We start from the raw sequence: 72089 nt of genomic DNA, 5'->3' as shown, positions 1-72089 counted from the left end.
CATCCATCCATCCATCCATCCATCCATCCATCCATCCATCCATCCATCCATCCATCCATCCATCCATCCATCCATCCATCCATCATATTAAACAATTATATATAATATTTTTATTAATTAATTTAATAAATATAAATTATATATACATATATATTCATTAATTATATTATATATTATACAATATATCAATTTAATATATACATATGTATGTATAATATACTGTATTTATTAATTCATTAATTTAAATTATTAACATTATATGTAATATTATTAAAATTATAATAGTTTATATTTTATTATTAATAATATAGTTTATATTTTATTCAGAATGCGACATAGATGACATATCAAATGTTTCAACTGAGAAAATGTATAATTTTAAGGGGAAAATAAGTTTAAATATTAAAAATAAAAAAAACTTGGGACAGGGCCATGTTTATCACTGTGTGGCGTCCCCTCGTCTTTTTATAACTGAGGAGACAAGTCGCTCAAGTTTAGGAATAGGAATGTTGTCCCATTCTTGTCTAATACAGGCTTTTAGCTTAACTGTCTTAGGTCTTCTTTGTCGCATCTTCCTCTTTATGATGCACCAAATGTTTTCTATGGGTAAAAGATCTGGACTGCAGGCTGGCCATTTCAGTGCCCGGATCCTTCTTCTAAGCAGCCATGGAAATGCAAGGTCTTCCCTGAAAGAGATGACGTCTGGAGGGGAGCATATGTTCTTCTAAAACTTGGATATACCTTTCAGCATTGACCTTTGTGCCTTTCCAGATGTGTAAGCTGCCCATGCCACACACACTCATGCAACCCCATACCATCAGAGATGCAGTTTCTGAACTGAGCGCTGATAACAACTTGGGTTGTCCTTGTCCTCTTTAGTCCGGATGGCATGGTGTCCCAGTTTTCCAAAAAAGAACTTCAAATTTTGATTCGTCTGACCACAGAACAGTTTTCCACATTGCCACAGTCCATTTTTAAATGACCCTTGGCCCGAGAAAACGGCTGCGCTTCTGGATCATGTTTAGATATGGCTTCTTTTTTGACCTATAGGGTTTTAGCCGGCGACGGCGAATGGCACGGTGGATTATGTTCACAACCATGTTTTCTGGAAGTATTCCTGAGCCCATGTTGTGATTTTCATTAGAGTATCATTCCTGTATGTGATGCAGTGCCGTCTAAGGGCCCAAAGATCACGGGCATCCAGTATGGTTTTCCGATCTTGAACCTTATGCACAGAGATTGTTCCAGATTCTCTGAATCTCTGGATGATATTATGCACTCTAGAAGATAATAACTTTTTCTCTGAGAAACTCCTTTCTGATATTGCTCCACTATTTTCCGCCACAGCATTGGGGGAATTGTTGATCCTCTGCCCATCTTGATTTCTGAGTGACACTGGCACTCTGAGAGGCTCTTTTTATACCCAATCATGCCGTCAATTGACCTAATAAGTTACAGATTGGTCCTCCAGATGTTTCTTATATATACATTTTACTTTTCCAGCCTGGTATTGCTACCTGTCCCAACCTTTTTGGAATGTGAAGCTCTCATGAAATCCAAAATGAGCCAATATTTGGCATGAAATGTCAAAATGTCTCACTTTCAACATTTGATATGTTATCTATATTCTATTGTAAATAAAATTATAAGTTTATGAGATTTGTAAATTATTGCATTCCTTTTTTTATTCACAATTTGTACAGTGTGACAATTTCAAATCTCATCTTGACACGTGCCTGGTCTGATGTAAGTAATGCAAAAGAGTTATGCAGAATAAAGTGAAGAATTAACAGCTCACATGCCAGTCTTTCTCTCACAGAGTTATCTCATCATGACATCAGATATGAAATATAGTGCATGAATTGTATGGAAAGTATATATGAGAATTGAATGGTGTTTTTTTCCGTCCTTTTAGGAGTTTGACAGGCAAACTCATGCATTTAAGAGAAAAAAATCATTTTGTGTTCCACGGCGGAACAAAAGTCACACGTGTTTGGACCATGACGATGAGTTACATTTCCATACAGTTCCTGTGATGGTAAGTGGATCTCAAAGGCCTGTTTACCTCCATCATTGACTCATTGATACGGGCTAACTGTGGGATGTATTACAGCACTGGCTGTTATTAGACACGCCTCGGTGAGGAAGTCTCAGACCGGCGGCTGGGTGAGAAGAGGACAGACTGAACTCAAGCGTTGGGTTTTATGGATGAATTCCCAGAGGGCCATTAAACACCAGCCTTTTCAAAAGTACAGGTTACCCACACACACATACACACACCTTCTGTAAACTTCTGGAAATGACAAACAAAGCACGCAGCAATTAATGGATATATTTCTCTCAAACAAAGCCTGATAGAGGCTTGATGCTTATTTTATTTTAACATGCGTCCTCCTCAACCCCAGCCGTAAACCTCTGCCAAAATAAGAACGCCCATGTTTCTATTAAAAATACCAGAGAGCGGATTTCATGGGGCTTATGTGTTCAGTCATGTACAAAGAGACCTGTATTAAGAAAGTCTCCTGAGGCGTTTTGCGGGTAATGTGCTCATTTGAGATTGTTCCAGACCCTACGGACAAAGGGAAATGCCTGCCTTCCCTCAATACACATTGGCTTTACGGTGGAGAAACTGTTTAAATGTTTACTTTATGTAATGACTGAACTAAGCCACAAACAGTACGTTAATGAGTATTACAATAATCGTGTATGGTTTTGTTAGTCTGCAGATGCATTTACCTGCGCTGGAGTCAGTGTGTCTGGAAGTAATGCGGCCTATAATGAGAAATCATTGAGGAAATAACGAGCATGCATTAAAGCACTAGAGGCTGTGCATTTACCAGAGTGGCTTTTGAATTCATAAAACAATGGCAAAAGCAATATTATAAAAGACACCTTTGTTCATTAAATAGTGCCGTTCATTGTCCCAAAATAGGTTGCTCCCATATAAACCACGCAAACCATCATCAGTGCAGGGAAAAGGGGAATAGGGATTGAAATCGAAATGGTTGCAATTGGAGCACAAGGTGGCGCTCTTGCTCTGTGTGTGTGTGTGTGTGTGTGTGTGAGATTCCTCCTGTCTGCACCTTTGCATTGCAAGTTTAGCCGGTGTGATTGAGTCATTAGGCTCTCAGAAGGTCTGCCCGAGCAGGATTCAAAATCGAAAGAAAGGCTCATGAGTGTGAATCTGACGCGTGCGTCACTGAGATGACAGGAAGAGGAATGTACCGAGCTGCAGTTCACACAGAGGAAATTTGTTCGTTTTTCTTACATTTTGTGACAAAACAAATGATGACATCATTAATTTGAACTAATTAAATGCATTTATTCCTTGATATGCAAAATATATTAAAGAACTGATTATACATTTAGTTTACAATTTTAATGTCCATCACATGATTTTCAGAAAACAACCATATATATATATATCCATCCAGAATTAATAAATATATATATATATATATATACACATAGCACACTGCAAGTTCAACCATAAAAGATACAAGACATACAGCCAATAAAAACAAATACAAAACAAACATTTTCACAAAGGGACACAACAGGTTCAAGATTTTAGTGCTGACAGATGTACATATCAATCAGCCATTTTTTAAAACTGTTTAGTAAAAGCCTTATTGCCTGTCTAATTTCATCTGATGATCTGTTCCACTCACTAGCGCCCCTCACAGACCCGGCTGATTGGCTGCAGGTGCCTTTGCGCAGAGGGATGGTCGCAAAAGGTCTGTATGTAAATTATGTATTGCCTTATAAATCAAGCATAAATTGGCAAATTTATGAAGGTCAGTCCAATGTAATTTTTTAAAACTTTTTTAAAATTGCACAGTGATGGTAAATGTTTTGGTTGTTTGTATAATATTTCAAGTGGCCTGATAATTGGCAATAAATAATATGATTAAAAATCATAGTGTGTAAAAAAAATAAAAATAAATTTAATATAATATAATTTAATACAATTCTAATTTATATATAATTTAAATATTAATATAATATATAATATATTAATATATATATAATTACATATAATTACCAAATAAATTAAATACACTGTATTATAATACTGAATACACTATATATATATTTCTCTCTCTCTCTCTCTCTCTCTCTCTCTCTCTCTCTCTCTCTATATATATATATATATATATATATATATATATATATATATATATATATATATATATATATATATATATATATATATATATATATATATATATATATATATATATATATATATATATATATATATACACACATACGTACATACACATACACACACACACACACACACACACACACATACACAGTGGTGGTCAGAATTATTGACACCCCTGGTAAATATGATCAAATATGGCTGTAAAAATAAATCTGCACTGTTTATCTTATTGATCTGTCATTCAAAACATTCACAAAAATTTTACCTTTCATTGAAGTAAAATAATTGACAATGAGGGGTAAATCAAATTATGAAATAAATGCTTTTCTCTAAAACACGTTGGCCATAATTATTGGCACCCTTTTATTAAATACTTTGTGCAACCTCCTTTCTCCGAGATAACAGCTCTGAGTCTTCTTCTGTAATGCCTGATGAGTTTGGAGAACACCTGACCAGAGATCAGAGACCGTTCCTCCTTACTGAACCTCTCCAGATCCTTCAGATTCCCAGGTCCGTGCTGGAGCTTCTTCTCTTCCGTTCAGCCACACATCTTCTCTAGGGTTCAGGAAACTGGGACGGTCATGGCAGAAGCTTCATTTTGTGCTCAGTGACACGTGTTGATTTTGATGTTTGTATTGGATCGTTGTCCTAACGGGAGATCCAACCACGGCCCATTATAAGATTTCTAGCAGAATCCATCAGGTTTAGATTTTTTATCCTTTGGTATTTGCTAGAATCCATGATACCATGTATCTGAACAAGATGTCCAGGACCTCCAGCAAAAAAAAAAAGGGCCCACAGCATTAAAGATCCAGTGGTATTTTTAACTGTGGACATTTTTATCCCTGTTTGCACCGAATCATCTGGTGTGTTTGCTACCAAAAAGCTATTTTTTAGTTTTATCTGAACCCTTTTGAAGGTCCAGTCGTCTCTGACCACTGAATATGCTGGAGTTTGTTTATGGATGAGCGAGGAGGATTTTTCTTGAATCCCTCCCAAACAACATGTGGTGATGTAGGGGTTGTTTGATGTTTTTTTTTTGGCTTTCTGACCCCAAGACTCAACTAATCTCTGTGATTCTCCATCTGTGATCTTGGAGAGTCTTTGGTCACTCAAACTCTCCTCCTCGCTTGCATTAGGACGATATACACACACGTCCTCTTTCAGGCAGATTTGTACCATCTTTAGTTACATGGAGCTTCTTCATTATTGTCCTGATGGTGGAAATGGGGATTTTCAATGCTTTAGCTATTTTCCTACAGCCACTTTCTATTTTGTGAAGCTCAACAATCTTTTGCGGCACATTAGAATGATATTCTTTGGTTTCAGTCATTGTGATGAATGATTAAGGGAATTTGTATTCCCTCATATTTATACTCCTGTGGAATTAGTCATCATAGATATATTTCATGTTCCTATAGTCACCCTGGTGTGCTTAATCTTTTAAATATTAATGGGAATATACTTCAGAGATTTTTTGCTCATAAAAAATTCTAGGGGTGCCAGTAATTGTGCCCAACGTGTTTTGGAGAAAAGCATTTGATTCATAATGTGAGTTTCCCCCAAATTTCCATTCTTTTACTTCAATGAAAGGTTAGATTTTTGCAATTTCTTTGAATGACAGATCAAAAAGATAAACAATGCAGATTTATTTTTACAGCTGTCTTTGATCATATTTACCAGGGGTGCCAATAATTCTGTCCACCACTGTGTGTGTGTATGTATGTATGTATGTATGTATGTATGTATGTATATATATATATATATATATATATATATATATATATATATATATATATATATATATATATATATATATATATATATATATATATATATATATATATATATATATAGTGTATATACTAAATAAATAAATATTTTTTTATTATAAACATATCCTCTGTATACATATTAATCTTATATATAAATTGTATATAATTTAAAATCATTAAATAAATCATATATATATATATATATGTAATATTTTAAATCTTTACAATATAACATACTGACAAAAATATAATAATTTCTTTTATTTTTTATATATTTAATGATTTAAAATTATATATATAAACATTTTTATTAAATAAATGTAAATAATATTTATAATTTTTCATTTTTCATTTAATTTATTCAATTATTTATATAATTACTAAATAAATTACTAAATTAATTAATACATATATTGTATAATAAATATTATACACACACACACACACACACACACACACACACACACACACACACACACACACACACACACACACGTTAGGTTTTTGTGAATTGTGGGGACTTTATACTGTACACACACACACACACACACACGTTAGGTTTTTGTGAATTGTGGGGACTTTATACTGTACACACACACACTTTAAATTAGACATTTATACTGTAGATGCAGTGTATAATTGTCTCTATTTAAATTTCACTATTTGTCAATATTTATATTATGATATTATCTAAATACAATATAAATGTATTTTATATTGGACATTAAAATTACTTTATCAAATAGTTAAACTTGATAGAAGAGAAAGTAAACTAAATGTATAATCAGTTATTGTAATGCATATCAGGGATATATTGTTCTGCACACAGTGTGTGTGTGTGTGTGTGTGTGTGTGTGTGTGTGTGTGTGTGTGTGTGTGTGTGTGTGTGTGTGTGTGTATACATGCTCTTAATTAGTTTAAATGAATAATCACATTATTAGTTTAATACCTTCATTTATTTCAAACATTAAATATGAATATAATCTGTAAGTTATAAACTCATCCCATTTTTAATCTGCACTTTCAGTTCTGAATCCTGTTTTGCCACTTCAGTTCAAATTCAGTTCACAAAAAAATGTAATTGTAACGTAAAAGTCATTCTTAGTTTAATTTGGACTTGTCCACAGGCTTTGACAAACGCTTGAACTACAAGAGACACGGCAGAGCAGAAGACAAACACATCAGCTTGTTTCTACACCTCTCTTCTGAAGGATGAAAGCAGCCATTGATGGTAATGTGGCTCTTTTGGAAAGAGAAATGAAAGGTTCTTACCTGGAGACTTTGCTCTGTTGTCTCTCGGGAGGAATGAACCTGTCACTGCTGTCACTGTTACTTGATTTGATGAGATAATGCCTCTTTCTCCCCCAAAACAACTCCAACAAAAGTGCTGGAAGGAGTTTTTTTATGGATCAGATTGCAGAAAATGTCCGTCTGTACCGCCTGACAGATATCAGTGGAACCGGCGTCCTGAGGAATCACACCTGTCTGTGACAGAACGCGACTCTAAAGCTCACAAAACAACATTAGCCAATCAGAGGCGTTTGAGGCATAAATAAACAACCCAGTGTTTGGGTTGTTTAGTTAACCCCAGCATAGTTGATTCATTTTTACTAATAGTGGCTTTTTTTCACTTCCTACATGAATTAATGTCTGAGGATTTACTTAAATCCTCTTCACTTCTAATTCTTTTGATAATTCCTTTATTTTAGATCATATTTTACAGTATAGCATAATTTATATCATTTTTAATATATTGCCAACGTTTAAAGCTTGTTTAACAAATATTATAAGTAAAAAAAAAACATAAAAGTAAAGGTTAATGGACCGGTCTGTCTTTCTTTCAACACTGGGTTGTTACGTCTGACCCAGGATTAGGGTAACACAAAAACTACCCAAACACTGGGTTGTTACGTCTGACCCAGGATTAGGGCAACACAAAAACTACCCAAACACTGGGTTGTTACGTCCGACCCAGGATCAGGGCAACACAAAAACTACCCAAACACTGGGTTGTTACGTCTGACCCAGGATCTGGGTAACACAAAAACTACCCAAACACTGGGTTGTTACGTCTGACCCAGGATCAGGGCAACACAAAAACTACCCAAACACTGGGTTGTTACGTCTGACCCAGGATCTGGGTAACACAAAAACTACCCAAACACTGGGTTGTTACGTCTGACCCAGGATCAGGGCAACACAAAAACTACCCAAACACTGGGTTGTTACGTCTGACCCAGGATCTGAGTAACACAAAAACTACCCAAACACTGGGTTGTTACGTCTGACCCAGGATTAGGGCAACACAAAAACTACCCAAACACTGGGTTGTTACGTCTGACCCAGAATCTGAGTTACACAAAAACTACCCAAACGCTGGGTTATTACGTCTGACCCAGGATCTGAGTAACACTAAAACTACCCAAACGCTGGGCTGTTACGTCTGACCCAGGATCAGGCTGACACAAAAACTACCCAAACACTGGGTTGTTACGTCTGACCCAGGATCAGGGCAACACAAAAACTACCCAAACACTGGGTTGTTACGTCTGACCCAGATTACACCCCACAAATTACATATAATGAGAAGGAACATTTTGTATTAAAAAAGCACATTTTTATTTTGCACAAATTAAACTTTTTATTAATGACAAAGACATTAAACCTATTTATTGACAATTAAGTGAAATTTCCCTGTTATTAATGATTATAATTATTACACTAACCAGCATAATTTAAAGACAATATAAATTATTGTGATGTAATATTTTTTAATCATTTTTCATATGAACGCAGTCGCAGTGACTGAGCTTTTTAACTTTTGTCTCTGATTGATGATTTTCAGTAAAAATTTATGATTTTCTGATTTATGATTTTCAGTTTCAGTACAGCCTCCTGAGTGAAAGCATCATTTTATCCAGACGTTTGGACGTTTGTTTGCTTTGAAATAGCTTTGTATGTGCTGTCGGCGTGACGGAGCATCTCATTTCTGCTCTGGTGAGTGTCAGATAGAGGAATATTTGCAATATTTTCAATTTTCAGTTTTGATGGATGCCAGTGTTTAAGGTTAAAGGGATTTCAAAATATAATGTGAATTCCAATATGTAAAATCATGACCTCAATATATGTAATGCACTTTCAAAAATAAGAACTTTTTTTGGTCTAGAATTTAGCATAAGTTAGAGATGGATTGAAATGATATTGCAACTTATAAAATATCAAAGCAAGTGACATCTGCAAAAAAAAATATGCAAAAATACATGCGGCATACACAAATATTGCTAAAAAAAATTGCTTCACAGCTATAATTGGAACATTTTTCATAAAATGAATTATAATTGGCACGAGACTAATTGAAATAATAAAAATAAATGAAACATGTGTTATGCAACGCAATGATATTCAAAATTTGGTATGTCAACTTAAACTAAAGAAGACATTTCAGAGGGATGCAGTGCAATGCGTGTCCAGCAGAGAGCAGTAGCGCGTTGGAGACAAAGTCATGATTCTCTGAATTAAATTAAAACGAAACTTTGCGATATGATTATTTGCTTTTGTTGAGCCTGTTAGATGGGGGCAGATGAAAATGCATCACTGTTGCAAAGTGCCGCTCCTCAGCTATAATCCAGCTGTCTTGCCTTTTGAATTTGTACATGACCAAATTTCAACTTCTGCATTAAATTGGGGGATAAAAAAGGAAATCTAATTTAAAATAATGGCCTCATCCCACTCTCCAAACGCTCAGAGGAACAGTAGTGCGCTTGCACTGCATGTGCTCCAGCTTTTACTCTTCATAGACGTTACGTACAGCACAGCGTCTGTAGTGGACACTGATTGGCAACTGTTATTTTCTTCTCCCATCAGCAGGCTTGTGCTCAAGGGGAAAATGGATTTGGAAAAGGAAAAAAAAAACTATTCTTGCTCAAAATGGGGGCATTTATTTTACAGTCCAGTACGATTCCAATAAAGGGAGAAGGGTTTGCTGATGGAGTCAGGACAGTTTACACCGATGGGTTCTGTTTCAGGGTCATATGAGGGCTCTGCTGACATTTCACTGCGCTATTTATTCATGTAACCCAAAATCTAGAATGAAGTGCAGTCAAAGGTGGACATTGGAAATGTTAATAGCTAAAGATATGGTGTGTACACCCGATTACCTCTCGTTGTGCATCATATAGAGTATGTTTCTATAGCTCTGTGTGACGCATATTCTGTCGCTAGACATCTAAGACACGGCCTGATCCACAATTTTGTCTTTTACCTTCTTTACACCAAATTATGCAACAAGGTTGCTTTTAAATATTTAATGAATTCAGTCAGTACCAAAAAGCTCTCTCTCTCTCTCTCTCTCTCTCTCTCTCTCTCTCTCTCTCTCTCTCTCTCTCTCTCTCTCTCTCTCTCTCTCTCTCTCTCTCTCTCTCTCTCTCTCTCTCTCTCTCTCTCTCTCTCTCTCTCTCTCTCTCTCTCTCTCTCTCTCTCTATATATATATATATATATATATATATATATATATATATATATATATATATATATATATAATACACTCTAAAAATTCTGGGTAAAAAAACAACACAAATATGGACTAACCCAGCATTTGGGTTGTCTTAATCAAATATTTAACCCAACCACAGGAATGAAACAACCCAATCACTGGGTTAAAACAACCCAATTGCTGGGATAGTCCATATTTGTCCCAACATTGGGTTAAAACAACCCAACATTTAAATATATATATATACATATATATGAGTACAGAGGTGTAAAGAGTAGGGGAGTGCGAAGCACAACCTAACGCGAGGTTTAGCGCGAGGCTGTATTAATGAAACAGAACCACATACTTATAATAGATGTGTGAAATTAATGTGAGGAAAAAATAAATACTCTGAACCCCAAGTGGATTTACACAAACTGTGAAAGTAAAAAGCGGTAGGTTGTGCCCCGCTCTCCCCTACCTGAAAACAGTACCTGAGTAAAAGTAGATTCCTTACAGCAAAAATTACCCCATTAGAAGTTACAAGTCACAAATCTTAATACAACTTGAATACAAGTCTTACTTAGAGTACCTGATGTTATATTTTACTATTTTACTCATACTAAATAAAGGCTTAACTATGCACTAGCACTTGACACCTGAGAGTCATACCAGTGAAAATACGAAACCATTGATTTGTAAGATTAGAAATCATGTTTATTTTTTCTAAAATAAAAATAAAAATACAACTAAACAATATTGCAATAAATCAAGATCAGCGCAACAGCCTCTAAAAACTTTACAAGCTCTCAAGTCTCAGTGAATGCACAAAAAGGCCACAAGGAAACCAATATCCTCCAATAAGGTCTCATTTATATAGCGGATAAATAAAGTTAAGTCAAATGAAATAGTCAAAGCCTTTTTGCACTGTATTCAGCCTCATCAGCAGTTGCAGTCATGTCCTCATCTCATAAATCAAACACCTGCGATTCAACTTCCTTCTCATGCACTCGCACTCATGTACAGTAGCCCTGTTGACATGTTTGGGTGAGTAAAGGCCAGATATAGTACCTTCAATGCCCTTAGATGGCGACAATCGCTTCTTTATAGAAACGGCTGCAGAAAAAGTTAGGTGCCATGCAAAATGTGTAATTGCATTACTCAACACAAATGTTTTACAGTAAAAAAAAGTACATTTACTTGTTAAAAAATTTAGTCAAGTAGATATTCAGTACAACTACAAAGTAGCCAAAAAGTTACTACAGAAGCTAAGTACATTTACACAAATACTTTACACCACTATATCAGTGTAATTAAAAACGGAATACTTGACCCAGTATAATACATAAATAATAGTGCTTTCAAAATTAGTGCCTTAACGCATGTGTTTAACCTGTTAACTGTCATCCCCCTTTTTGAAAATCACTCTAAAAAATTCTGAGTAAAAAACAACCCAATATTGGGTCAAATATGGACTAACCCAGCAGTTGGGTTGTTTTAACGCAGCGATTGGGTTGTCTTAAGCAAATATTTATCCCAACCGCAGGATTAAAACAACCCAATCGCTGGGTTAAAATAACCCAATTGCTGGGTTAGTCCATATTTGACCCAACATTGGGTTAAAACAACCCAGCATTTTTTAGAGTGTACATGAAAATTCACTATCCAAACTTAAATGGTTGCAATTCAAGAATGCTTTGGAATATAGCCATAAGTTTGGTCTCATTTTAAAGAAGACAGTCAGCAGAGTATTGCTATAAAAAAGTAAAGTATAAAAAAAGTTATGGAAGTTAAAATTTACTGTAAATCAAATATACTGTAATAGATATTTAATATAAAATATATATGTTAAAAAAAATTTTTTACTCAAAAATGACTAGCAAATCAAAGCCATATGTCTAATCAATTTGTGTTCCAAATTTGAAGTTGATATCACAAAAGTTGAAGTTCCCATGAGGTTTTGTTTAGGCGCTGTACCACAAATAGCCACCGGGTGTCATTGAAATTCCATAGATTTTTTTAAATGCAATTTCCTGTGTCAAATTAATGTATTTTTGTCTAAATATCACAAAACAGATATAGAACCGTTTTCAGATATAGAACCGTGAGACTCAGACCTTTCCAACGATATGTGTTTTGTCAAGATAAGAAATGTTTTTTATTATAAAGTAGGTAAATAAATATAAAACATGACTCCACTTGGGGAGGAGCCAGCTAGAATAAATTAGAGCACCGTTTCCATGGTAACACAAGGTCCGATTTCAAAACGGTTTTCACAGAATGAATCTTGAGTTTGTAAACTTTCAAATGATATATAGTTTGTCAACATTAGATCAGGATAAATGTAGGATATAATTGTTTTAAACATACAGTGGCAAATGGGCCCACCGGTGGGCCAGTGACAGTTAACAGGTTAATTATTTTTTAGTTTAAAGCATTGAACATATTTAACTCAATTAACGCAGCATCCATTTTTCTGTCATCCTTGTGCTAGCGTTACATTATATGCATGTTGCATTACATGCAAATATTTTTAAACCATTTATGTGCAACAAGACAGAAGAGAACTTCACAGAAGAGTCTGTGAATGTCCTGACTATGACACACACACACACACACACAGACAAACACACACACACACACACACACACACACACACACACACACACACACACACACACACAGACAAAACACAAAGACGCGCGCCAGTATCAAGTTCTCTTTCACGCTTGAATGAATAATAAAATGCAGAAGGATTTGTTGCTAACATCTTGGTGCCAGAGACCGCAGTGCACCTTTAGGGTTCTCGTCGAGTCCATCCCTCGGTGGGTCAGTGCTGTTTTGGCATAATGTTTTGGTTCATTGGTGTATATATTTAGATATGTCTGTGCATGTATCTAGCTCCTGACATCAGTTAGTGTATTGATTAGATGAGACATTGCTGTATATATAAATCACACAGCTTATCTAAAATGTAAAGCACTTAGTTTTACTTCTGGTATAAGCAACGGCAGACATTTGCCTTTGTAGTTTTGCGACACAGGGAGACTGGAGAGTGCTTAATAGAAATAAATAATTAAAAATCACTGCATCAAAGGGTTTCCTTCTCAACACATGCTAGGGTTTCTTTTAAGTGCTCTGAATAACAATTTAAGACGGAGATCTTAAAGTTTATAGGGCCAGTTGTGGGGATAAAGTCTCTTTATATAAGAGCCGCTGCCAGAGCTGAATATTAATGTCAGATAATGTCCTCACATGGATCTGGGGGGAACAGTTTAGATATTTTTGATCCGTGATGCTCGTTTCTGTTATGAGAGATGAGGAGGTAGGCCTTCAAGAACATTTGGATGCATCCCATGAAATGAAACGTCTATTCTGGTCTAATCAAACCTAAGGCCGTGTGTCCACTAAAGTGTATTACGCGGCTGACATTGTTTTCAATGGGAGTGCAGCGTTATTAAAACACCATGAGTGTAATAACGAGTCACTTGAGCGTCTATTTCATGCTGAGCACTCTGCGTTTTGCACGTTTGCTGAGAGTTGAAAAATGTCCAACTTTGGGTAAAACCAAATACTTTATTTATTTGTATATATATATATATATTAGGGCTGTAACGATACACCAAACCCACGATTCGGTTCGTATCACGATTTTTGACCCACGGTACGATACAAACCTCGATATGGGGGGGATAAAACAGTTTTATTCTGTACAGTATTCTGTAGCCTATTTTGCCGTCAGTACCATATATCTGTATGGTCAATAGGCTACTGCCGACGTTTTCTTTGCGGTACCAATAGGCAATATATATTTAACATGAAGTATAGGGCCTCCTGTACATCAATACCAACAGAAGCGCCGCATCAGACATGCTTCTGGTGTGCAAAAAAAGAGAAAACGCCACGGAGCCGCCCCGCGGATGACACGCAACAGAAACGCCACGCTCACACCACGTTGCCAGCCGGTTGGGGAAGCTTCTTGAAACACTTACGGCAAATTGTGTGGGTCTTGTCAACTACACGATTGCCATCCTTGTTCTCCACCGGGTAGCTGAAATGTTGCCATACTGCTGACTTAAAAGTTGGACCTGGACAGGAAGGATAATTCTGGGAGTTGGAAGGGGTGTGTCGCGATTCTGCCTCCTCACATCGCGATACAGGTTCGTGGACCTGCGTATTGCGATTTCGATTTCATATCGCATATCGTTACAGCCCTAATATATATATATATATATATATATATATATATATATATATATATATATATATATATATATATATATATATATATATATATATATATATATATATATACATACATACATACATACATACATACATACATACATATATATATATATATATATATACAGGGCTTTTCCTGGGTCAGAAATGGTCTTCGGTGGTGGTTGACCATGGTCATCCACACACATGCATGCACGCGCACACACAGCAACAGTAAAAGTACCTACCTGTGTGATCTGTGAGCCGTCTATATAAAGAAGCAGAAAAATTGTAATACTTTTATTTTGTTATTATATATTTTTACACTGTGAAATACTTGATTCTGATTGGTCAATCGGGCATTCCAGCGGTATGATATTTCTAGATAACAAACTCATACGGGTACTACGAGTTATCTTGACCGGTACTACTTCTATGCTTAACGCTGGCGCCATCTTGTGGCTTAAACAGCCGTGGGTTACAATCAAGCGGCAACCTCCCGCGATCTCTCTTGAAGCCAATACGGAAGTAATGTAAACTGCAATTCCTCCACTGGCCACTAGGGACAGGCTCCAGAAGGGAGCAGAATCTCATTGAGCCCCATGTTAAAATTCTCAACTTTAAAGCAGAAAAAAAACATGTTTACAGCCTGGTACAAATTGTGGTTTTGGCTTATAAGGCTAATTTTGATCTTCATGACAACTCTGAGGGGGGTGAATTTTTTTATAACTCATTCGTTTCCGTTATATAAAGCCTTAAGGTTCTGCATAATTAAGGGCGTGGTTACAAGTGGATAGCCATTTATCCGCCGTCTATAGTTATTGCGTCACCTCAGCTCCGCGCACATCCCGCCTTTTTGCCCATTTTCTGTTATCCGGGAGTGACACGCGTTGACTCGCTCACAAGATGGCAACGCCCAGCTCGGCCATACTTTAAGCTTCAGAACGGCTTATCAGAATCCTATGGGTGACGTCACGGACGCTACGTCCATATTTTTTTACAGTCTATGGTTCACACATATAGTTCGGTTCGTTTGGTCCGGACCAAAAAACAAAAACAAAACATATAGTCCTGGTCCGCTTAGCGTTCACACTGGCATTTTTAACAGCGAACCTAAAGTTACCGAACCGAAGGCACAGGGAGACGGTCACAACCTGATTGGTCGGCTTATATGACGTAGAAGCTCGCTTACCGGACATTCAAAACAGCGCTGTGTGCTGATTACACGCCATCATTTTATGCGTGTACATATGTCATTATTTTTACCAGCTGAGAACTCATGAAGAGCTCATAAAATGTTCAAAACATTCAAAACAGCAGCAGGATTTCATCCGTTGTGCAGAAAAGAGACGGGCCTCTCTTATGCAAAAGAGACGGCAGTTCTGTCGTCTGTACCTGCTAATAATGGGCAACGCAGGAACTTTGATGAGAAGAACCAGGTGTGCTTTTTGTGTGTTTCTTCTAACATTTTCAAAACATGCTCGTCTGACCAAATATTGATGAGGCACTTCCTCGTTGCTCCACGTTTGTCCTCGCTTGGAAGCGGACCTTTTACCCCTTGTTCTTTGTTTCTCTATGTGTTGAAAATAAGAAAAATGCCAAATAAAGAGTATAAAAAAACAAACAAAAAAACAAGAGCCAGAGCAAATATTTTACATTGTATCAGCATTTTTTATATAGAAACAATACAGAAACAAACTCTGTGAAATGAAATACTACTTCCACGAAATTCTGTATCATAACAAGCAAAGAGTCTTTAGTTAAACGCTTTAGTGGACACACAGCCTTAAAGCTCAATCTAATACAGTATCTTCATCCTGCAGAACGTCAAGGGCATCTTACTTCAACAGAGAAGATCAGGTTTGTGTTCAGAGACGGACGGATAACGCAAGCAGGAGATAAAGTAGATGATAACTCCGACGATGGTGCTCTTTACTCTTGCTAAATGGCTTTGAGAGCACAGGGCAACTTCAAACACACATTTATCTGGCTTAGACAGGGTCTCGTGGCTCTAAATAATTAATGCATGTGTCTGTATGCCTTTCTGAGTCCGTCCTGCGGGGGAGATCGTGGAAATCCCGGTAAACGTTCATCACGCCCTCGTAGAAAATGTACATTTGAGCGTCACCCACACGACACGAATGTTTGTTTTTAATCGCTCTTGAGGAATGCGTGCGTCTAATATTCCGGGGCCCATTAGCAAAAGGGCCATTAGCTGTAAATTGCTCGTAAAAATGTCATGAACTGTGTTTTTAATATAAAATCATCTTTTCTTACATCCTAATGGGCTAGTTTGGGAAATTGCAGGTATAGACGTGGTGTTTTTGTAAGTGTGGCTGCATGCCCTTTAGCTGGACAGGACACATTATAAGGCTTTGTCTTTATTTCCAAACACTGAGAGACACAAATCAATCTTTTTGTCTCCTCCGTCTGCTTAATGCAGTCCATAAATTAGCTTCATTAGTCTCCAGTAACATTACTGAAATTATATTGTGCAAATGGACAGATTTGTTGCCATGTGTAGTAATTATAAACTTGCAAATGAATTTTGTATTAGTCAAAAGAGCTTTTCCCCATTGCAATTAATTCAGGGTGTATTTACCACAAGAAACGTGTTTCTTATCGAGTAGACGAGCAAACATCAGACTTTCAGAGCCGTTTTGCCAGTTTCTTCTCATTGACTCGAGCACTGACTATTGTGTGTGCTTCACCCCAGGTTCAACCTCATTTCCTCTGCGAAACTCCAGAAGTGTTGGCTTTTCACATTTGTGCCAAGTTTAGTTGTCAGCAGGATTTAAGATGAATTAAGAAACACTTTTACTCCCAGAGGGCTTTGTGCCAAGTCCCTCGAGATCCAAACCTGCCAGGTCAGCTAATCCAGTCCTGACACAAAACTCCTGAAATCTAGACTGCCATCGGGCTGAAGATTCCTCAGTAGTTTTATATATATATATATATATATATATATATATATATATATATATATATATATATATATATATATATATATATATATATATATATATATATATATATATATATATATATATATATATATATTATTGTAAAAATGTATATTTTTAAAGTAACCTCCGTTTACAGACCTTGGTCGGTTCAAGAATAATATATGTAATTGTATATGTATATTGTTTATTTGAAAGAATCAAAGGAGCAATTTCATGTCTATCCTTGTATAAGTCATTTCTAGAGAGATGTAATTAGTAGCTAGTATTTTTTACAGTAACTTACCCAACACTGAATGTATATAAGAATATTTTATTGAGAGTTTTAACATCTATATTTAAAGTATGAATTTATTTTATATATATATATATATATATATATATATATATATATATATATATATATATATATATATATATATATATATATATAAAATATATAATACTAGTTACTAATTACATCTCTCTAAAAGTTTACACTGTAAAACCTTTTTTTGGTTTTTGTTGGTTTAACTTAAAAAAGTAAGTAACCTGGTTGCCTTAAAAATTTGAGTTTATTGAAGGAGAAGGAAATTTGTTTAATAAATAGAAACTCAAAATATTATTGTGTCTGAACCACATAACATTTTTGAATCATCATTCATGATTCATCAGAAATAAAACACACACAATTACCCAATATGCTTACAAAATATTTTAATAATATTTTAATAAAGGTTGTCAAATCTCAAAAAATGTTCATTGTGTAACTCAAATTTTTAATTTCAATGAACTCAAAATTTTAAGGCAACCAGGTAACTTATTTTTTTTACAGTGTACAAGGATAGACATAAAATTGCTCCTTTGATTCTTTCAAATAAACAATATACATATACAATTGCATATATTATTCTTGAACCAACCAAGGTCCATAAACGGAGGTTACATTAAAAATATACATTTTAACATTAAAATTTGACGTCAAATCCACTATTGTTTTATATAGAATTATTGTACAATCTATACAGTATTTAATGAATCAGAAGTTACTGTAATTAAATTACAGGGAAATTAGGTGTAATCTCTTACTTTTACAAGGGAAATGTAATTCAATTACAGTAATTATTGATTAGTAATTAATTACATCCAACAGTGTATATTTTTATATATATAGCTCTGGAAAAAATTGAGAGACTCAATCATTTGATTTCTCAATGTTAAGTGGTCTCTTAATTTTTTCCAGAGCTGTATAGTGTATAATTATATACATTTAAGAAATATTTTCGGTATATACTGTAGGCTATATATGTCATATAATTTATATTATGCATTTAAATATTTTATGTGAATATAACAAAAATGTCTTAAATATATGCATGCGTGTATTAAAATATACATAATAATTACACACAATGTAAACACAAACTTTTATTTTGGATGTGATTAATGGTTTGGCAGCATATGTATATAATGTTTTGGCTTGTGTGTATATATTTAATATTATATATATTTGATATATTTATCATATTCAAAAGAGTTTTTAAAAATACTTTTATTGAGCGTGGACTAAATTGATCAAAAGTGTCAGTAAAGACATTTATAATGTGGCAAAACATTTCAATTTACAATAAATGCTGTACTTTTGGGGTCATGTGACACTGAGGACTGGAGTAATGATGCTAAAAATTCAGCTTCGATCACAGGAACAAATTACATTGTTTGTGACTCTAATTTTTATTTTATTTTTACAATATTACTGTATTTTTGATCAAATGAATGCAGCAGTGAGCAGAAGAGACTTCTTTCAAAAACCCTTAACTTTTAAACGTATGTATATACAGTCACTAAAACTCTCTGCTTGTAATAAATAGTTCTTCCATGGCATTTAGGCTATAAATTCTTTTTGGTTCTAGTTTTAATGGTGATACTGGGCAGGATCGCTTTAGCCTTAGGAAGTGCACAGCGAGCGCCAGCAGGCCTTATCGTCCCTATCGTCTTAAAAGTAAGTACTGTCTGATCTCGACCTTGAGTTGATCCGAAGCTGATAGATGGATGGGACTGATTGGAGATACTTGTCTGCTCTTCATTTCCCAGGGCGACGGGAGTGTTGGTCCTACCTCACCCTCGGGTCATGCAGATGTTTCGGGCCCGGGCAGGATCAGGATGAAGTGAAAGGTAAAAGAGGGGCTGGGATTCGTGTGTCAGTTCACTGCAATCAGCTTAAAGAAAAAAAAAACAAGTTATTCTTGTCCCTAAATCTTCGGATTGTGCTCTGCAGATAGCAGTGGGTGACAGGAGCACTCATTGATTATCTGTCCCGGAGCCCGTCTGAGAGATAGCAGAGACTGCAGATAATTGACCTCAGAGCGTCTGTGCTCTTAACAGAAGGACAGTTTGTGAGAATGCTTTGTGCTCTGCATTGTGCAAATACACAATGGAAAAATAATTGATTTGCACTTCAACTGCATTTCTAAATAAAAGCATTCAGAGCACATGCTTCAGTTATTTATTGTTTAGAAATGTTTAATTTAATGAACAATAGTTTTTGCTATTTATATACAGTATATTGTAAGTATGTCCGGCCATCAGCCATCTAGTCAAATCGACTAATCGCATCTTACATACACTGTAAAAAATAAAAACGGAAAATGTAGTAATTTTCTGCCAGTACATTATCCACACTGTAAAAAATTATTTAGAAAAAAAGTTACGTGGTTGCCTTAAAATTTTGAGTTCACTGAAATTAAATTTTTAAGTTAATACAATGAACATTTTTTGAGATTCGACAACCTTTATTAAAATATTATTAAAAGATTTTGTAAGCATATTGGGTAATTGTGTGTGTTTTATTTCTGATGATACTGTGAAACATGCCAAATAGTGCTATTTTCATGATTTATCAATTTTTTAATGTGGTTTAGATACAATCATATTTTAAATTTCTATTTATTAAACAAATTTCCTTTATTGTATCAACTCAAATTTCAATAAACTCAAAATGTTAAAGGGTTACTTCAGCGATTAGCATATGGCTTTGTATTAGTAGAAACCCTGGAGTATATTCAAATGATTGTGCTTTCCCCCCTCATATCCCCCTGAGACAAGAGATTTATGCATTTTATTTCTGGAAAAATTCCTCCTATGATGCAAATTGACGATTTTTGCATTATAGGAGGAATGTTTGCCCAAAGGCTAAAGACTACAGCCAGCAGAGGGAGCCTTTTCCGCATGTTTTGAACCCGGGCATGGGGGATGGAGATCACACTCACAGCTCAGCTCGTAGCTGCAGGCACTCATTTAAACGGAGCTATGGTGAGCAATGTAAGTCTTTTAACTTCTCAAATTAATTTCAATGAAAGTTAAGCTTGTAAAGGCATGAACTGAAACGCGCCAGACTGAACTCGTGTTGTGAATGTATGCCGCGAGTGTAGTCGCGATTACCTCAGCTCTCATCACGAGAGCTCATCAGCTCATTTATCTCACTCCTGCAGTCAGTGCTCAGTGCTGTGACACTCGCGCGGTCACTCACTTATTATATTAAACACACACATTTAGTTTTTAATTTCAGGGTCTTCTCTGTTCTCTAACTCAGTCACAGTAATCAAGTTGGTGGTGTTGGGAATGGCCTCACGGGGCAGCGAAGCATTCTGGGAATTGTAGTCTTTCATCCCCATGGGACAAAAATACATTTTCTATCTTTTCTCAGTCTAGAAGACACCAAATTCAAAAATAATTTCACATTTCTACTGCATTGATGACCCAGATTAAATACAGATTCATCTTCCCAGCGCTGAAGTACCCCTTTAAGGCAACTAAGTTACTTACTTTTTTAAGTTAAACCAACAAAAACCAACAATAATTTTTTACAGTGCAGTAATTTTACGGAAATTTCGGTTAACCCTCAAAACACAAACTAATGCAATGTGTCATTAAAAATACAGGTAAAATACCTGTAAAAAAACAATACGGAAAATTCCTTTATATTTATACAGTACATTGTGCCCTATTTTTACGGGGTTTATTTACAGTGTACAATTGTGATGGCTAGACGACATCTCCAGAACTGCAGCTCTTGTGGGCTGTTCCCGGTCTGCAGTGGTCAGTATCTATCAAAAGTGCTCCAAGGAAGGAACAGTGGAGAACCGGCCACAGGGTCATGGGCGGCCAAGGCTCATTGATGCACGTGGGGAGCGAAGGCTGGCCCGTGGGGTCCGATCAAACAGACGAGCTACTGGAGCTCAAACTGCTCCAGAAGTTAATGCTGGTTCTGATAGAAAGGTGTCAGAATACACAGAGCAGCATATGCATTCATTCATGCATATTATTTATAAGCTAAAGGAGGAATGTGATGCATTAAAATAACATAATGAAAATAAAAATAACGTATATTTACATCATAAAATTGTATTGCCTAAAATGTATTTAAATTAATATTTATAAATGTATTCATATTTATTCATTTAAATATATATTTAAAAATATCTTTTTGAGACAGATAAATACTAAAATACTAGAAGAAGAAAAATCGTGTACATGCTTGCACATTATTATACGTTCCAAATGATCATCATTAACATTTTTATTTTTGGCTTCTCTAGGTTTGCCAGACGCACATACGAGGAGTGTTCGTTCTGTCACAGGCTTTTTTTGGGATGGTTGGATCGCTATAAAAGGACCCGAGGAGAAGATAAACAGCCAAGACAAAAGAAGTGGCTTCTTCCTGAACTTTTTCCGGGAAGGTATGCACATCTGCGATCATTTGTTCCATCTCTGGAATATTTTCCCCCACACCTTCTGTAGTTGTCATATTCCCACTTTGCCACCTATAAAGTTACCTCTTAAATTATAAACATTCTCAAACAGTCTCTTAACTTGGCAGGATGTTGTGACCATATTTCTGAAATGAAAACCACGGGACCGTTTTAGTTCAGCAGTTAGTTCAATATATCATTAAAGGTGTCTGAACTGGCTTTTTTTTTTATTTTTTAATACTGTTGTCTGAGGTCAACTAATGACGTTCGTGTGGTTTTTAAATTCAAAAACATCATAACTAATAAGTAATAGGCTATTTTCTACACAGGTTTTGAGGCTCTCTTCTGAACGCTGGGTTTTGATGGGCGTGTCACTGGAGAGTTGGAAGTAAACGCCCACGGCTAGGATTGGATAAGATTTGCATATTTAATGAGCTTCAGCTCCGCTGTCATATCTATGTCTCTGTAAATTCAGTTCACATGAGGGAGAGATTATTTGAAAGCGGCAAACGGACTGATTCAAGTACGTCTTTATTAAACAAGATAGTGACAGCGCGAAGGCACATGACTTCACAGCCAATATAGCACAAATGATCGCAATGAGTGACCTGCCATTCACCTTTGTAGAGGACCCTGGACTTCTTATGCTCATGAAAGTGCTCTGTATTCTTTTTTTATGTATAATAGAAGTAGAAGTATTACATAACCCGCACGATCCTTCGATATAAGTGCAAACCGCACGCGCACACATACACGTGCGCGAGCGCGCCCTTCAAATGTCATGTCAAGAGAGAGAGAACAGCAGAACAAGAATGGAATATTATGAGATTCATCGGCCAGGCTTCCGTTTTGGTAGCCCATCAGAAAAACACACAGCCCTACCTGGGACGTCGGATTTGCGAGCCCTGGCCCATACATGTCTGAGTCCTTAGAGGTATGTTCTGTTAGACACGTACACATAAGCAAAATTCTTCCACAACCAGGAATAGCGCAGTCTTGCTATCTTCTCTGGCATGTTTATTGCTTTGGGCTTGCGTGATCCCATGAGTCGGTGGGCGGGGCTACTGGATTAGATGAGTCGGTGGGCGGGGCTACTGGATTAGATGAGTCAGTGGGCGGGGCTACTGGATTAGATGAGTCGGTGGGCGGGGCTACTGGATTAGATGAGTCGGTGGGCGGGGCTACAGGATTAGATGAGTCGGTGGGCGGGGCTACAGGATTAGATGAGTCGGTGGGCGGGGCTACAGGATTAGCTGAGTCGGTGGGCGGGGCTACTGGATTAGATGAGTCGGTGGGCGGGGCTACTGGATTAGACGAGTCGGTGGGCGGGGCTACTGGATTAGATGAGTTGGTGGGCGGGGCTACTGGATTAGATGAGTCGGTGGGCAGGGCTACTGGATTAGAGGCGCTGGAGAGGTGTGTGTTTCGTCGCGCACTGACGTCAGTATGAAGCACAGGACCGTTTGCTCGGCCTGGTGTCTATAAAAGCTTTTCTTTGACTAATAAGAAAGTTTTCAGCTCTGAAACTTACAGGATAATCTTATATTACCATGACCTTTTATATATCAAAATCTCATGGGAAAGTTGATTTCTCAATTGGGGTGATGAATTGAGAAATCAACTTTCCCTTGAGGTTTTGATATGTAAAAGGTCATGGTAATATAAGAATATCCTGTACATTTTGCAGCTGAAAACTTTCTTATTAGTCAAAGACTTTTATTGACAGCTTGCTCAGTAAACGATCAATCTGTGAATGTGCATCCCTGTGACGTCAGAGTGTGATGAAACACCGGCTTAACTGAAGACGACGAACGCCTGATTCTGTAGCCACGCCCACTGATTTGTGCATGGCATGTTATAGATAAATAAAATAGGCCTATGTACAGCTAAACTGGATTGAACTTCCAAGCAATAAACATGCTGCATAAGATTCATAAGCTTCCTGAAAGGTTCTCTCTCTCAACTGGAGAGTCTGAATCATTCTAGTGAATTGATTCATCCTAAAAGGTTCTCTCTCTCAACTGGAGAGTCTGAATCATTCTAGCTTTATCCTAAAAGGTTCTCTCCATAGATATCCATAATAAAGGCTAGATGTCTCGTGCGCGCTGTTGGCCAATGGAGGTCGGCGTCCGTAACTAGCGGCCATCTTGTCACAGGCAGCTCGCTCACTCGTAACAGTGTTTTAATGGTGCATGTAGTTTTAAATAACCATAACTTGCTCAATTTTCAACTGATTTTCAACTGAGTTTCGTTTGTTATAAATGTCAGATATGTAGTTATGACACTACATACTTATGAATAATTATAACCATGGACTTCAATATGAAAGTAACATTGAACAGAACAGATGGGTGCAATGAATATACATACACACAAGGTATTTATGTTAAATCAATATATAGGCTACTAAAACTGTGTACCGAATGGCAACATGAGAAATTATATATATTTATACACATATACAGCTCTGAATTTTTTTCCAGAGCTAGCTATAGCTATATATATACGCTTTTATAATAAGAATATCACTATTATAATAAAATAATTTGTATTTTAAAAAAAAATTAAACAAAAAAAAACATGCAAACTAAGTTTATTTTAACTAAAGATTGGTTGTCATAAAATCGTTATTGGTGTCAATAAAACCTATATAATTGAACAGCTCGATTGCGATCTCCGCCCCCTTGATAACGTGTAAGTTAGCCGTGATACACAAGCTGCACGATTAAGTCGTTTATCGAAACGAAAAGCTGCAATTTCAACGTGTTAAAGCATCCAAATTTGTAGCCATGTTAATAACGTTTGTAAGAAACCGAACCATTTGTAAATCCGTCAAGATTTCAGAGAGAAAAGAGTATTTATGTTCGTACAGATCACTCATCTTACATCAGGTTCCACAGAGCCCGACAGAAAGCTTGCCTGTGACAAGATGGCCGCCGGTGATGACGATGGTAACTCCGCCATAAGATATCTAGTCCTTATTATGGATATCTATGGTTCTCTCTCTCAACTGGAGAGTCTGAATCATTCTAGAGTCTGAATCATACTAGCTTCATCCTAAAAGGTTCTCTCTCTTAACTGGAGAGTCTGAATCATTCTAGTGAATCGCTTCATCCTAAAAGGTTCTCTCTCTTAACTGGAGAGTCTGAATCATTCTAGTGAATCGCTTCATCCTAAAAGGTTCTCTCTCTTAACTGGAGAGTCTGAATCATTCTAGTGAATCGCTTCATCCTAAAAGGTTCTCTCTCTTAACTGGAGAGTCTGAATCATTCTAGTGAATCGCTTCACGCTAAAAGGTTCTCTCTCTCAACTGGAGAGTCTGAATCATTCTAGAGAATCGCTTCACCCTAAAAGGTTCTCTCTCTCAACTGGAGAGTCTGAATCATTCTAGAGAATCGCTTCACCCTAAAAGGTTCTCTCTCTCAACTGGAGAGTCTGAATCATTCTAGAGAATCGCTTCACCCTAAAAGGTTCTCTCTCTCAACTGGAGAGTCTGAATCATTCTAGAGAATCGCTTCACCCTAAAAGGTTCTCTCTCTCCACTGGAAAGTCTGAATCATTCTAGAGAATCGCTTCACCCTAAAAGGTTCTCTCTCTCCACTGGAGAGTCTGAATCATTCTAGAGAATCGCTTCACCCTAAAAGGTTCTCTCTCTCCACTGGAGAGTCTGAATCATTCTAGAGAATCGCTTCACCCTAAAAGGTTCTCTCTCTCAACTGGAGAGTCTGAATCATTCTAGAGAATCGCTTCACCCTAAAAGGTTCTCTCTCTCAAATGGAGAGTCTGAATCATTCTAGAGAATCGCTTCACCCTAAAAGGTTCTCTCTCTCAACTGGAGAGTCTGAATCATTCTAGAGAATCGCTTCACCCTAAAAGGTTCTCTCTCTCAAATGGAGAGTCTGAATCATTCTAGTGAATCGCTTCATCCTAAAAGGTTCTCTAAAATATAACTAGTCAGATAATTCTATTTATATGTATTTGTCACGGTTCATGGATTCCCTGTCTCACTCTTGGGTGCGTGTTGAATGTAGGTGAGGGCGGAGCCTGGGATTGGCTCATCACGCACCTGTGGCTGATCACCTGCACCAGCTGCAACTCATCACCTTCACCCTATTTAGTCTCTCTGTTTCTCTCTTGTCTTTGTCAGAGCGTTGTTGGATGTTCCCCTTGTGTCTCCGTGTTGGTTGTCGTTTCCCCCTTCCGTGAAACGCTGGATCCCTTCCCGGATTACCTCAACCGCGCTCCCGAGTCACTGCTGCTCACAGCCTGCCTGTGTCGCCAACAGAGTCTCTCTCACTGCTCCGTCTTATCCGGACTTCTTCTGTGTTCTGAGTTTTGGCTTCTGTGACACTTCTGTCATTAAACAGAGTTACTTGCAATTGAATCCTGCCTCTGTGAATCCGTTACAGAACGCTCTGACCAACCATGGATTCAGCGAGTATCAACGCCCTACTGACCAGCAGCAACGAGAGACTGGACCAGCAGGAGGCGAACTTAACTGCCACAGGACAGGCAGTACACACCTTGGTGGCACGGGTGGCCGAGCTGACCCAACAGATGCAACAACTCGTCGGTCCCACTGTGCCCGACCCACCGCCGATTCCCCACACACCATCTACATCGCGGCAACCGGAACCACGTCTGCCTACCCCCGAGAGTTATGCCGGTGAGAGCAATTATTGCAGAGCCTTCCTTACCAAGTGTTCCTTGTTTTTCGCTCTTCAACCGCAGACTTTCAACACGGAAAGATCCAAGGTGGCATTCGTCCTCACCCTGCTCTCCGGACGAGCCGCACTTTGGGGAACGGCGGTGTGGGAGAACCAACATCCTTGCTGCTCCTCGTTCCAGACACTGGCGGCAGAGATGAGAAGGGTGTTTGACCGAGCGGTGACCGGAAGAGAAGCGGCACGTCAACTCGCAGAGCTCCGCCAAGGTAACCGCTCGGTCTCGGATTATTCCATCGAGTTCCGCACCCTGGCCGCCGAGTGCAAGTGGAACGAGGAGGCACAGTGGGACATGTTCCTGCATGGGCTGGCTGACCGCATCCAGAAGGAGATATTCGCCATCGACCTTCCGGAGAAGATTGACGGTCTCATTGACCTTGCTTTGAGGGTGGACGCTCGTCTGAGTCGGCTGAGGTCCAGGATGGAGCCTCAGCATGGGAGTGTCGAATGCCCTCAGGCCAGCGCTACGGATGCGGTCAGCTACACCTTCGACCCGGAGCCCATGCAGGTGGGTCGAGCTCGGCTCTCCCGGGAGGAGAAGGCGAGACGGAGATCCCGTGGTCTTTGCCTGTACTGCGGCGGGAACGGACACCTGCTAGACTCCTGCCCGGTAAAAGACCACGCCCGGCGGTAAAAGGAAGGCTACTGTCGGGCGGGATCTCCGTGGAAAAGACCTCATCCTCCACTCTCCTCCCGGTGAGATTGCTGTGGGCAGCTCAGGATTATTCCAGCCTCGCCCTCCTCGACTCGGGAGCGGAAGGTAACTTCATTGACTCTGCCCTTGCTCACAAACTTAACATACCCACCATTGCACTCAAGAACACCATTTCTGTCAACGCACTCAACGGACAAGTTCTCCCTGACATTTCATTCACCACTGAACCACTTACACTGATCACTTCCGGCAACCACACCGAACGCATTTCATTTTTCATCCTGGACTCCCCTTTGGCTCCCGTTGTCCTCGGTCACCCTTGGCTGGAGTTACACAATCCAAGGGTTGACTGGGGACAAAACTCTGTGTCTGCGTGGAGTGATAAATGTTATGAGTCTTGTTTGGTGTCTGCTTGTTCGTCTGCGTCTCGTTCTGTTTTTCAGAGTGAGACGGTGAATCTGTCTAACGTGCCTCCGGAGTACCTCGACCTGAAGGAAGTGTTCAGTAAGTCCCGAGCTGCTTCTCTCCCTCCGCATCGTCCCTATGACTGTGCTATAGAGTTACTCCCAGGTAAGTCTCCGCCTAAGGGCAAACTATACTCTCTTTCTATTCCAGAGAGGGAGGCCATGGAGAAATATATTTCTGATTCTCTAGCCTCCAAATTCATCCGCCCTTCCTCTTCTCCAGCGGGGGCGGGGTTCTTCTTCGTGGGGAAGAAGGATGGTTCTCTGCGACCTTGCATTGATTACCGAGGGCTGAATAACATCACGGTAAAGAATACCTATCCTTTGCCGTTGATGTCTTCAGCTTTCGAGAGGTTACAGGGAGCATCCGTCTTCACGAAGTTGGACTTACGTAACGCTTATCATTTGGTTCGCATCAGGGAGGGGGATGAATGGAAAACCGTATTTAACACCCCCAGGGGGCATTTTGAATACTTGGTCATGCCTTTCGGCCTTTCCAACTCCCCAGCGGTTTTCCAGGCACTCGTCAATGATGTGTTGAGAGACATGGTCGACCAATTCATATATGTCTACCTGGATGACATTTTGATTTTTTCTTCGTCTCTCCAGGAACATGTTCGACACGTCAGACGAGTGCTTCAGAGGTTGCTAGAGAATGGGCTTTTTGTCAAGGCGGAGAAATGCGCTTTTCATGCACAGTCTGTTCCTTTTTTAGGGTACATCGTGTCATCGGAGGGAATGCGCATGGATCCCGACAAGGTTAAGGCTGTGATGGATTGGCCAAGTCCAGATTCCCGTAAGGCCCTACAGAGGTTTCTGGGGTTCGCCAATTTCTATCGGCGTTTTATTCGCAATTTCAGCCAACTAGCCGCACCTCTGACTGCCTTGACCTCTCCCCGAATGACGTTCAGGTGGTCCGATACAGCCGAGGCTGTATTCGCCAAACTGAAAAGCCGCTTTGTTTCGGCTCCCATCTTAGTCGCCCCTGATCCCACACGTCAGTTCGTGGTAGAGGTCGACGCGTCAGAGGTGGGGGTAGGAGCGGTTCTTTCACAGCGCTCTCCCTCAGATGACAAGATGCACCCGTGCGCGTTTTTCTCCCATCGTCTTTCTCCTGCCGAACGCAATTATGACATTGGTAACAGAGAGTTGTTGGCCGTCAAGTTAGCGTTGGAGGAGTGGCGTCATTGGCTTGAAGGGTCGGGGGTACCTTTTATTGTATGGACGGATCATAAGAACCTTGAATATATTAGATCTGCTAAAAGACTCAACTCCAGGCAGGCTCGGTGGGCACTTTTTTTCGGACGTTTTGACTTTGTTCTCTCGTACCGCCCCGGGTCTAAAAACATCAAACCCGACTCTTTATCTCGTATTTTTGATGCTTCCGAACGCCCGGTTACTCCCGAGTGTATTTTGCCAGAGAAGATAGTTATCTCTACACTCACATGGGAGATCGAATCGAAGGTCAAAGTGGCCTTAGAAGGGGTAACGCCCCCGCCCGGCGGCCCACCGAGTTGTTTGTTCGTTCCGGAGGGGTTAAGATCCGAGGTCCTCAAATGGGGTCACTGCTCCAACATTGCCTGTCATCCAGGGGTAAACCGCACTTGCAGTTTAATAAAGCAACGATTTTGGTGGCCACTTATGGCTCGCGACATTCGCAGTTTCATTTTGGCTTGCTCGGTCTGTGCGGTTGGTAAGACATCTAACCAACCTCCCCAGGGGTTACTTCAGCCGCTGTCTGTTCCTTCGAGACCCTGGTCCCACATCGCTCTAGATTTTGTTACCGCTCTCCCGCCCTCCCAGGGCAAGACGGTCGTTTTGACCGTCGTGGACCGATTCTCGAAGGCAGCACATTTCATTCCCTTGCCCAAATTACCCTCAGCCAAGGAGACAGCGGTATCTGTAGTAGATCACGTCTTTCGGTTACATGGCCTCCCGATGGACGTGGTCTCCGACAGAGGTTCCCAATTTGTGTCCAAATTTTGGCAGGAGTTTTGTAAATTACTAGGAGCCACGGTTAGTCTGTCTTCGGGTTATCACCCCCAAAGCAACGGTCAGACCGAGAGAGCCAATCAGGATCTGGAGAGAGTGTTGCGATGTTTGGTATCCAAGAATCCTTCATCCTGGAGCCAGCAACTCTCTATGGTTGAGTACGCTCATAACTCGTTACCAGTGTCATCTACGGGCCTTTCGCCATTTGAGTGTAGTGTAGGTTACCAGCCACCTATTTTTCCTAGTCTGGATTCCGAGGTCGCGGTCCCCTCTGTTCACGCCTTTATCCAGAGGTGTCATCGCACATGGACCAGAGCCCGTGAGACTCTGCTCCAGGTGGGAGCGCGCACCAAGGCTAAAGCCGATCGCCACCGGTCTAAGCCTCCCGTTTACGTCGTCGGTCAAAAAGTGTGGCTTTCTACCAAGAACATTCCTCTCCGCTCCGTATCTAATGAACTTGCTCCCAAATTTATCGGCCCGTTCACTGTCACCAAGATCATTAGTCCGGTGACAGTCCGCCTCAAACTCCCTCCGGCGTACAGGAGGATTCATCCCGCCTTCCATGTATCCAAAATCAAACCTGTTTTTCACTCCCACCTTAATCCGCCAGTCCCGGTTCCCCCACCGCCGCGACTCGTAGATGGGGAACCAACTTATTCGGTTAATCGCATTCTGGATTCTAGACGGAGGGGACGCGGTTTCCAGTACTTGGTGGACTGGGAAGGTTACGGTCCGGAGGAGAGAAGTTGGGTTCCTGCTAGGGACATTCTGGATCACTCCCTTATTGATGATTACAATCAACAGGTAAGGTCGGCTGGGAGCGTCAGGGGACGCTCCTAGGGGGAGGGGTACTGTCACGGTTCATGGATTCCCTGTCTCACTCTTGGGTGCGTGTTGAATGTAGGTGAGGGCGGAGCCTGGGATTGGCTCATCACGCACCTGTGGCTGATCACCTGCACCAGCTGCAACTCATCACCTTCACCCTATTTAGTCTCTCTGTTTCTCTCTTGTCTTTGTCAGAGCGTTGTTGGATGTTCCCCTTGTGTCTCCGTGTTGGTTGTCGTTTCCCCCTTCCGTGAAACGCTGGATCCCTTCCCGGATTACCTCAACCGCGCTCCCGAGTCACTGCTGCTCACAGCCTGCCTGTGTCGCCAACAGAGTCTCTCTCACTGCTCCGTCTTATCCGGACTTCTTCTGTGTTCTGAGTTTTGGCTTCTGTGACACTTCTGTCATTAAACAGAGTTACTTGCAATTGAATCCTGCCTCTGTGAATCCGTTACAGTATTTGGCCAATCAGAGGTCAATATGCACTTGCACTTTTCTCGTCCACGTTCATTTTATATCAACAACTTTCTCATTTGTGTCTATTTTTATTTCTCCTCATGCACTGTGGGAGCAACATACTTGAACAAAACATAAATGAGAACCCCATTAAGTCTCCTGAACAATGAGAGAACAACCTCAAAGCAATAACATTTTCGTCCGGGCAACCCTGAGGCAGCATTTTCCTCATGTTCCATTTACACAGGCCGGTGTTTACCGAAGCAATTGAGGTTAAGTGCTTTTGTTGAAGGGCACAGCTGCCCTATTCCCACCTGGGGAAAGAGGTAATGCAATCATGATCTCCTTGCCAAACTATAGATGCGAAATGAGCTGTATGCTATCAGTAAGCCTCGTACGTTGAAAGCCATGAGTTCTTTAGAAGGCAGTGACGTGGCTTTATACCCCCTCCTGCCCCGTAGCGCAGAAGACAGTGGAGATAATTGCATATTGATAGCCGAGCTATAATTAATGATGATGAGCTTAGCGGCAATGCTATCTGCACCGGATCCCATCCAAACGCAGGCCGTGATTATGCCATCGGCCTCATGTTGAGTCTGCCAGGCTGTTCCACTTGAATCTGTGGCACACTTTGATTCGGTAACTGCACTGAATGAAATGGTCAATAGTTCAGGAGGTACTTTGCGAGATGAAGTCAGGCCAGTTGATTTCAGAAATCGATTTATTTGTTATTGACGAGAGGTCTTGACTAGGTACAGCTGGCCTGTTGGTTTTCTTTTCTTTCTTTTGTGCTTTACTGTGTCTTCCAATTCAATACAATTCTCCTTGTGTTGTGATTTCTCTCCCTAATGATGATTTCTTCATGAGTTTTATATGGCATTAAAAAGTATACTGGTGAGAAATGGATGCTATATCGCTTTTTTTAATGTCAAAATGTGTGTACAGACCCGAGCGAACTGAGGAATAGTCAAACACATTCGCCTAAATTATTCTTTCTATGATGCTTCGGAGAGTCAGGTCACTTCATCCTAAAAGGTTATTTCTCTCAACTGGAGAGTCTGAATCGTTCTAGTGAATCACTTCATCCTAAAAGGTTATTTCTCTCAACTGGAGAGTCTGAATCGTTCTAGTGAATCACTTCATCCTAAAAGGTTCTCTTTCTCAACTGGAGAGTCTGAATCATTCTAGCGAATCACTTCATCCTGAAAGCTGCTCCCTCTTAACTGGAGAGTCTGAATCATTCTAGTGAATCACTTCATCCTAAAAGCTGCTCTCACTCAACTGGAGAGTCTGAATCATTCTAGTGAATCACTTCATCCTGAAAGCTGGTCTCACCCAACTGGAGAGTCTGAATCATTCTAGTGAATCACTTCATCCTGAAAGCTGCTCTCACTCAACTGGAGAGTCTGAATCATTCTAGTGAATCACTTCATCCTAAAAGGTTCTTTCTCTCTCAACCGGAGAGTCTGAATCATTCTAGTGAATCACTTCATCCTGAAAGCTGCTCCCTCCTAACTGGAGAGTCTGAATCATTCTAGTGAATCACTTCATCCTAAAAGGTTCTCTCTCTCATTTGTTGTATTTGAAAGTCTAATTCTCTTTTATGAATCGCTAAGGGATTCTGTGTCTCTTATGTTGCTTTTTTTAGAGTTCTATTAATTTAGTATATAGTTTCATCCTGAGCAATTAGTTTCCTCATATATTGCATAGAAAAGGTCTGATGCAATCTAGTGAATCATTTCATCCTTAATATGTTGAGTTGGAAAACCTGATTCATTTTAGTGAATCAGTTAATCTAAATCTGAAACAAATATTCTCTAATGTTGCATTGGAGAGATTGATTTGTTTTCAACAACCGCTAGGGGGCGCTGCTCAACATGACAGCTGTAAGTGTTATGGTTTGTCTTCCTCTACTAAATCTAACTTTCTCTCGACAGTTTTGTCACGGCCCATGAAGGACGGTCATCGCAATTGTCTTCAAATTATGACACTTAAGAACATTTATAATCTTACTAATTCATCTAAACTTATAACACTTCACACTGCACACACACTTCACACATTACATCCATTGCCAACGTGCAAAATACTTGTTCTGTTTCATTCGGTTACGCTTGATTCAGTCTGAATCCAAACGTGTCATGTTGGAAATAAGCATAGCTAGTGTATATTATGCAGACATGGCTTGGCAACCTTCCGAGAATGAAAACAAAGTTACTTCATAAATGTTAATTTATTCTTAAATGTTCTTTCATGATCAGTGCCCTCATTATATCTTTATTTGCCAGCTAATTAGCAACTTTTAGTCAGTAATTTAGGCGAATGTCACGTAGGTTAATTAATATTCATGAGCAAAGCCAAATAGGACTTGACAACATGCAGACTCCAGTACTGAATGTGAGAGAGTTCATGTTCTCTTCATACAATTTATGCTGTTAACACTGTGTAATATTTCTAATTATTGTACATTATAAAATAATCCAGTAGTTAAGATACATTGAAATATTTATGAGTGTTATGAATGAGTTTCATATATTCATGCTTATATACTATTAATCTGTCTGAATGGTGTAATTTGGTAACGGCTATTAAGAGTTATAAAGTGTTATGAATACATTTTTGCTCTTAAGGTGAGGTCTGCTGTTGTTTAAAGCTCCATGCCAGGTTAACTGAAGACGTTCTCTAATTTCAAATGTTCATTGTCATGTATTAACAGTCATGTGAAAAAGAAAAGACTGTGAGTGTGAATTCTGTGGTTTTATTTATCAGGACTTAATAAAAAGTCATCTGGTCTTCAGCAGGTCTTAGGTAAATACAACCTCAGATGAACAACAACACATGGCATATTACACTGTGTCATTATTTATTTAACATACAAGAAATCAAGTAATACATAAATAAATAGTTAAATGCATAGTTAGATAATTAAATGCAGTATACTATATATAATTATATACACTAAATTGCCAAAAGCAAAAAAAAAAAAAGGGACATCCCTCAGGTGTTCAATCACTTGATGTCCACAGGTGTATAAATCAAGCTCTAGGCCTGCAGACGCTTCTACACACACTAGTGAAAGAATGGGTCGCTCTCAGGAGCTCAGTGAACTCAAGCAGACAATAAGTCCATTCCTGACATTTCCTCACTACTAAATATTCCACGCTCAACTGTACAACAGCAACGAATAGGCCACGTAAAATCACAGAGCGGGGTCAGCGCATGCTGAGGGTCACAGTGCGCAGAAGTCACTAACTTTCTGCAGAGTCAATAGCTCCAGACCTCCAAACTTCTGTGGCCTTCAGATTAGCTCAAGAACAGTGTAGAGAGCTTCATGGAATGGGTTTCCATGGCCGAGCGGCTCATCCAAGCTTTCTATCACCAAGAGCAATGCAAAGCGTGGGATGCAGTGGAGTAAAGCAGCCGCCACTGGACTCTAGAGCAGTGAGACGTGTTCTCTGAGTGACCAATCACGCTTCTCTATCTGACAATCCAATGGACGAGTCTGAGTTTGGCGGTTGCCAGGAGAACGGGACTTGTCTGACTGCATTGTGCCAAGTGTAAAGTTTGGTGGAGGGTGGGGTTATGGTACAGGGTGTTTTTTCAGGGTTTGGTCTTGGCCCCTTTGTTTTAGTAAAAGGAGTATTACAGCTTCAGCACACCAAGACATTTTGGAAAATTTCATGCTCCCAACTTTGTGTGAATAGTTTGGGGACGGCCCCTTCCTGTCCCAACATGACTGCGCTCCAGTGCACAAAGCGTCGGTCCATAAAGACATGGATGAGGAGTTTGTTGTGGAGGAACTTGACTGGCCTGCACAGATTCCTGAGCTCAACCCGATAGAACAGCTTTGGGATGAATTAGAGCGGAGACTGAGAGCCAGGCCTTCTCGTCCAACATCAGTGCCTGACCTCACAAATGAGCTTCTAGAAGAATGGGCAAAAATCCCCATGTAGCAAAGTTCGTTAATAGGAGGAAGGAAGAGGACACGGGGGTCGGCTAGACGGTTGATGCTTTCTTTATTTATTCTCATTTACTGTCAAAACACACTCAGTGGTGTATAGTTTCTCTTTCTCAATGTCACAACGATCACTTCCGGGTCGGCACTTCCGGGTTCCGGTTACTCAGTCTCTGGGGTTTGTGCATCAACCGTCCGTCTCTCTCTCTCCCTGGTCTCTGGTTCCACCGAGGTTTTATACCCTCTCCGCGCTCATTACTGGAACAAGAGACAGGTGTTATTAATCTGCGTCCAACCCACTCACTTACCGCTCGTCCCGCGGCTCTCTCTCCCGCTGCAGACCTCGCTGAACCACGCCCCCCTTGCCACATACCCCCACCGCCCGACTCAGGCCGGGGAGCCGTCCGGCCTGCAGCCCCCCCCCCCCCCATTTCTGGAGAGGAAATCGGCCACAGCCATCTGAGCACCCGGCCTGTGGACCACCTTGAACTTAAACGGCTGAAGAGCTAGATACCAACGGGTGATCCGCGCGTTGGTATCCTTCATGCGGTGGAGCCATTGGAGAGGAGCGTGGTCCGAACAGAGAGTGAACTCCCGCCCCAGGAGGTAATAGCGGAGAGTGAGAACGGCCCATCTGATGGCCAAACACTCCTTCTCTATGGTGCTGTACTTAGCTTCCCTCTTAGAGAGCTTACGGCTAATGTACAGCACCGGCCGCTCTCCCCCCTCCACCTCCTGGGCCAGGACTGCGCCCAGCCCCCTGTCCGACGCGTCAGTCTGCAACAAGAAAGGGAGAGAAAAGTCAGGGGAGTGTAAAAGCGGCCCGCCACATAGAGCAGCCTTCACTTGGGTAAAAGCCTGTTGACACGGCTCCGTCCACTGGACCGTATCTGGTAGCCCCTTTCTAGTAAGATCAGTCAAAGGGCTGGTGAGGTCCGAATAATTTGGTATAAACCGTCTATAATATCCCGCCAGCCCCAAAAACTGTCTTACCTCCTTTTTGGTCTTGGGCCTCGGACAGGTTGCAATTGCGGCAGTCTTATCAATTTGGGGACGCACCTGACCATGACCCAAGTGGAAGCCCAGATACCTTACTTCCACCCGCCCAATCGCACACTTCTTTGGGTTGGCCGTGAGCCCCGCTCCCCTCAGCGACCTCAGGACCGCCCTCACATGCTGCATATGCCGCTGCCAATCGTGACTATAAATCACTATGTCATCCAGGTACGCAGCAGCATATGCAGCATGGGGGCGCAAAATCCTATCCATGAGTCGCTGGAAGGTTGCGGGCGCCCCGAACAAGCCGAAAGGAAGCGTGACAAATTGGTGTAATCCAAACGGCGTGGTGAAAGCTGTTTTTTCTTTGGACAATGGAGACAAGGGGATCTGCCAATAGCCCTTTGTTAAGTCCAGTGTCGAATAAAATCGAGCCGTGCCTAACCGATCAAGCAACTCGTCAACCCGCGGCATTGGATACGCGTCGAATTTCGACACAGCGTTCACCTTGCGGTAGTCCACACAGAACCTGACCGAGCCGTCTGTTTTGGGGACCAAAACTATCGGGCTCGCCCAGTCACTGTTGGACTCCTCGATTACTCCCATGTCGAGCATTGCGCCTAATTCTTCCTGAACTACTTTTTTCTTGTGTTCAGGCAAGCGAAGGGTCGGCCGGCCTCCCCCCACTCCAGGGAGCGGAATCTCTGTCGGTGTTGCTCCGGGGAGCGGCCGACCCCCTGGAGGATGGCCTTCTTTAGGTCCTCGTACTCCAGGAGGTTCGCCACCGGTAGCTGTTGTGCAGCCGCCTGGGCCTCTCCTGTCAGTAGTGGTATCAGGCGCACCGGCCACTGTGCCCGGGGCCACCCGCAGGCCTCCGCGGCCTTTTGGAAGAGGTCAATAAACGCTTCCGGGTCATCCTGTGGCCCCATTTTGTGCAGGGGCACGTGGACCGGTGCGCTGGCGAGCCCGGCGGCTTCGGTGCGAACCTCCCGGTCGATCCAGCTCCGGAACTTCTCGCGGTCCTCTTGCTGGCCTCGGACAATGGCCTCGAAGCGGCGCTCCTGGTCTGCCCGAAGGTCCAGCATGGCTTGATGTTGGTCCTGATGGAGGACCGCGAGGGATGTGATAATGTCCGCAAATGGCGTGGCGGAGGGCGTCTGCATGGCGGCGGCGCTGTCCTACTTCCTCCCGGGTTTCGGCACCAGTGTAGCAAAGTTCGTTAATAGGAGGAAGGAAGAGGACACGGGGGTCGGCTAGACGGTTGATGCTTTCTTTATTTATTCTCATTTACTGTCAAAACACACTCAGTGGTGTATAGTTTCTCTTTCTCAATGTCACAACGATCACTTCCGGGTCGGCACTTCCGGGTTCCGGTTACTCAGTCTCTGGGGTTTGTGCATCAACCGTCCGTCTCTCTCTCTCCCTGGTCTCTGGTTCCACCGAGGTTTTATACCCTCTCCGCGCTCATTACTGGAACAAGAGACAGGTGTTATTAATCTGCGTCCAACCCACTCACTTACCGCTCGTCCCGCGGCTCTCTCTCCCGCTGCAGACCTCGCTGAACCACGCCCCCCTTGCCACACCCCATAAACACACTCCTAAACCTTGAGGAAAGCCTTCCCAGAAGAGTTGAAGCGGTTAGAGCTGTAAAGGGTGGGCCGACTCCATATTAAACCCTACGGGTTAACAATGGGATAGCATTAAAGTTCATGTCCATGTAAAGGCAAAAGTCCAAAAACTTTAAGAAAAATAGTGTAGTGTTGGAAAGGCCAGTTCATTTTAGAGAATTTGTTTATTCGCATCATTCATCGTGTTATTTGAGTCCCTGCATCGCATTTTACACATATATATTTGCCATGTTTTAACTTCAATACATTTTTTTAGCTTGTATTTATGTAGTACATGAATAATTAAAATATATTGCACTCTTTAGCAGCTTAGTTGCCATTTGTTTTTTAATCATATGACCTTCTTGAATTAAAGATTATCTATAAATGTCCGATTTCATGTATATTTAAATTTTGGGTTTATCATTTAACATGCATATTCAATAGTCTACCTACAATCTGTTTTTATCAAAGTGTTGATTTATTAATGATGCCGAGGTCTCAGAGCTGTATAATAGTACTGAAGCCAAGTATGTGTCCCTAGTGTGTGCAGATACCTCGATTTGATATGTCTGGACTGGTGTGTGTATCAGGTAGTGTGTGTGTGTTTGTAGGCCCGTAGGGGACAGAGCTTTGTGAGAGTGATGGTCCGTGTCTACAGGACTGCAGTGAGGACAGTGTCACTATGACTGATGGCGGCAGCTCTGAGACAGGCTGTGTTGGAGCTAGTGGAGCGTGTAATGAACGCTAACTCACTCTCCGTGGTTTCCTTTTCCTTCACATCCCTGTACAGTTCTCCTGGGCCAGGTACACCCGCCGAATGCAGAAGTGTGTTTTTAACGAGCTGTGGTAAATGGACTGTGTGTACGACTGCTTTGCTCATCCAATCAGAGTTTAGAGTTGTAACTGTCTGATTTATAATTAATTAATTGTTCATAACTAGATTGAAAAGTTTGTTGACAAACTTTGAAGTTGGCTTGAAAAAGCCTAGCCAGAAAGTTTGGATGGATAGATAGATAGATAGATAGATAGATAGATAGATAGATAGATAGATAGATAGATAGATAGATAGATAGATAGATAGATAGATAGATAGATAGATAGATAGATAGATAGATAGATAGATAGATAGATAGATAGATAGATAGATAGATAGATAGATTTTATGATGGATGGATGGATGGATGGATGGATGGATGGATGGATGGATGGATGGATGGATGGATGGATGGATGGATGGATAGGGTTGGTAGTAACAATAAAACACGAATAAAAATTAAAAATTAAATAATAAAAAAAAATCTTGGAGAACCAAGACCATTCAACCTCCTGTCCCAGAATCAACACAACCAGTTCAAATTAACATCTTTTAATTTGAAAAGATAAAGATTAATAATGAATCCAATCAAAGGGGTACAGAAATACTATTACAATACAAAGCAACAACAGAGTCTGGACAGACAGGAGGAAGAATTCATCCTGGCCAAACGAAGTCTCTCTCTCCCTCTCAATCGATCCGCTTCTGCTGATATCTCGGCTCCTCCCCTATATTCTCCAATCACGTCAAGCATCGTTAGATTGAATGCAGCTGGTCGTTGTACCTGTCGGAATGATGAAAGAGAATGAGACAAAGAGAGCAAAACACCTAAGCACATACACAAATGCATGACACTGCAATAAATAAGCATACATCCTTGGACGTAACAATAGACGTTGTTTAGTCTCGCACAGAGTGAAGATTTAGTAACATATGCGAGTGATTTACTCGTATTGTAGAGGGTTGGAGTGACGTTTAGATTAATATTTAGTCCCACTTTATATTAGGTGCCTTTAACTACTGTGTACTTGCATCATAAGTACAATGCACTTATTGTGTTCATATTGTATTGCACAGATTGCTTAATAAAGTAATTACAGAAATTAATTACAGATGTAATTACATGCAAGTAATTTTTTAAAAATGCAAGTACAATGTAAAAACATGTTTACACAATAAGTGCATTAGCCTGGATGCCATCCGAACCACAACATTTGTGGTGAGGAAGTTCGGTTTGAACTTGATCTGTTGTGGAGCGACTATTGAACAGGAGCTGTTCGAACCAATCAGACTGTCAGGGCGGGCTTTATACAATGATGGACAGATAATTAACAGTAACCTAATTAGGGGCGTGCCATAACATATTGTTCACGATAAAACCAGTATACATTTTTACATGATAAAAAAATTGTCATATCGCGATATCAATGATAAAGCGACACGATGACGTATGGCGCATTTCACATAGTGTGAGTGTGATTGTTTAGCTTTCCCTCCTGGAAACAGCACATTGGATCTCATTCGTGGACTTTAGGACACAGACACTACATCAGCGAATGTGTAGTAGTGGAGGTAGACGTAAGAACTTGTTAGATAGTTAAAAACACATTCTAATGGTGTACGCTTGCTGTGTTATGACTGCTATAGCCGCTCTCATGAACTGCGTGGGGAAAAACCCTCAAATGAAGCGCAATTTTTCCGTTTACCAGCTTGGAAACAACAGGTGAAGGTGAACGTAAACCTCAATGAAAATAAACAGCTTACCCAAAATGTGTCTTTATAATTTGTGTTTATTTGTTATTCATAAAATATATTTTACAGATGTATGATTTCTGAACCGCATATGCGTACGCCATAAATAATGTAGGCCTAAACAACATCTGGAAATTCTTTAGCTTCTCTCAGTAGAAGGAATCTTGTAGGCTACTTGTACCTTTTAAGTCCAGTAAAACTGTTTAGTACTGTAGGCTAAAGTTGCTTTCACAATTAAAATCATTTCAAAGCTGCATTACGGGCCATACTCTCATATGTTATCCCTTATGATTTAACGTTACGCTATAGAATTGCGATATGATATATGTTGATTAAACAAATGACCTAATGGCTGAGATCAAGCTTTTAAATATCAGAAACAGACTTTTTCGTTAGGCTATAAAAATAAAAAAAAACTGCGAAAGCGAAATCAGTGTGTAGTCCTGTGTGTGGTGCGATAGACGATCACCGTATGATTTGATTGTATGAAATGTGATGAATAGTGCTCATGTACGCAAGAGATTCAAATATTAGTACATTTATTCTAAGTGAGTGCAAGCAGTTCTTAAAAAGTATTAACATGAATATAGTCGTTTTTTTTCTCTAGTGATTCGTATTTGTTATCGTTGTATGCTCCTGAGCGTGACCTAAAACATGACGGCGAATCCCCAGAATGCAACGCGCAGTGACGTTGATTCCCAGACTCTATAGCTGTGTCTCATTTCAGAAGACTGCGTCCTCCGGAGGTCGCATTTGAAGGGTGCATACATCATAAGGCCGTCTCATTTAAAAAAAGTGAGTAGGACACTTCAAATGCGACCTTCGAATGCGTCCGTCTTTCTCAGGATTTCGGAGTGTGCATGAGGTGTAGCCTTCGCGGCTGGAGATAACCTATAATTCTTTGCGTCGCCGTTAACAACCGTCATATATATTTTTTATATTATATGAAAAAACTGCACCACTGCTAGATATACATGCGAGCGTAGGTGTGCTGTTTAAAATGTAAGTTCAAGCTTGTTTTTATTTTTAAGCTCTATTACCTCAAACAAATAGTTGTGGTTAACAGGATTACAACGCTTTAGTGCTTTTTAAACGTTTAGAACAGTCCATTGCTGTCAAGACAAGAAACATTTCATAGTCATTTTCAAGTTATGAATCATTTTCATTCATAAACTGGCGTGAGAGCGCAACGAGGCTGAATGTGTTGGCATCCCACTGCGCAATGTGACGTCGTAGTGACGTCCTTGGACGTCCAATTTCGGTCCACTGAAGGGGTTGTTTTGTAACGCCAGGCGACGTCTTTTTTTGACGTCACCGGTACGTCAAATGTTGACGTCCGTGGGACCTCCGTATATGGGCTATTGATAGTCCAAATGTGGTCGTTTGTGGACGTCTTTTCAACATCATATGTAGACTATTTTTAGACGTCGTTTTTATGCAACTTCTGTAACTGTAGTCGGATGTTTCAAGAGGGTGGATGACATGTTTTCTGTACCATGTATTCAATTTCCTGTAGCTTTGTTTCAGTTGCTAGTTTCAACAGGAAATGCATTGCGTCTTTTTATGTGTCTCCAGTTGTTGCTGAGACAATCAAAAAAAAAAGTTTTTGGGAAATTATCTGGAACATATGCCACCTTCTGAAATGGGACTAGATTATTTTTCAAAAAAATCAATTTGAAATCCAAACTATATTAAATCCTTTCAAAAGGTCCAGTTATATTAGAATTCGTAATTGTAAAGAGTAGTTTTTTATTCAAAATAATTTTGCTGTAAACTGCTAATTAAAATGCATTTACAGTCCCTGGAAAACTAAAGCAACTACTTACAGAGTTTACAAGTGTAAAAAACTCGTCCACGACCAATTCGTCCAATTCGTCCACGAACCGGTCCGGGTTAAACTAAAAAAAATGCACAAAAAAACCCCATATATTTTTTATAAATAATATGTATTAATCATGTTGATAACAACAATGTTGATATTTGTAAATAAAACATTACATATTAATCATGTAAATGTTCTTGCACCTGTCATAGACGTCCAAATGACGTCCAAAAAAAATTACCCAGTTCCAGGTCAAAAGTTGAACGTCACCTTGATGTCCAAGTTGGGTCATGGTTGGACGTCAAAATAGTGGACCTAGTTTGGACATCGAATAGATGTCCAGAATTGGTTATGGCCCGACGGACCCAATATAGACATGATCTGCACGTCTATCCGACGTCCAATGTTTAGTGGGATAGCAACGTGATACTTCCTGCCTGTGTGTCCTACGAAGGACGGCTCGTTTAATTCTGATTGAGGACACTCCGTATACTGCATCCTACACAGGACGTGTCCTCCGGAGGACGCAGCCTTCGAAATTTAACGAAATGAGACACAGCTTATAACGATACAGGCAGAACACATTCAGCCTCGTTGCGCTCTCACGCCAGTTTATGAATGAAAATGATTTATAACTTGAAAATGACTATGAAATGTTTCTTGTCTTGACAGCAATGGACTGTTCTAAACGTTTAAAAAGCACTAAAGCGTTGTAATCCTGTTAACCACAACTATTTGTTTGAGGTAATAGAGCTTAAAAATAAAAACAAGCTTGAACTTACATTTTAAACAGCTCACCTACGCTCGCACGTATATCTAGCAGTGGTGCAGTTTTTTCATATAATATAAAAATATATATATGACGGTTGTTAACGGCGACGCAAAGAATTATAGGTTATCTCCAGCCGCGAAGGCTACACCTCATGCACACTCCGAAATCCTGTGAAAGAAGGACGCATTCGAAGGTCGCATTTGGAGAGTCCTACTCACTTTTTTTAAATGAGACGGCCTTATGACGTATGCACCCTTCAAATGCGACCTCCGGAGGACGCAGCCTTCTGAAACGAGACACAGCTACTGTTTATGAATAACACCTGTCTGAGTGAGAAGAGCAGCATGTCATCCTCCGATGATGCTGATTTATTTAGTAACTAAAAGGGAGCTGCTTGGTTACAAGAGGTCAGCTCTCTTGACAACTGACATAACATTGACAACGTAAAGCTGTTATTGATGTTTGTAGCGCAATATTTGACCGGAAGGGTAACATTGATGGTTATTTTCGTCAGTTACGACTTGTTAGATCTAGCATTGTGCACGCTTCGAATGAGACACGGAGATAAAGTAGGTAGTAGTGTATAAAGTGATACGTTTATTGTTTATTTGAATGAATGTACAGATATATTTTTTGCTTTCCAGTGAAAACACTTATAACTTGTAGGCCTACCTTATGACAGTAAATTTACACTTTGAATTAAATATTCTCTCATCAATGACAGTAGCTCATTGTAAAAGGATGGACAATGACCTTCATTTTGTTTTCACTAATAAATGCTGCTGCCTTTGCCTAGAAATCTAGACGCACCCTAGCGGCAGCAAATTTAATTTGCCCGCAAGTGTCGTCTAGGAACTCTCAATACACTTCTGAGCTGTGTTCCTCACAATCTGGACGGCCCAATCACATCGTGTATAGAGTCGGCGGGCGGGGCCATAATGACGATGGCCGAGTTGCGTTTGCGTGCTTCTAGTAAACACAGAAACTGGCAAACGGCGGCGGTCTTTTGAATCAGCTCTGACCGCGACTCTGGAAGACTTGGAGTTAAGAAGAGAAGAGAAAAGAGAAAAGAACAAAGAACGGCACTGAAGTCATTCTTAAGAAGGGAAGATGTGTTCAGAGTTTAGCCGACCGGATACGGCGAATGTTTAATCTGTCAGCGAGCTCTGCTTCACCTTCGTTGCTCTGGTTGGTGTAGCGCTATCCTATCGCGTGCAGAGGGAGTTTGAAAGCCGACCGTTTATCCGCCCCTCAGATTGAGCTGTCAATGGTGAGTTTCCAGACCAAACATCTTGATGTGGGTCTGGCTTGTCAGGCTACTGCTGCCTACCAGCTGCAATAACCAATAAAACTTTGTTACATTTATTTTTTTCTATATCATCATAAATATTGTTATCGCAAATATTCTTGAAATATTGTGATATAATTTTGAGGCTATATCGCCCACCCCTAAACTTAATCGTTCACTGAATAATCACAGCCCAATGGAGCACAGACTCATATTCTGACTAGAATCTGAGGCTATAATAAACAACAAAAATGACAGTGGTGAGTAGAAAACAGAAAGTGTCTGTTCACAGCGATGCCACGTCACGTTTATTTATATACCACTTTGTACAATAGATAGCTTTAAAGCAGCAGATTTACAGTATTAAACCTGAAGGAATATAGTGTCAGTGACGCTTTCAAGTAGAATTACAACTTCAGTTACTATAAATCAGCTCTCCATTGTGTTCATGTTTTTATTAGTGGATGTCTGACCTTGATGGACTAAACCGAAGAGATGAACCGGAGGAGCTATCCACGTCAAAGAAGGCGGAGCCTCGGAGCCACACCCACCTATTACATCATCACCACGACGAACCACTTCAAAGGTGTTTACCAGCTGGAACAACACAGAAGTCCTGAAATGAGCTCCAAATAAATTTAGTTTCGGCCGGATTTTGATCAAAATTATGTTTTGCTTACATGTCTATCAAGTCTTGGCTCTTGTCCAGAATATATATACTAAAAAAAATATTCAGGCCGTTTATTGATATGACACATTTAAATTCTGTCCACTTTACTTAAACATATAATTGAATTGTGTTTAACTAACCTAATATATTTAAAACTGAAGTTTACTTCATTAATTTGTGTTAAAACTACATGAAATATTTGTGCTGACATAACTAACTGGGCAGTGGAGCTGTAGTTCCCAGCATGCTTTGCATGAGAGTGCGCTAGGAGAGTAAATCTAGGGATTAAAGTGTTATTTTATGTGTTTTTCAGTAAAGAGAAAGATGTTATTAGTTTATGTTAGTGTTTAATGTTCAGTTATTTTGGACATTGAGGAGTTTCTGTAATTTTGTGGTTATCATTATGCAGGAGAGTGCCGGAGTTTAGGATGTGGGTGACACTTATACACAAACTAATTGTATGGGATTCCTGCTCTCAATTAAATTTGATTTTGTCCAATGTTATTTTTGCATTTCATTTCTAAAATTGTTCTTATTTAAAAGTTTTAAAGGTAAATTAAATTGATAAATGTGTTCACCTTACATAATGAACTTTTATAAATTTAACATAACATTATTAAGTAAACGGCACATAAATATGTAACAGTGACAAATTCAAATAGTGTGTATTTACTCAAAGAAATGTTGTCAGCTTTTGTTCATATAACTCAAATAACTAAAAAAATGCTCAATATAGTCGTGTGCACATACTTTTTAAAGTAAATTCAACAAGTATTTTTTGTGTGTAGACTTTACAGTTCTTAATAACACTTCTCTCTGCTCGTCTCCTTTAGTGTGTCCTTGTGACCGGTGATGATGGTCGGCCTTCAGTCCCAGATGGCTCCCATATGGTTGAACACACCTTTAGCTTCTGTGATTGATACCTTCCCTGCTAAACACCCTCACGACGGTACACACTACACCCTCTTCCTTGCATATTCACTCAGTATGTTCTTGTTCTTAATAATGCACACACACACATACACACACACGCACATTGTTTATAGGTTGATACATTTCATAAGCGTCCTTGCTGCATTGACAGGTTTGTGTGATGAATTGTCGAGCGCTTGTCATTACCCGCGGTGTGCGTTCTGTTCTCCGAGCGTGTGTTTTAAATACAGCTTGCGTCAAGTCAAAAGGTCCCTCCATTCATCTGCCGTCGCCAGCGAAGTGCTGCATTGGGAAGAATTTGTGCAAAGGAGGCAGATACCACATTATAAGCTGCAAAATATATGACGTGGTAAGAGCAGCAGGAAATAAGCTGTTCTGCACAGTATGGGGGAGTATCTACATTTTCAGTTCCTAGTTTTTTTTTAAACATAGTATATTTTCTAGTTACAAGCTCATTTAAAAAAAAAATGTAGCAATGTAATAATCAAACACACTCTTATGCATTGTGAACATAACTGATATAATATAATTAGGGCTGTCAATTGATAAAAAACAACAAAACTTTTAATATTTTTATAGTGTAATCATTTCACAGTTCCACTCCAACTTAAAGACAGTATATATTTAAGTTGGCTTGGGAGATCCAATTTACTGAAATAATAATTCTTACTCTAAATTTCTGACTGTATCTCCTCCTAGAGCTTTAACTCCACATACTCCAAACTCGGCTCAGACCTTCAGGCTGTTCTGACTCGAGTGCTATATCTTTTCTAACTTGATATGACTCACGGTTTTCCTGAAATGACTCTCAAAACGTGGAAAAATCCCATTGACTTTTATTGATGGAATGTTCAAATGAGCCAAGACTATTCTATCTATCTATCTATCTATCTATCTATCTATCTATCTATCTATCTATCTATCTATCTATCTATCTATCTATCTATCTATCTATCTATCTATCTATCTATCTATCTATCTATCTATCTATCTATCATCCATCCATCCATCCATCCATCCATCCATCCATCCATCCATCATAAAATCTATCTATTTATCCATCCATCCATCCATCCATCCATCCATCCATCCATCCATCCATCCATCCATCCATCCATCATAAAATCTATCTATTTATCCATCCATCCATCCATCCATCCATCCATCCATCCATCCATCATAAAATCTATCTATTTATCCATCCATCCATCCATCCATCCATCCATCCATCCATCCATCCATCATAAAATCTATCTATTTATCCATCCATCCATCCATCATAAAATCTATCTATTTATCCATCCATCCATCCATCCATCCATCCATCCATCCATCATAAAATCTATCTATTTATCCATCCATCCATCCATCCATCCATCCATCCATCATAAAATCTATCTTTTATCCATCCATCCATCCATCCATCCATCCATCATAAAATCTATCTATTTATCCATCCATCCATCCATCCATCCATCCATCATAAAATCTATCTATTTATCCATCCATCCATCCATCACTCCATCCATCCATCCATCCATCCATCCATCCATCCATCCATCCATCATAAAATCTATCCATCCATCCATCCATCCATCCATCCATCCATCCATCCATCCATCCATCCATCCATCCATCCATCCATCCATCCATCCATCCATCCATCCATCCATCCATCCATCCATCGACTGTACTGACTTCAAATACGTCAAACTTTAACCTTCAAACTACTTTAAACTAAAAATCTTCAAACTTTAAGCTTTTAAAACTTTTTCAGACTATCTGATCAGCTCTCTCCCGAGCCAACTTAAAGTTTGTCTCGACTAACTTTTTTATCTAGTTTAAATATTAGTTGTATTTACTTTTTACAGTTTTTCTCAGTCGCTTTGGTACATTTCTCAGATCAGAATTGAAATTCTCAAAGTTACCTGTTCAATTCTCACATCATTGTGTCACTTGTGCACATCAAAAAAGCAGTTTCTCATTTCTTTGAACAAGTTGCAAATGCTTTGGTACATCCATGCCAATGATTATGTCCAATTCTCTGTTGTTTCCTACATTATCAGTTGCTTTTGTCATATTGATCTAAATGTTTTATATTGGGTCTCTGTTGAATAGTCTCACCCCCCACAACATTAAGGCACAAGCTCATAGCATAAGTCTTTACATGCAAAATGGTTGAACAAGTTAGCGTAATATGCCAAGTATATTTCTATACTTTCTATATTTCCATTAGATTTTTTTCTAAATCTGTCCTGAATTGGTAAATTACTCCCAGGTGAATCTTGACTTTCTCTAACGAAGGTGCTTCTCATGAAACATCAACTAGCAGATATATATATATATATATATATTTCTACAGCACCGCATGTACAGTTTTTACAGTTTTAAATGTTAACATTTCTTCTTTAGGCTTTTTTTTGTGTGCTATTCAGTGCTGTCTTTTCATTTCTGTATCTCAATGACATGTTCTGTCAATAAAATACAGTACAAACAGTAAGAGTGTAAATTTGAATCTTTTCCATTCAATTACACTCAAACATACACTAAGATGTAACTTACAATTGACAATAATTGTCATCAAAACTTTAGCCGTAGTTTCCATCTGAACATCCCTCCAGAGTAAACTGTTATATTGACAACATGACTAAACAATTTGACTGTCTTATCCGTACACAAGGACACAAGGACTTGTCATTCTGATGGCACTGACATGTTCACTGACACAGATATTTACTTTTGAGAGATGAACTAAGGATTTTGAGAAAGAGAGCGGCTTTTGCAGGTTATCCATGGTGTTTTGCTATTTGTACAAATTGTTTTGAGAAATGCACTTACTGTGTTGCAAATTGTGAGTTTGATTCGAGAAATGTACCAAAGCAACTGAGAAAAACTGTAACTGAAGGCCAGTGTCACTGACACTAATACTGAAACTGAACATTAATGATAGACATTCAACATTACAGTGTAATTGAAAGCTATATCAATTTCAACATTTTTTAGGCTTAAAAACAAACAAAAAAAACCTTAAAACAATCTTCACATAAACCCATTATAATGTCATATTTTCCTCTGGCTTTCCTAACGCAGAAATTGAATAAAGTTATCAAACAGTCTGCACTGCATGAATAATAAATGAAATAAAGATGAATCCGTATTAAAGCTGGTGTTTCCTCTGCTGTGTGATGAACATTAATGACAGACATCATTAGTGGCTGCTGTCACTTTAAGATCTGCCGCTGTCACGCGCATCTCATTTCCTCACAACTCTTCAAGTTCATTTAAAACATTATTTAACTCATTTAAGACGCTCTTATGAGGATACTCCACAAAACGGCATTTTGGCATAATTCAGTTTTATTGTTCGTTCAAGATCGAAAGGGAACTGGGGCCGGATTCACGAAACATTCTTAAAAAATTAAATTCTTCTTAATTCTTCTTATTTTTATAACTTAAAGGGGTGATGAAGTGAGAAATCAACTTTCCCTTGAGCTTTTGATATAAAGGTCATGGTAATATAAGATTATCCTCTAAATTTCAGAGCTCAAAACTTTCTTATTAGTCAAAGAAAAGCTTTTATAGACACCAGGCCCCGCCCAACGACTCATCTAATCCAGTAGCCCCGCCCAACGACTCATCTAATCCAGTAGCCCCGCCCAACGACTCATCTAATCCAGTAGCCCGGCTCAACGACTCATCTAATCCAGTAGCCCCGCCCAACGACTCATCTAATCCAGTAGCCCCGCCCAACGACTCATCTAATCCAGTAGCCCCGCCCACCGACTCATCTAATCCAGTAGCCCCGCCCACCGACTCATCAAATCCAGAAGCCCCGCCCACCGACTCATCTAATCCAGTAGCCCCGCCCAACAACTCATCTAATCCAGTAGCCCCGCCCACCGACTCATCTAATCCAGTAGCCCTGCCCAACGACTCATCAAATCCAGTAGCCCCGCCCACCGACCCATCTAATCCAGAAGCCCCGCCCACCGACTCATCTAATCCAGTAGCCCCGCCCAACGACTCATCAAATCCAGTAGCCCCGCCCACCGACCCATCTAATCCAGTAGCCCCGCCCACCGACTCATCTAATCCAGTAGCCCCGCCCAACGACTCATCAAATCCGACTCTTCTCTTCCAAGGGCAGAGCAAACCTGTCAATCACATGAGATCCACCAATAGCAAGCCACAACTGTCCAATCAGTTCCCCACAGACAAAGTCAAGCCCCGCCCTACATTTTTTCTTGTTTGAGAATCCTTTAAACACTGCATAACATTGTGCCGTTATTAGGGCTGTCTATTAATAGTTAACGCATTAACACAAATTAACTTCAAAATATCACTTGCTTGAAGCTTGACCGGCTCAAAAAGCCTCAAGTAGCTTCCCCAACACTGACTCTGCAAACATTTTTTAATGGGATGGCAGACATCATACCAGAGGAACATGTGCTCATTGTTTTGAAATGGAAAAATGAGCAATGGAGCGTTTAAATGTTCTCACGCAAATGGAGATGATAAACATCTGGGCTGTGTTTGTTCTACAGCTCCTCCAGCTTGTTCTTAATGTATATATTAATGTCAGGTAGTTTTACACATGGCTTATGAAACTTGACTGATTCCACTCATGTAAGTTATATGCGGACGCTGTCAGGCTCAGCTGTTGTGGTTAGTTAAGATGACTGTGGGCTTTGAGCTTTCCCAGTAGACTCTTGCTGTGTTTTCAGAGAGGTTTGTGGCCGCCGCAATACGTTCTGCTCATGTTTTACATGCTGTCTAACCAGGTGTGATCTGATATATGGTGACTAGTGTAAATTGAATCTCTCCAGTGCTAATGTGAGTTTTTGTTCTAACCATCTGGGACAAGTTTGTAAGTCGCTCAGTTTCTAGCCCTGCCCACAATGAAATCTCATTGGTCCAAAACAGCTCCACATTAAACATCGAATATGTTCTGATTGGCTTTGATTTGTTGCTTTTCAATTCCCTTACAGGTCAATTTCTGGGGTATCATTTATAAAGACGATATAATGATCCTAAATGTAAGTGCACACAAGTTTCCGAAATGTTCCTTTGAGCATTTATAAAACATCCACATGCTCTGAAAATGTTCCTAAATTCATCTCTCTTTATAAATCACAGGTCATATTAAATTCAAGCGCAGCACTCATCAATGTTTGAGGAAATCCCAGCATACTTTTATAATGTGCGTACTAGGCATGTATTATTCTGAGTGTCTTTTTACACCAAGAGGAAATAGCGCACCTTGTTGGCAAGTGTTAGGGTGCTTTCACATCTCTAGTTCGGTTCATTTGGTCCGAACCAAGGGCAAACAATTATACATAGTTGCATTTTTCAGCTTTTTTGGTTCCTTTCTTACACCACACTGATTGCTTTGGTCCGAACCAGTTGAAACGAACCAAAACGCAAGCACGTGACAACATCCACATCACTCATTGGCCATGGCGTATTTCCTGAACTGCTTTTCGATTGGTCAGAATTTTTGGTGTGGGAAAATTCCAACAGAAGAGGCAAAGCCAGCAAACTATAATATATATATGTGATATAAATATGGAGAGACGACTGCGCGGGCTGGTTTTGTCCCTGGCCATAATCTACTACACTGTGTGTATTTACCACAGTATGCAAATACCTTTCTATAATGAAGCGCGGATCAACGTGAAAACAACACTCTAATGCACTGCAGACGGCGAGCGCGCATCGCTCGTCACTTCAAACGGAGGCGTGCATTAATTATTAACTCTTGACATGCTCATCTTCCGAAAATATTGCCAACGATCTATCAGGTAATAATATCATGCACACAATGTCAGCACAGCTAACTACGGCAGCTGGTTCAGTCCAAAAATGATCCGTACTTTTGCAGTTGGTTCGAGGTCGGATCACATTCTCACCACAAACAAACCGCTCCAGAGTTCGTTTGAAATCGTACCGAGACCAGCTCTTCAAGGAGGTCTCGGTACGCTTGTTTGGTCCGCTTTTGGTGCGCACCCGAGTGCGATTGCCGCTTTCAGACCTGACCAAACGAACCGCACCAAAGAGAGAAACGAACTCTAGTACGATTCAACCAAACTAAATGAGGCAGGTGTGAAAGCACCCTTATTTGCACTAGATCCTCCTAACAATGCCTGGTTAGTATAGATTTGTGGGCGCGCTGACGTAGAGCGAATGCACGGATTCATTGTTCACCCTAAGACCTTTAATATGTGCTAACAAAGTAAATAGAGTCAATATAGATTTCATGAGTACTTTAAAATGGCCAAAGCAAACAATCATGTTGATCGGCATTTGTGCCGACTGACCACAAGTAGGGAATAAGCGTAGTTAACCTCATGAAATCATTTAAATGTGAAAGTAAAAAACAAAAACAGATCGATTGAAAGATATCAACAATTATAGTTACATGTTTGCTAATGAAATAATCCAATTAAAAGCCAAATGTGTGGTGTGGCTTTTGCGTTCGTGGTTGAGTGCTAGTCTAATTTCAACATGCAGTTTCTAGGAGGCGTGGTCTTTAATTAACATTAATTTGTGTCCTGTCCTGGTTGAAGTTTAGTCAAATTGTTGCTGTTTTGAGCAAATGAACTGCACTCCCGCTGAAAAACAAGCGGTCTAGAGCAAAAATATTTCTTATAAATGGTGTTGCGCGCCTTCTTATCAAACCCGCCACAGCAATGATCAACCTCTCCTCTCATTTGTTTGGAAACCAATGATGAGCCAGTTAATCCAAAATGAGTGGGTGCCTGTGATGAGTGGGTGCCAAAAATATTTTTAATAATATTCGGGTCGCGGTCAATAAGCAATGCCATTGTACCGTTTTAATAGGCTATACTTTTAAACGCATATAGCTCAGTAATGTCCAATACGATCACGTGGTAATGCGTATCAATAGTATGAGTGTGCAATCTCGCGAATGTATACACCAAAATTAGTTTTGGCGTGCATTTGCTACTCAGTTTTTCACGTGCATACGCACTTTATGGCGTGCATATGACACGCTCTTGGGTAGGATGGGGGTGGAGGGATGGGTGGTTTGTGCGTATAATACGCCAAAAAGTGCGTATCATATGCACGCAAAAGTGCATAAAAATCATTTTGGCGTATACATTCTAGGCTGGGATTTTTGTTGGGAAAGTCGGGGGAGAGACGCACACTTCGATTAGACTGGATAAGAAAACGAATGTTAAGAATGTAAAATGTTTAGAAAACTAAATGAAATAAATGAATAAATCAAGCCTTTATTACATAACACTTGGCTATATCATAGGCTACAGCATTCAACAGTTCGCGACTTTGCGTTCCTAAGGCCTTTCACACTTTTCCAAAAGTGGGCTCTCTCTCAGTCGACCTGCTGATGAATTCTCCAAGCAGGTTCGAAACAAACAATAATATGAACATAAACATCGCGCTCATCAATAATATGAACATAAACATCACGTTAAAAATGGTAAATGGACTGCATTTATATAGCGCTTTCAACAGACCCTATGGCCATCCAAAGCGCTTAAGCGGCCATCCTATGGCCAACATATTGCCTCACATTCACCCATCCATACACTCATTCATACACCGACGGCATTGTCAGCCCATCGGGAGCAGTTTGGGGTTAGGTGGCTTGCTCATGGACACCTCGACATTTGGTCAGGTGGAACCGGGGGTCGAACCACCAACCTTCCGGTTTGTAGACAATCTACATGAACCACTGAGCCACTGCCACCCACGTTCATCAATAATATGAACATAAACATAGCGTCAATCAATAATATGAACATAAACATCGCGTTCATCAATAATATGAACATAAACATCGCGTTCATCAATAATACCATCTAGACAGCTAAAATGGACAATGTTGGGCCGCCTCAAGAACTGCTGCTTTCGCCGCCGCACCTCTGAGCGCACGTCAGGGCCTGAAACATTTTATCCTCCACAGGCTGGATTAATTGATATTATGCCAGGGAGCATTTACTACTTTTCAGAAACGCGGGTCAGGAAGCTGTCGGGTAATATATTTTCTTCTTTTTTTTGCGGTCCGAGTTGCGGGTTGGGTTATTTGAAAGCGTTGTTGTGGGTTGTCTTGGAAACTTTGGTCGGAACCAAAGTGCTCGGCGCTCTCTGGTATCATCTCAAACGGAGAAGTTCTTCCTTCTGATTGTTTGCCGCCTGGTTGCCACCAAACCGCATCATAGCTCATTACCATAAAGTTGACCCGTTTTTAACTCTCCTTCGATAGGGATGGCTCGATACCACAATTTTGGCTTCGGCACGGTACCACAAACTAATACCGAAGTACCGATATTAAATCGATACCACGCGGTCTGATATTAGCACGGGTATATTGCACGCGAATGAGTACAATTATGCAAGTTTATAAGGTGGGAAATTACCACAAATGTTTATTAGTAAATTAATCAGAAAAGCTTATCACATCAAATCGCGACATCGCACGAAAGACATCGCACTACACTAAAGCATAATCAGATTCAACATTTCACGCTCGTCTCGGGATGGATAACGGAAATTATTTGGACATGCAATCGATTTTATAGCATTTCGTAATAACAGTTACAGGAGATATGAGCTCCTAACAACGACACACACACACACACACACCTGTAACTTAGAGCTTGCACATTACACATTAAGTTTCCTCAAACAGTCAAATACACAGAATTATGTAAAAATGTCCGTCTTTAGTGAGTATTCACATAAACACAGGCAGTTGTGTCTAACGCGAATGTAAATAGTGCAATAGTACGCATGCAAATATTATGAGATTTAATTGTCATTGGTTGAAACGAAAGGTGGAGATTTTGTGATATTCGATCTTTTGTTAGGCTATGTGTGTGCGTTGATCAGTGTTAAAAGAAAATAAATGTCTAAATGAGATGGTTTGAATGATCACTGACCTGTCGATCTCTTCAGAAGTCTTAAAGTCAGGATAGTGACAGATGCTTCTTGGCTGGGTTTGATGGTTCTTCATCAGTTTTATAAGCAAAGTAATTACAAATTTCACTTCTACTCCTCTCTTTATTAATTAGTTTTGGGCATCTTGAGTGAGATTCAACTGCTTTATCCATTTTGTTCGTCTATGTTGTTGTCACATTTGCCGGTTGTTTCGGGTCAGTTTGGGTAGCGCGCTGCCATCTACCGGTGAACTTCAGAAAAGCAGCATATACCGAAATGTGCCAAATCATGATATCGTACCGTTTTAAATAAAATATATTCCGGTATTTTTCCAGTACGGGTATACCGCACATCCCTACTCCTCGATGCTCAAATAGTCCAAGACGTGCTGCGTTGGAGCTTGCTGCCGGTTCCCATTGAAAACGAATGACTTCCGATTCCCATCACACATCACATCGGAGAGGTGTGATATCACAGGCGTTGATATAACACGCGATGGGTTTGCACCGCAATTCAAAAGGATCTTTCGGATTTGAATCACATAAATCATCACTTTTTGTGTGATTTCTTTCCACTTAGTGTAAATAGCTGCTGCCTTTAGTATTATTTTCAGGAAATCATTCATATAAACAAATTATCTGAATTTTCATTCATATAAACAAATAATCACAATGATGTGATTATTAAAAAGCATTATTATTATATTGCTTATTTGTGCTTATAATTATACTAAAGGGGTCATGAATGGCATTGTTTTATTGTTTTGAAATGTTTCCTGTGGTGCACTTATAATATTAGTATGATTTTTACATCAAAAATTATCATAATTTAGAAATAAAAGGTATTGATCTATTTATCTAACTGAATTTCGTACACGTTCTTTAGTTGGCATACACATAAGAACATTTTAACATCTGCATATGCCTGTATAAATACTCAGTTTTGACATAGGATAAAATCCATGATATTTAGGTTAAACACGTGCATTTTATTAATGTTGAATTTCCTTTTTTGGGGACCTCTGAACTACATCAAATCATGGATGTAATTGGTTGTTTTACTATATTGATGCCTGTATGTTTCTTGAACACAGTAACGGCAGTGTCCAAATTTCATCACTATGTACAAAAAAAGAGAATAGAAAGCTTCTCATGCGAACAACTCGGGGTGGCGTTATCTCTATATGACAGAAAATCTCAGGGAGATCTTTAGACAAATGAGTCTTCTTTCCAGCCCCGCTCTGGAGTCCTTTATGAGATTAATGTGATCCCTTCAGGAGGGTTGAGAGCACCAGGATGACAGAGTAATTGCTCCTCTCCGTGCCTGGTGCCTGTGGTAGACTCATATAATCGTATAAATATTATATGGACCGCATTATCTTTATGCCTTTGATTGTCATATTCAACACTTAGATATGAGATGTGCTGCTTTTACTCATCCAGAGGGGTCATTCCTGTTCTGAGGAACGCTCTGAACTTTAGAAATACGCTTAAAAGTTACTAATGTCCCATCTTTAAAAATTGTGGGTTTAATATGTTATCCAATATATTAAGACATAGATTATGGGGAGTGCACAGCATGAATAACCTACATATATATCTTAAAGGGTTTGTTCGAAAATACATTTGGTCTAAAAATAACCAAAACTACGACTTTATTCAGCATTGTCTTCTCTTTTGGATTTGTTTTCAATCCTCAAAATAAAGATTCAAACGGTTATGACTCAGCGGATTGATTCATGATTCGGATCGCCAATGTCACGTGATTTCAGCAGTTTGACACGCGATCCAAATCATAAGTCAATACTCTGATTCATAACCTTTTGAAACTTTATCTGAGGTTTGAAAACAAACGCGGAAGAGAAGATAATGCTGAATAAAGTCGTAGTTTTTGTTATTTTTGGACCCAAATGTATTTTGGATGCTTCAAGAGACTCTAATTAACCCACTGATGTCTCATATGGACTACTGTGATGATGTTTTTATTCCCTTTCTGGACATGGACAGTATAGTGTGCATACACTTGCATACGCTCTCGGACTAAATATAAAATACCTTAAACTGTGTTTGAAGATGAACGGAGGTCTTATGGGTGTCAAACAACATTAGAGTCATTAATTACATAAATTTCATTTTTGGGTCATTTAATAACCTCGACCAGAAGGCGTTGACCATATTCCTCAGCAGACTCATGGCTTGGCATGTCATCAGATGTTTTATTTAATTGGCCGGTTTTAAATTTCTCCGCCACTTGCCGCGAGGCTTTTAGATGAGCCGGAGCGCGGTATCGGTGTCCTATAGCTCTGCGTTGGGCGAGGAAGCGTCCATCAACCCTGCGTACGGGATGGGAAACCTTTAGCTCACGGTCTCCATTGTTCTGGGAAGGTCGTGTGCAGCGGTGTGGAATGAGAATGGAATGAGATGACAAGGCCGAGAGATAACACACAATAGAGGGGAACCCAGGTCATGGCACTTTGTTTTACTGGATCTTTAACACTCAGGACAGGTCCAGCTATGATATAGTGCTCACAGCAACTCGACTCACTTTAAAGGTCGCCCTGTTGGTGCTTCGGGGGAAAGTTAGCTCCTCAAACATCGACATAAAGGCTGGTTTAGCAATGCATTTTTTTTCTGTCCATGCTTGCATGTTTTTGCTTGCCTCAATGGTTTTATGGTGTATGTTTGAGCATTTTTGCTCTAAGAAATTTCTAAGAAAGAAATCTACTTTTTCATGATGCCTGTCATCTGTAGTCATGGAGACTTTGCATAATGCATGCTTTGCACACAGAGTCACACAAGAGCACAGTGCACAGGCATGTGTTGATTTTAGAAGACAAAAATGTTCTCTGACTGGATTTTTGCTCACAGAAATGGGAACGCAAGCCAATCAATTATTAATCAACATTCATTATTTGCGATGGCTTAAGGCTTCATCTTATTTGCGCAATATTTGTGCATGATATTAAAAATTTGCATAATACATTTTGTGGTATAAGCCTCAGCATGGCAACATCGACTGCTAAAAAATTTAGTCTGAACAAAAGTTCTGTTTATTTTCCTTCTATATGGATTACTTCATACACGAATACATTTGACTTTGTTTTCTTGTTCCAAATATTTTAAAAATGTTTTATTTGAGTTGAGGTAGCAAACAGAATGCAAAATTGAAAGTGGAGTTTAAAGGGATAGATCTCCCAAAAATGAGCGTGTGATGTTTATCTGCTGACCCCCAGGGCGTCCCAGATGTAGGTGTGTTTGTTTCTTCAGGAGAACACAAATGAAGATTTTTAACTCAGCTGTTGCTCGTATAATGCATGTCAATGGGGTGTAATCTTTGAGAGTGAAAAACACACAGACATACGAATTGATATTAAACCCTACGGCTCGTGGAGACACATTGATGTCTTAAGACACCAAACTATCGGTTTCTGCGAGAAACACAACAGTATTTGTGTTATTTTTGACCTCATATCAGACAAATCCAATCTAGTATTCCCAGCGCCATTACTTCCATCAATGTCTAGTTTCCCGCCACTTGTCTGTTTCCTTGGTTTCCCCTCGTTAGTCTAGTTCTGTTCAGCTGTGTCTAGTTATTTATCATCACCTGTATCGCCTGCACCCTTCCTCCATTTGAGTCATCTGTGTTGGTATTTAAGTTCCCCTTGTTCATTCACTCGTTGTCTGGTCTCTGTTATACTACAGTTACCTTTATTTGAGTTTATCTGTAATGTCTAGAGGTTCTGCTTGTAATTTCTGAAACCTTCATTGGTAAACTTAATTTGAGTAACGTCTGTTCCTGTCTCTGCCTTCCTGCCTGAGCCAACTGTAGCAGGCGCGATCATAGATATATTTACATAGATGCCTTATTCGACAGATCCGCGCAGGCACTAATGAGGTATATATATATATATTAGGGGTAACCCCTAATAGTCAAAGATTCGATGCATCGATATGCAGGACCGGATTCGACCACTGATCTCATGGTCGAATCTTCGGCGGTGTTATGAAACGAGGTTCTTACGATTTTGGCAATATGGGGGTGCTCAATATTAGTGTTATAAAGACGTGTCGCAGCACTGAGCGATCGCCCCTTTAAGGGCACTGAGCTTCGCACTGGACACGCCGAGCCTTTAAAATTCGAACACATATACACCGACGGCGGCATTCAACGCCTGTCCGCGGCGATTAAATGTATATCGTAAATGTATAACTCAAATCGTGAATGTACTAATTTCACCCTGTACTACAAGATACACTCATCACGCAGCTCTTCTGTCAGAAGTCGATTTAAAATTGAGCTTGCACGTTTATAATGTTCACGTTTGCCTGGTGTGAGATCCTGAGACACGGCGCTGAGCTTCAGTCCGGTGTGCGACCCCCTTTAGGCACAATCGGCTTAAGAACGAGCATATAAACGCACTCAAAGTGCTTTTCCTCTCTAGGCAGGTATTTTTTTTAGGTTTATTTATCAAAATGTTCTTTTATATATTTGTGTGATGTTCTGTGTTTCGATCGCGGCCTTTATGAGAGAACGGTTAATTTACGAATGTGTAGTGTAGCCTAGTTTTTTCATATATATATATATATATGATCGCGTGTCAAACTCGAGTTTTTGACTTTCTTCGGTGGAAGTAATGGTGCCCAGGAAGCAGATCCGTCACTCATCTCGATGTCGGACAAAGAAAAGAAAAGAGGAGTATATATGCCCGCGCATCTCGTTTCTCATACCCGCTTTACTCGATCAAACGGGATGGGGGGCGCTGTCAAGAGCGGAGATAGACACTCTGCCAATTATGACAGTTAATTTTCATAAGTTACACTGCCACAATATACTTCATTAATTGATAAATTGATACTATAAATATATTTCCAGGCTTATGAAATCTGCACACGCTGTTGCCATGTTTTCATTGCCGGCTTGATTAGTGCCGGTCTCTTTATGTTGCTCTTTACAAGCTAAAATTTTAAAGTTTAGTTCCTTTATCAGCAAGAGCTACTTATGTCAGAGAGTGAGTTTGTGATGGTCAATAAAGAAGGAAATGCAATATTAGTATTGTTGCTTTAAATGGCGAATCCACCACGGCGGCGAAAATTATTATTGTAAATGGAGGTTTTAATCGCAGGTTAAATTCCAATGCCCGATTTGTTAATCTGGGTTTAAAATAAAGTGTTGCAACACAACTCGATTTAAAATAAAGCCTAGATCAACAAGATTAGCCATGGGCGTCGGAAGCAAATAAAAAGTGGGTGGGTCCCAATAGCGGCTGGTGAAAAATATAGGTTTGGTCATTTTTTTGTGGGGGGTCTGGGTGTTCTCCTCCAGAATTTTTTTTATTTCGTAGATGTGATTTTCTGGATTATGGTTTGTTTGAGGTCATGTCCCTTGCCTATACCAATAAAATACCTCATACCAGTCAATAACAATAGTCTAATAAAAAGACTATATTCATTTAACTGACAGAAATCAACAGTTTCACAGATAATGATAATGAACAAGTGCATGTTTATTATGTTCAGTGTCCAGAGAGAAAAAGTGCCGTTTACTAAACGATTGACTGGGCCAGACAAAATTACGGAAATCACTGAGTTATTTACCGTGGCTATAGAGTAGGGGTAAGACGCATGGCATCAAGTTTTGACACAAATCGATCAGAGGTTCGAATCCACCTTTTGCCACACTCGCTCTACTCCCTTTTCCCATCACATATCAGATCGGAAAGGCATTTATTTTCAATAAAAAATTTGAAAATATTAGAAAAGGGGAAATAAAGCGTTTAACATGTTTAATAATAAGTGTTTCTCGGTTAGGGGTAAACAGACGTGCTGAATTAGAGACAATAAAAGTGAGTGGGTCCAATATCATTGGTCTTAAAAAGTGGGTGGGTCTTGTCTTGTCTTGTGGGTGGGTCTTGTGGGTGGTGTCAGAACACAATGGTTCTGACACCCATGAGATTAGCTCTAAACTGAGTTTAATTTAATCCTTGTTGGTGCAACCCATCCAAAATAAAAATTGAATTACAATATTCAAAGATCACGCCACTAGGGGTGTGCATTGGCACTTCCTTCACGATTCGATTCGATTACGATTCACCAGGTAACGATTCGATTCGATTCGATTCTACGATGCATTGTGATGCATCAAAATTCTACTGCACACAAAGCAAATTTTTCATCAGTCATGAGGCAATACAAGCAGATATTAAACAACAGATTGTATTGGCTGCTATGTGTCTCCTGTATCTTTGACATAAAAGTTATTAAATAAAATAAAATGTAATTAAATAAAATGCAATTAGCCCTTAAATGCATGACTGTTTCACCAAACATTCTTACATATTCAGGTCGTTAGCGACCCAGATCTATATTTAACATGGATAGACCTCTACCTGTCGTGATAATATATACAACTCCTGATGTTAGAGTAACAGCTACAGAAGAATAAAATAAAACCTATTTCGTTCCCTTTTGGAGCTTGGAAGGATTCAGTTTGAGCAGATGTTTAATACCATCATCATATGATCTCGTCAGAGCTCGTTTACCAGTTTACCAGCATCTGCCTCATATTCGCGATCTCCAGCATATTCTCCAAACTCATTTTCAATGTCTTCAAAATCAATATTTTGATCACTGACAGCTTCTTGACCACATCCATCATCAAGAGACAGTGACACTAACATATGATTGTGTTTAGTACTTGCTTTCTGCGGTAAATCACTAACCCATTTCAAGTTTTGCAGATTATTGTTTCGTTTTCTGTCAGAGGTAACTATGAGTGAAACGTCACTTCATCATTGCTTATCAGACATTGCCACCTTGTGGAATAAAGGTGAATTGCGGCGTTTTTCGTCATTATAGATTCATTGATTATTGTGCAAAAAAAAATATACGTACAATCCTACACACCTCGGGTCGTTAGCGCGTTTTTAATAACCCGTCTATCGCGGTCATCTCCCTCCGCCTCAGCCATCTTCCTTGTTGTTGTTGTTATTCTCTCGGAACCGGAAGTATTTGAAACTTCACAACTTTATCGTCCGCCAGAAAATAAACAGTGACATAATCGATTATGGCACTTTGTCGCATCGATGCTGAATCGTTCATGCCCCGCATCGCGATGCATCGCCGAATCGATTATTGTTGACACCCCTACAAGCCACAACACAACGGAAACAAGACACAACACAATACTTGCTTGCTTTTAGGGCTGAGTGATATCGAAGAAAAATGCGATATGCGATATCTTGTTAATGCGATATTCGATATGCGATCCGATATTGCAATTAGTTTGTAAAATCTATTTAAATTTTATTAAAAAAATTATTTAAAAACTGAGAATGAAACCATTTGTGTTTCACATTCTTTCTGGGAAAAGAAAGCATCGCTACAACTTCTGAAAGTGACCAGCTGTGTGTTAGCAAACATTTGTGTCACACATTGTTCACGTTTCTGTGGGTGTGTGTCAAACAGCGCGAGACTGCAAGTTACTGTTTTTTGCAAATTATTGTGTTTAATAACTCTTTTTAACGTCAAGCAAGTCACATAAGTAACAGTAATGTGCCCAGCCTGTTCTCTGCGCAATGTGTGACCTAAAACGTGCACTTTTCACATTGTGGAAGTAGCCTATTAAAATCATTCAGATATTGCGAGCCATTGCGATATGCATATTGCGATATGTACATTTGCGATATTTCGATAATTTCGATATATTGCAAAGCCCTACTTGCTTTTTAAATTTCATTGTGTTGTGCAATACTGGGCCACTGTAAAGACACACATGAAGGATTAAAGCGACATGACGTATATCTGTCCCTTTATTAATTTAATACCATTTTAATTAATCATCCTTTTTGCTGTGGCAAACTCAAACTATCGTTGCAGTTTTTAAAATTAAGCCACCACATTTGATCTCTCCTGACATCACTGCATGATTTAATTCTGGCAGCATGGTGCAGAACATTGATTCTCACCAATAATATAGTCAATGGAGGTTGATGGTGTGCATTCGCCATCAGAAAAGCTAAATAAATTTGATCTCGCTCATTCCTCTCAGTTTGCCCACGCAGAAGCTGCTCTTGCCTGATTGTTTTTTGGGGTTGCAGAACCGAGGAAATTCAAGGTCTCAGGGCGAGTTTACAGTGAGAGCCTGGCCTTAATTAGAAAAGGATGATGGGAGGGAGTGCAGAGAAAGAGGCTTGGAAGGCAAAGATTTGCACTGGGATCAAAGGGTAGATGAGGGATGACAAATATCCGAGAGCCAAAGACTGCTGGAATTCCATCTAACCCTCGGGAGATGGGAGCGCGGGGGGGGCTAATCTATTCGTCTTCCATTTTTGCAACGTGAAAATAAAAAGCAGGTGGAGTTTACTTGCTTAAAAAGTCTAACAAACTGTCAAAGCTTAGCACCGATCTGCATCCAGCTCGTTTCTCCATCTTCTTTTATGTAATGAAGGATCTGATGCGGTAATTATCAACTCATCTTCCCAGTTTTCGCAATCAACAACCCGCCGTATTTCTGTGAGGCTAATCTGCATATTTATCTGCATATTTATTTGCTAATATCCTCCCTCTGTTGACTGTTGTTCACTTGTTAACTACCAACAGAAGCTATGCTGCATGCATAGTGCGGCCCAAAAAACAGGAAACCGAGTCCTTTCCTAAATTTTAAACATGCACGCTCCCCTCGACTTTGGGAAAGCATCCCAGCTCCTTCACTGCAGGACTCCTGATGGTTCACACACTTCATCCGTCCAAGCCTGGGTGGGTTTTTATGGAAGAATTCATCGTGCTTGAGTGCTAGACGATCCAGGCGTTGGATAAAGACGAATCTCTCTGAAGATGTGCCAGAAATGTGACTGCCAATGACAGAGCTTTGTTATAGGAGCGTTTACTTGGATAAATTACGTTTTGGGATGGGATTAGGAATTTGGAATTGATTTTTAGTCTTGAGCCTTGTTGAGGAGTTTGCGATATAACTCATTAACCAAATACCACTGGCTGAAAAGCAACACGTTCTCAAATCACATATCAACCCCTGGTCAGGACTCTTTCTTTTTTAACTTTTAAACGCACAAGCATCTTTTTCGGTGTGCGGTACTCTACTGTTGTAAATGAGAAACAAGGCATGGCAATGCTATCGTCATGATGAAACTATATATTGTGTTATGCTTTTGCCATTTTGACTTGTTGGAGTGGGATTCTCAATTTAATCAGCCAGCATCATTTTATTCACATTTTATTATTTTATTTAGGCTATTTAGACTAGGGATGTTAACCGATGACCGTTTGACCGATGGTTGACCGTATCAACGTTAACCGATCAAAGTTGTCGTTTGTCGGTTAAAAAAAAAAGTGATCTCTAAATTAGGCTATTATAGTGGACTAAACGCTACTACAGTTAGCCGTCTCATTCCAAAATCTTTTTGTGTGAAGTGAACAAATCCCTCACATTAAATTTTTCATAACTCGCCTGTTTGTACTTAATAAACCAATAAAAACATGTGGCGCGAGGTCACAGCGTTTGGGTTTGCGCGCTCACAAGGTTTGCAAAAAGTAAACAGGATAAAAGACTCGAGGTTAGAGCCAGAGCAGACGACAGTATGAAGCGTCATTCCGTGTGACACCGGGACAGTGTGTGTGTGTGTGTGTGAGAGCGGCAGAGAGATCATAGAGAGATGCGACAGAGTTGCGAAATTGCAGGCATGGCGTGCGGCTGTTATTTCAAATAGCGCAGAATATTTTAAACTAATCGGTTAACCAGTTTCAACCCGCTAATGAGGCTCGGTGGTCGGTTAAGAGAATGTTTAGTTTTCGCCATCCCTAATTTAGACACGTTAAAACACGTAACCCAACCCTATCCCTAATCGTAATAATTTGTGTGTTATATGATATAAAACACAGGATATAAACAGGCAGATGCGACTGCATGCACAATTTATTCAAAAAGTACAAATATTGCAAGTGTTCAGAGTCCAATGATTGCTTTGTGTGATGAATGATATTAGATTAAAAATGAAATAATTAAAAAAATAATTCACAATATTTTTATATCGTGATATCTATAGAAACCTTGTGTGTGTGTGTGTGGGGGGGAGTTATCAGTCAAATTAATTTTTATTTTGTTTATTTAGTTTTTTTCTTTCTTTTACCCAACGAACATAAGGATACTAAATAACACAAGGAACATGCATTTTCACTTCAATACCAGTATATAATTACACCCTGTCGATATTTCATGCTTCGAATATCATTATTGTCAATATTGTGACACCCCTAGTTGGAGTAAGTTGCTCCAAAATATAAAAGTAGCCTTGTAAAAATCATGTCCACTTTTACAAATGCAAGGAATTAAATGCACCTTGATCTGACAAACTGGGCAAACAACTGAAATCAGTGGAGTACACACTGCGTTTCAAAAAAGGGCACTATGGGGTACCCTGTGGGTTACAAAGAGACGCCAAGGGGTCCTGACCAAGCAACAATATGTGATGAGTTGGGAGTGAGAATGTGTGGCTAAACGTGCTGCGGATATTAGGGGAACAGTGTTTTTTTTCTCCTGGGGCAAGTTTAAACAAAGGGTCCTGAGGAAATTGCATTCACCTCTGAATTTGGGGGGTCATAAAGAGAGTTATTGAAGTATTTCCCTCCGAACCCTTGTCAAAGCGATGACATTGGGCCCCGCTATATGTAATAGACTGTTGGAGAAGAAAGACTAAATTTAGCCAACATCTTAAACAAGTCCATATGAAAAAAAGACATCTGGTCCGATGGAAGCCGTCTGATTCTAGGTCCTAACCTTTGCATGATTTTTTCCTTCTTTTGAATTTAAAACATTGCATAGTTTGGATCCATTTATTGCAAATATACGTAATGCAATGACAGTAGTTGTTAAGACCTCGTTTTCAAATGCCAAAACAAACGGTGCCAAAATAAATATTGCAGTTCGTTGTAAACTCCTTTCAAATCTCATGACCTCCAGCAGGTCTCAATGCGTGTTTAAAACAGGACGTGTTTGGCTCTTAAAGTCCTATTTGCTGCCACTTTTTGAAACTTTCATTGCATAATTGCCCTTAGTGAAGAAACGTTGAAGGGAATTAAGCAATCCCAACCGTCTCACTGCCTCAGTGCACAATGTTTCTGGGCTGCGTTGTGTGTTGAGTCAGTGAGCTGCTCTCTATCTCAGAAAGAAATGTAATTTCAGGGACAGAGTTATGGATTGCACTGTGCTGCTTTTTCAATATCCGGCCTCAGCTGGCACGTCAACGGTCTCGTTGTTGTTTCAAGCCTAAGTTTTCTTGATTTGACTTTGCTGTACAAAAAAACAAAAAAAAACAAAAAAAAAACAGACCACACTAGGGTTTTGTAGCTAGTGCGATACTGTGCCAGAAAACAACTAAGCAGCACTGTAAAATGTTTATAAGGTTGTAACCAGTTTTTGTGTTGATTTTGAGTGATGATTTACTCAGCAATGCACAACATTTGGTGTTTATAATGATGCTGGGAATGGCAGGCTATTGATTCTGTTGTTCTCATATTAAAATAAAACACCAGATATTATGTAATCAGCGCATGGCATCTGTTATAGGACATTTCAAAAGTATGCATAAATCTGTTTGAGATCTGTAGACTTCCATGTTGAATTTCGCTTAGAAATTGATCTTCTCTTATTCATTATCTCATTTCTTTTGTTCTCTATGTCTGAAAGAACAACAGAAGGTTGCAGAAGTTATCTATAATCATCATGCTAAGTGTTTACACACTGGTAGAAATTTGAAAAGAGAAAATATTTATGAATTAGGCTGGACTGGGGCCCTGGACAAACCCATGAGTTCCACCGTGATTGTTTTTGCTGGGGTTAGGGCCATAAATTGGAGTAAAGAAAACTAGGACAGGGACAAATAATGATGGATATTATTGAATTTACTGCAAATGCAGTTAACTAATTTAATAATGCACTTTTGTCACATAGAAATACACTTGAGAGTAAAACAATATTTTTTGAGTTGTAATAAGTGTTCATATGCTGAGAATGTGTACTTTCTGGAGATATGCATAACTTTGGCATTTGTTTTACACAAAGTGACTTATTTACACTTTATTTGTCATCTTTGGTTCGATTAAAACGAACCCTGGTGCGATTGCTCGGTTAGTGCGGTTCATTTGAACATCATTTTTTATAATTTTTTAATGTGAACGCTGCCATCCGAACCCTGGTGTGCACCAAACAAGCGGACCAAGACCGCTAAAAAGATGGGTCTCGGTCCGCTTCCAAGCGAGGACAAACGTGGAGCAACGAGGAAGTGCCTCATCAATATTTGGTCAGACGAGCATGTTTTGAAAATGTTAGAAGAAACACACAAAAAGCACACCTGGTTCTTCTCATCAAAGTTCCTGCGTTGCCCATTATTAGCAGGTACAGACGACAGAACTGCCGTCTCTTTTGCATAAGAGAGGCCCGTCTCTTTTCTGCACAAGGGATGAAATCCTGCTGCTGTTTTGAATGTTTTGAACATTTTATGAGCTCTTCATGAGTTCTCAGCTGGTAAAAATAATACCATATGTACACGCATAAAATGATGGCGTTTAATCAGCACATAGCGCTGTTTTGAATGTTGGATAAGCAGCTTCTACGTCATATAAGCCGACCAATCAGGTTGTGACCGTCTCCCTATGCCTTTGGTTCGGTAACTTTAGGTTCGCTGTTAAAAATGCCAGTGTGAACGCTAAGCGGACCAGGACTATATGTTTTGTTTTTGTTTTTTGGTCCGGACCAAACGAACCAAACTAACCGAACTATAAGTGTGAACGCTCCCTAAATTACTCTAGGATCATTTCCACCTGGGTTTGGCCTACCCAAATCTAAAGTCTCCCCATACCATATACAGTTAGCCTGGATGCCAGACGAACTCAGCCCCACCCACAAAATTTCAACTCGGGCAGTTCGGTCTGGACTCGATAGTTCTGTTGACATTATTTTGTCAACTAACAAAATGCGTCGCTTCGTTGTTCTGATTGGTTGTAGGTCTGTCCAATCGAGATCCTTCCTGGTTCGATTGAAACACGCCCAATAATTACAGCCCAATGGAGCATCAGACTCATATTCTGACTAGAACTGAGTATGACCACGTCAGGCTTATATACAGTGGTATAAATGCAATATCCCAGTGTCATTTTACAGAAAACCCTGAAATGACATAAACATTGTTGAAAGTGATAAATATTATAATCTATGTTGTCTGTGCTATAATAAACAAACAAACACAATAGGCGCTTTTACATTTTTGGGGTTATAAATTCATTTTTTAAAGTGTATAACTCTAGCACCCAGTTTTGGCTGTTCCAGCAAATACTGGAAAAAAATGTTTTTGTGACTTTGGGATATTGCAGTTATACCCGTGTATATGAGTATATGGAGACTTTAGATCTGAGTAGGTGGAAATTTCACATAAAATGTAAAATTCCTCCCTTCAGATCGATTTTAATAAATCTTACATACAACATGACACCGACCATCTAGGGGAAAATGCCCAAACTTTCTGCAGGGTGCTAGAGCACACAGGGTTAAAGTTATACACTTTTTAAAAAAAAAGGGGGGGTTTATTACAGCTCAGACAATATATAGTTAAATGTTCATCACTCTTAGCAGTGTTTTATGCTACCTCAAAGGGTTTCCTGTAAAATTACACTGACATTGTGTATTTGGAGACCACTGAATGTGGGTATGGGAAGCTTTTCAATTTTGGGTGGGCCAAATCCAGGTGGAAATCCCCAAAATGGTCCCAGATCTTAAGCCGGTTGCACACTGTGCGATTTTGGCCACGATTTGGCCGTCTGAGACAAATTTAGCAAATCCTAAAAGATTCCTCAGATCCTAGGCTAAAATCTGACGTCTTTGGTCGTTAGTTTGACATGTTCACCGGCAGCCGATTAATGAGCACTACGATCAAATTTTACCTCAGACGAAATTCTGGCAATGTCAGAAGATTTGGCACACAATCCTGCAGTGTGACTTCTCCTACGACGACAGTCAAATATCTCCATTTTTCAAGACAAACTATGACCAAAACGAAAAAAGCTAGAGATTTTTTTATAGCCAGCATTTCAGTCCCGCGTGTAATGCAGCTCACTGTTACCGAGCGCGTCATTCATTGATGATATAAAACTCCGGACAAGTTTTCTTGTGCGCGTCCGTTTTTAGCGCGCCTTCACCATCGTGCAGTCTGACATTAATGACAACTGAGATCTTACAGTGTGACATGGCTTACATCGGGGATCATGTTTGTACAGTCTGACAAGGGACATTCGCAAAGGATTTTGAAAATTCACACAGTGTGCAGGACCCATTAAGAGGTTAAATGCTGTCATCATTTACTCACCCTCATGTCGTTCCAAACTTGTATGATTTTCTCTCTTCTGTGAAACACAAAAGAAGATATTTTGAAGAATGTTGGCAACCAGACCATTTTGGTTCCCCTTGACTTCTGTTGTATGGACCAAAAAATACTTTTATTTTTCAAGTCTTGCAGGTTTGGGATGACATTAGGGTGTGTAAATTATGACATTTTAAACATTTTAAGAGTTAACACTAATTTAAGACACTGATATCTATCTTCAACGAGGCTCTTGTTGAATTAACAATTTACTTAAATTAAGATTCATTATAACTATTGAAAAGTTCATAAAACATATTTAAAGAGAAAAAAAGCTTTGCCCTTAGTGGAATCCAGGCTTTAGAGCTGTTTTGTTAAATTATCCTTTAATTGCCCTAGTGAAATTTACCATGGTTTAACTATAAGATCATCGTAGACACAGGTAAAACCATGCTCCTCATTACCCTAGGGTTTCTAAAACAAATAAACAAACAAACAAACAAACAAACAAATAAATAAATAAATTTATTAATTCATTAACTAGAATTTATAATAAAATGTTTTGTAGAAAATACAAGTAGAAAATACAAAAACAGCCTCTATAAAAGTGATTTATATTCTGCAATATTTAATGTTAGTAATAAGTAGTATTTATTAAAAATGAATACATTTACATGTAAAAAGGTCTCTCTCGCTTTGGTCTGTCATTTCAGAAGACAAACCGATGGGCCAGTCCGTGGCAAAAAAATAAAGTATATAACCTTGTATTGGCCCCAGAGTGTGGAAATATACAAATCTTTACACATCCTTTGACAGTCATAGAAATGGACTCTCTATAGATGTAATGGTTTTTATACTGTACTAACTTCTCTCCCCTTACCCAACCTCTAAACCTACCCGACACACTCTACCCCTAAGCCTACCCATCACACACAACTTTCTGCATTTTTACTTTTTCGAAAAACTCATTTTATATTCTTGTTTCCTCATGGGGACCTTAATTTAGGTGACACAAGTCCCCATGAGTCTGTGTGGATTCAGGTTTAAGTACCCACCGGCAGAGAAAACCATGAACACACACACACACACACACACACACACACACACACACACACACACACACACACACACACACACACACACACACACACACACACACACACACACACACAAACACACACACACACACACACACACACACAAACACACACACACAAACACACACACACACACACACACACACACACACACACACACACACACACACACACACACACACACACACACACACACACACACACACACACACACACACACACACACACACACACACACACACACAGTATACAAATCAGTAAATGAGTGAAACACATGTTAATATTTCCCCATAACATCATCAGTGCTCCACTGATTTTTCATGCATGTTGAGCCCTGATGAAAACAATATTCAGCCGTGCAAATTACGTTTATTAGTCCCATCTGGACTCTTTTTATAAATACATTTTACTATTAAAAATGTCCTGCTTGGACATAGGGATTCTGTCTGAGTTTTGAACTGCAGTTCTGAAGAGTTGTTTGAGGATTAATGCACACTAGTCTTACATGTATATAATGTTGATATTGTTTGTTTCGTGTCTATTTAAAGGTATGAAAATGTATATACAGTATGAGATCATCCTGGCTTGTCCATGTGGTCTTCAGATGGCAAAAACCCCTTCAAAACCATCAAACAAAACCAGTGGAAACCAGCCTGATGGCCAACTAAGAGCAGTTTTTACAGCTTACAATGTCCTCCACTTCTTGCTTTCCCAATTGAGCTTGTGTGAAGTACATGAGTAGTAAATATCCATCTGTTTACCTCTTTCAACTATTGCTGTTTTGTCTGTTTTCCTTCTTGTTTGAATAATTCTCCACCTGGTTCTTCCACCTCTTCAGGACGTCATTGTGCTTCACTTCCATCTCTGCTTCACTCTAATGTGAGTTTTTAAATAATACAGGGATACGAATGTCTGAGGGCTTCCATTTGGCACAGATTCATCGTCTTTCCAATAGACTTTGATGGGTCTTACTGTGTTAAGAGGGCCGCACTCGAGCAGCAATTCCCAGACACTCTATTCTCCGGCGCTTCCTGGATTTCACTTCTCCTTCGATAGCATTACACTGCAGAAACTCAATTTAAAATGTTTCAGTCCAATGCAAGTTTATTTTGACACCGTATATCCAATTCTCTCTGCTCTTCCCCCTTCTATCTCTGTACGAGTTGAAGAAAGGGTTAGCCAAAATTGAACACTTTGACTTTATTTTCTCTCCTTCAAGTCATTTCAAACTTAATTCTGTTGAAGGTGAACATATAAAAGATCTGACCTCTCTTTTCCATACTTTTCATAAGCACACTATTCGAATAAACTTCTTTTTTTTTAAAGACTGTCACTATAAACTGTGACTGAATAAAAAAAGAGCTGCATGAAGATTTTCCATTTGAATCCCACAGAAGAAAGAAATTGGTTTTGTCACATCTGTTCTGTCTGGCCCTCTGTGGGACTTTTATGTTGAAGGTTATCTGTGCATTGTTTCTGTGTCCTGTTCCTGTGGTTTTTCGTAGTTCTTGGTAGTTTTTCATCATGATTAGTTCCCTCTATTAGCCACTCCCCCTTATCTTGTTAACTCGACTACAACTACTCTTCCTCTTCTTAATGTTTCCAGGGGGCGGGGTTTATGCAAAAAAAAATGCAGGGTTAGTGA

The 72089-nt window shown here is 39.7% G+C and overlaps 1 long non-coding RNA gene across 1 annotated transcript; it reads right to left on the bottom strand.

The window, feature by feature from the left end:
* Positions 1 to 39374: 39374 nt before the first annotated feature.
* Positions 39375 to 46446, bottom strand: LOC137083537 (uncharacterized). Its single transcript, XR_010906514.1, has 3 exons — positions 46250 to 46446; positions 44934 to 45057; positions 39375 to 39610 (listed from the first exon to the last, which is right to left on the bottom strand). It is a non-coding gene; the product is annotated as an uncharacterized lncRNA (long non-coding RNA).
* Between the last annotated feature and the right edge of the window lie 25643 nt (positions 46447 to 72089).

This window comes from Pseudorasbora parva, chromosome 7, assembly GCF_024679245.1.
Source record: "Pseudorasbora parva isolate DD20220531a chromosome 7, ASM2467924v1, whole genome shotgun sequence".
Lineage (NCBI taxonomy): Eukaryota > Metazoa > Chordata > Actinopteri > Cypriniformes > Gobionidae > Pseudorasbora > Pseudorasbora parva.
The sequence above is the reverse complement of the archived record's forward strand: the minus strand, read 5'-3'. Positions and strand labels throughout refer to the sequence as shown.